Raw genomic sequence first — 71823 nt, 5'->3', positions numbered from 1 at the left:
TATTCTCAGGGTAAAGAAAATTGCCTAATCTTAAGAATAAGAGCTTTTTGTTCAAACTGGAATGGGTATCCCTTCAAGGTTTTTATTAAACCATCCAGAAGACATTACTGGGATTGGCATTAAGGGTGTGTTGTGAGTGGGGGTTGGGAGGGTTCTTCTTGGAATCCACATCTTTTCTAATATCTATTTGATTTTTGGCCAAGTTCAGAATATTATATAGTTCTGAGTCAGATATAGCCCAGCCTCATTGCCAGGCAAAAATTGGGCCCTAAATATGGTTGTGGTGGGAGAGGCAGAGCAAGAGCCAAGACCAATAATCTCTATTCCTTCCCTCTGAAAGAGGAGCCAGCCTCCATGATCATAACTGTACACAGAGAAGCAACAGTAATATTGCACTACATTTATGCTCCATAACTTATTTAGACCTTCCCTAATCAATGGACATCTTTATTACCAGTTCTATGTTGTTACAAAAAGTGCTGCTGTAAGTATTTTGGTGTGTATGTCCGTGACATTCTTGGGGTATGTGGTCAAAGGATATAGATGTTTTATCACTCTTGGGAAGTACTTGAAGAAGCATGGCAATAGTAAATTCAGTTGTGCCTGGGAGGCAGGAGGATCAGGGTTCAAATCCCACTTCTGATATATACTGATTTTATGACCTTGGGCAAGTCACTTAACTTCTCAGTATCCCAGGTAACTCCCTAAGACTGTAAGTTGCATTGGGACAGCTAGGTGGCGCAGTGGATAGAACGCCGGCCCTGAAGTCAGGAGGACCTGAGTTCAGATTTGACCTCAGACACATAACACCCACTAGCTGTGTGACTCTGGGCAAGTCACTTAACCCCAGTTGCCTCACCAAAGAAAAAAAAGAAAAAAGACTGTAAGTTGCAGAGAAAGTATTAGTCTGTGATCTGCATTGGTAGAAGAAGTTCTCACTGGAAGCACTCTAAACCTGTAAAATCACAGGTCCACATAAAAGTCTCAGTATTTTCTAGAACCCTCTATTGTCTTGCCACCCCGGTATCTCCCTTTATACACTCTATCAGCTTTACCTAAATGGTCATTTAGAGAGGACAAGACCCTGTCTGGACATAATGACACACTGTTTACCCTGGTCTTCACATGGAAAGATGTGACAGGACATAGAGCTAGGCCTGTGATTTCATGGGTAAAGGGAATTCTCAGAGGAGAATTAAATTATTCTATTTCCCAGAGGCATTCACATTTGATAGCCTTCAAAATCTTAAGGCCAAGTATGGAGCTGTGATCCAGGGAACTTCAGGATGCTGCTTTTGGCTCTCTCAATAGAGCTTTGGGGCTCTGGACATCACCTACTATGTCCCAGACACTTTGCTAAGCAATGGAGATACAAAGAAAGGCAAACACAATGCCTGCTTTCAAGCGTGCACATCAGTATCCCCAAGGAGCACACACAGTCGTGGGACAAGCAGGGACACTTTATGCCAATCACCAGAACAACAGTAAATGTACCAGTAATACAGGTGAGCTCAGCAACTCCGCTAAAATACGTGAAGATCCAGATCCATTGAAAAGATAAATTAGGAGATGATTTCTTGTTTTGAAAAAAACAACAAACCCTTCAGATAGTCAGTGTCCCTTATTCATCTGAAATGGGCAGATCCTATGTACAGAAATTAGGTTAATACACAAAATGCACCCAGGAACATGCCCATTCCATGGAGGAAAATACAACCATAATCATAATTAATAATAGTAGCACTCAGTCTTTAATTCATATTTCGCAGAGGTTTGGAAGTTTTACAGAGCCATCAGTCAGTTCTTTGAGGCCTCTGCAGTGAGTAAATGCAATACCATCTTCTGGCTCTCAGGATTGTCTTCTGTCACATCAAACAAACCAGACTCAGAATCCCATGATTCTGCCTAAGCTGCTTGGGAAGCTCCCATCCTTGGCCACCACTCCCAGCTCCATGGGACTCATCCAGAAGAGCCCCACCCTTACTAGGTTCCTTTCCCATTCCACCCAGTCCTCTCCTGTGCCCTCTGGAACATCTATTCTATTGGTTATCATCATCATCATCACAACAGCTAACTTTATTTAGCGTTATAAAATTTGTAAAGTGCTTTACATATATGATCTCACTTAAGTTTCACAATAACGCTGTGATGTAAGTGCTATTATTATCCCTACTTTACAGATGGGGAAATTGAGTCTGAGGTTAAGGGAAGTGTCCAGGGTCACACAGCTAGCAAAGGGTCTAAGACAACATTTGAACTCTTTTGACTCCAAATCCAGTGCTCAAAAATGCCCCTCATATTCTGTGTCCTAACCCTAGAAATTACTTTGTGCATAATTTGCATTAATTTTAAGTTTGCATATTATTTCTCTGCTGCCTTGAGGGCAAAGACGGTTTTCATTTTTGTCTGTCTTCCTAATATCTACCCCAGTGCCTGATACATAATAGCTACTTATTATATACTCATTGAATTGAATTGAATTGAATTGAATTGAAAATCCAGAAGTAAATATTCCTGGGGTCCAGGTCTCACCCAGTCTTGGCTTGGCCTAATCCACTTAGTCAACAAATCCTTTCTGGCCACTCACCATGTGCCCAGGCTTAGCCAGGCACTGTGGGGCATACAAATGAAGGAGAAAACAAGCACCACATTTTAGGACCAAATTGAGTTGGTGGCACTGACCTATATATAAATCTAGCAGAAGCTCAGAGAAAGGAGAGGTCAGTGTAAGATAGAGTAAGTGGAGAAGGCTTCCTGGAGGAGATGACATGTGCTGAGCCTTGAAGGATGAGCACAATTTGGATGGAGAAGACATTCTAAAGTGGAATAACAAAATGAGCAAAGGCAAAAATGTGGGAGAAAATCCGTGGTATACCACAAATGGTGGGTAGACTAGTCTGGCTGGAACTGAGAATGTGGGAGAGGGAATAACAAATCCTGTTGTTTCTATCTTTTTAACATCTGTCCCATATGCCCCATTCTGCAGCCTTGTGACTGCCACCACCTTGATACAGGCCCTCATCACCCCACACCTAAACTAAAGCAGCCTTCTGGTTGGTTTCCCGATGCCAGGCCATCCTCATCAGTTTGACTCAGCTGTCAAATTGATCTCCCTAAAGTGACAGTCTCACCACATCAATCTCTTAGATTTCAGTAGCTCCCTGTTACTTCCAGGATCAAACGTGAAATCTGGTTTGGCTTTTAAAGCCTCTTCATAACTTGGTCCTTTCTGCCTTTCCAGTCTTACGCCTTGCTGCCCTCTGCATACTCAGTGATGCAAAGGCACTGCTTTCCTTGCTGTTCCACGCTTATGATACTCCATCTTCCACCTCCCTGCGTTTTCACTGGCCATCCTCCCTGCCTGGAACACTCTCTCCTCTCACCTCCATCTCCTGGCTTCCTTCAAATCTCAGCTGAAGCGTTACTGTCTGCAAGATGTCTTTCTGAATTCCCCTAATGCTAATGCCTTCTCTCTATTAATTATCTCTACTTTTATTTTACACACACACATACGTATGTATATGTATACATTATATGTGTGGAGACACACATATCTATCAATCTATCTACCTATCTCTCTGTCTGCCTTGTTTATATATAGTTTGCATATTTTCTTCCCTATTAGACTGTGAGCTTCTTGAGGGCAGTGGCCATCCTTACCTTTTTTTTTTTTGGTACTCCTAGCACTTAGCACATAACACATAGAACTTCTCTCTCTCTCTCTCTCTCTCTCTCTCTCTCTCTCTCTCTCTCTCTCTCTCTCTCTCTTTAGGCAATTGGGATTAAGTGACTTGCCCAAGGTCACACAACTAGTAAGTGTCAAGTGTTTGGTCTGAGGTCAGACTTGAACTCAGGTCCTCCTGACTTCCGAGCCGGTGCTCTATCCACTGTGCCACCTAGCTGCCCCCTACATAGAACTTGTCTCAATGCAGCCCAAGATAGCATGGTGCTGGTACTGAAGCATCTGGTGGCAGAGTGGATAGAGTACTAGGCCTGGAGTCAGGAAAACCTGAGTTCAAATCTGGTTTCAGACACTAGCTGTGTGACCCTGGACAAGTCACTTAACCTCTGTTTGCTACAGTTTCCTCATCTGTAAAATGGGGATAATAATAGCATGTACTTGGTGTGAGGATCAGATGAGATAATATTTATAAGAAGGCTTTAGCACAGTATCTGGCACAGAACAGGTGCTATATAAATATTCATTCTCTTCCCTTCTCTTCCACCATTGGCTCTCTTGCCTGCCACGTTATACTTACCACATTGCCATTCCCCTTTCATTCCACAACATGCTGGAGGCCTTTCTCTAAGTCTTAGAACATTTCATGGATGCCAGTGCACTTGGGCTGCCCATCTGTTATTTCTTGCTCTTGCTCTTGACAAGATCCTTGACAGGACCATATCCTTTTCTAATCATGTATTTCCTAGATATCTTTTACCTACTTCTCACACACAAGTAATCATCATCATATGTTGCAGCCTCGTTTTCACCCACTATGTCTTTCCATTGTTCAATCTTGGGTCTTTGGAAATTGGGGTTTCTGTGTTAAAAAGATAGGTTTTTTTGTGCCAGGAATCAGCTTGAGACTGTTGAAGGCAATGTGCAATTTCCCAAATGCGACCTAGTCCATTTTTGTCTTCCTGTTCAATTCCAGCCCCAACCCATTATTCACTTTTAGTGCCCAAGATATTTGAATTGATGGACCAAACCACTTAGCTGGTCCTACTCGACATTTTTTATCCATTTGGTGTTTTCTGTGGGTATTGTTAGGCTGATCTCTTTGTAGTGGTCATGAATCTCACTGAGGAGGTCCTAAAGTACTCACTACTAGGCAATCCTACTACACAGTACCTCTCTTATCAATTCACTATCTCACTCCCCCTAGAAGCTCTTCTAAATCTTTTGATCCTTTCTCAAACTTCCCATGGCCCTCCCTTCCCACACAGTCTTAGCTGAGAACCTTGCCTCATTCTTTGCAGAAAAAATGGAGGCCATTCTCTTATGAACTCTCTCTTCTTCCCTTTTCCTCATCTCCTATCACTCAGATGCCTTCTGCCACTATCTCCTCCTTCACCCCTGCCTCGCATGATGTACCAGTGCTAACCTAAATTATTCAAGTGATCCCATTCTGTCCTGTGTCCTCCAACAGATTGCCCCCCTATGACATCCCCACTCCTTCACTTATTTTCACTTTCTCCCAGTCTACTGGCTGATTTCCTATTGCCTACAGACATTCCCATGTCTCTCTCATCCTGAAAAAATCTTTACTTGATCCTTCCATCCCCACCAACTATCATCTACATCTCTTCTGCCTTTTGTAGCTAAATTCCTTGAAAAGACGACAATAGGTGCTTCCACTTTCTTTCCTCTCACACTCTTCTTAACCTGTTACAATCAGGCTTCCACCAAAGCTGCTCTTTCCAAAGTTACCAGTGATCTCGTAGTTGTCAAATCCAATGGCTTTTTCTCAATCCTCATTGTCCTTGACCTGTCTTCAGCTTTTGACACTACTGATCACTGTCTCCTTCTTGATACTTTCTTCTTTCTAGATTTTTGGATGCCACTTTCTCCTGGTTCTTTCCTACTTGCCTGACTATTCCTCTGTCTCCAATGCTAGATCCTCTTCCCAATCATGCCTCTAAGCCTAGGTGTGGAGGCAGCTAGGTAACTCAGGAGATAGAGCACTGGGCCTGGAGTTAGGAAGACCAGTCCAAATCCAGCCTCAGGTACTCTGACCCTGTGCAAGTCACTTAACCCCTCATTGCCTTCATCCACTGGAGAAGGAAATGGCAAAACCCTCAATGGCAAAACCCCATTGGCATGCTATGGTCCCACGGGATCATGAAGAACTGGACCCAACAATAACCCTGGGTGTTCTTTAGGATTCTGTCTTGGGACCTCCTCTCTTCTCCCTCTATACTATTTCACTTGGTGATTTCAACAGCTCTCATGGATTTAATTACCGTCTCTATGCTGATAGTTCTTTTTTTTTTATTCCTGTTTTTTTTTGGGGGGGGTGAGGCACTTGGGGTTAACTGACTTGCCCAGGGTCACACAGCTAGTAAGTGTCAAGTGTCTGACTTGGATTTGAAATCAGGTCCTCCTGACCCCAAGGCCGGAGCTCTATCCACTGTGCCACCTAGCTGCCCCCAATTCTTTTTTTTTAAACATATTTTCACATTAGTCATGTTGTAAGGAAGAATTAGAACCAATAGAAGGAACCACAAGAAAGAGGAAACAAAATAAAACAGAAGGAAAAAAAGAGCAAATAGTATGCTTCGATCTGCATTCAAACTCCATAGTTCTTTCTTTGGATGTGGATAGCATTTTCCATCTTGAGACTTTTGGAGATGCCTTAGATCTCTGCATAGCAGAGAAGGGCTAAGTCTTATCAAAGTTAGTCATCGCATAACATTGCTGTTACTGTGTACAACGTTCTCTTGGTTTTGCTCACTTCACTCAGCATCAGTCCATACACATCTTTCCAGGTTTTTCTGAAGTCTGCCTGCTTCTCATTTCTTTTTTTTTTTAAGATTTCCCCCCCACTTCATAGCATTTTTTCCAATTACATGTAAAGATCATTTTTAACATTCACTTTTGAGTTCCAGATTTTTTTCTCCCTCCTTCCCTTCCCTCCCCCCTTCTCAAGAAAGCAAGAAATCTGATATAGGCTATATGTGTACAGTCATATTAAACATATTTCCACATTAGTCATGTTGTGAAAGAAGAATCACAACAAAAAGGGGAAATCACAAGAAAGAAAAAAACAAAAAAAGAGAAAAGAGTATACTTGGATCTCCATTCAGACTCCATAGTTCTTTCTGTGAATGTGGATAGCATTTTCCATCATGAGACTTTTGGAATTGTCTTAGATTGTTGTATTGCTGAGAAGAGCTAAGTTTATCAAAGTTTGTAATCGCACAATTTTGCTGTTACTATGTACAATGTTCTCGTGGTGCTGTTCACTTCACTCAGTATCAGTTCATGTAAATCTTTCCAGGTTTTTCTGAAATCTGCCTGCTAATTATTTCTTACAGCACAATAGTATTCCATTACATTCATATACCACAACTTGTTCAGCCATTGCCCAATTGATGGGCATCCCCTCTATTTCCAATTCTTTCCCACCACAAGAAGAGTTGCTATAAATATTTTTGTACATGTGAGTCCTTTCCCCTCTTTGGGATCCAGACCTAGTAGTAGTATTTTTTTTCTTTATTTATTTTTATTTTTATTAATTAATTTATTTTGATTTATCAACAATCACTTCCATATGCTTTTGAGTTGAAAATTTTTCTCCCCCTTCCTCCCCCCACCCTCCCCAAGACGGCACACAATCTGATATAGGCTTTACATTTACATACCCATTAAACATATTTTTACATTAGTGAAGTTGTAAGTAAAAATTAAAACCAATAGGAGGAATCATCAGAAAGAGGAAACAAAACTCAACAGAAGGTAAAAATAAGTGATAGCGATTCGATTTCCATAGTTCTTTCTTTAGATGTGGACAGCATTTTCCATCCGAGGCCTCTGGAGATGTCTTAGATCCTCATAATGCTGAGAAGGGTTCAGTTTAACAATCTTAGTCACTGCATAATGTGGCTGTTATTGTGTACAAAGTCCTCTTGGTTCTGCTCACTTCACTCCTGCTTCTCATTTCTTATAGCACAATAGTATTCCATTACATTCACATACCACAACTTGTTCAGCCATTCCCCAATTGATAAGCATCCCCTCAATTTACAGTTCTTGGCCACCACAAAAAGAGCTGCTGTAAATATTTTTGTACATGTGGGTGCTTTTTCCATTTTTATGATCTCTTTGAGATACATATGCTGATGATTCTTAAAACTACCTTTCCTGCCTCAGTCTCTGTTGACCCTCAATCTCAAATCTCCAATTGCCTTTCTGGTATCCTGAACTGGATTTCCAATAGACATCTTAAACTCAATATGTCCAAAACAGAAGTCATTATCTTTCCTTCTAAACCCTCCCCCTCTCCTACCTTACCTATTATTGTAGAGGGCAATATCATTAGTCCTTCACGCTCAGAATCTAGGAGTCAAATGGGATTCCTCACTATCTTTCACCCCTCATATATGATCTGTTGCAAAGGCCTGTCAATTTAACTGTTGAGACCTCTCTTCTATGTGTCCCCATCTGTCCTCTGACACTGCCACCATTCTAATGTTGGTCCTTATCACCTTGAGGCTAGATTATTGCAATAGGCTGCTGGTGGGTCTATCTGTCCCCACTCCAATTCATCTTCCTCTCAGTCACTAAGGTGATTTTCCTAAAGTGCAGGTCCAATCATATCACTCCTCTAACTCAGTAAACTCCAGCTGCTTCCTATTGCCTCCAGAATCAAATACAAAATGCTCTGTTTGATATTTAAAGCCCTTTGTAACTTAGCCTTTTCCTACCTTTCAGTCTTTCTACACCTTACTCCCCAATACTTACTCTTCCGTCCAATGGCACTGGTCTCTTGGCTATTCCATAAATAAGATACTCCATCTCTTCTGGCTTTTCTCTGGCTGTCCCCTGTGCCTGAACATAATCTCTCTTCTGCTCTGACTACTGATCTCCATGACTTCCTTTAAGCCCCAGCTAAAATCCCACCTTCTACAGGAAGCCTTCTCCAACTCTTCTTCACTCCAGTGCCTTCCCTCTGTTAATTATTTCCTATTTGTCCTTTGTATAGTTTGTTTTGTATGTATTTGCTTGCATGTTGTCTCTACCATTAGGTTGTAAACTTCTTGAGGGTAGGGACTTTTTTTTTGGACTCTTTTTCTATCTAGTGATTAGCGAAATGCCTGGCACATAGTAGGTACTTGACAAATTTTGATTGATTGGTTGATGAAAGTAGCTAATGCCTTTGATAAACATAATTCTTCTTGTTTTATGCCTAGTTTGATAGTGATAATCAAAGGTTTGGTGAATATATATTTCTATGGTTAAGTTTCTTTCTTTCTTTTTTTTTTTTTAGGCATTTGGGGTTAAGTGACTTGCCCAGGGTCACACAGCTAGTAAGTATCCACCTAGCTGCCCCTATGGTTAAGTTTCTTAAGGAATCATGTGTGATCTTAATACATACACGGGAAACACCTTGATGAAGGAGTACTCTCTTCCCCTTATTCAGTTCTGGGCCCAGCTCATTATCCACCTGAAGGGTGTGTCTTAGATATATGTTCTGAGTAATTAACTCAGTGAATTACCCATATAACTCTATGTCCTAATGTGAATAGGCATTTTTGTCCATTTGGCTTTTTTTGGTGTGGATTGTTAAGCCAATCTCTTTGGAGTGGTCATAAACCTCATTGAAGAGGTTCTGTTGTTTTCTGGGGCTTCGTGCAGTCAGCACAATGCTATCCACAGACAGAAGCATCTGGGGGATTTTACCATCTGCAAAGAATCCATTAAGTATGAATAGAGTATCAGCTAGAACTCCCTGGGGGTATGTTTGATTGGCTCTTCATATACCAATATTTACCATTGTTATCTTTTGTTTTCTTTTCCAATCTTGTCCATGGAGAGGAAGGGGAAGGGCAAGAGCCAATGGGAATGCTCACTCATGATATTCAGGCACAACCTTCCTAAACTCTGTTGGGTACCTAAGAAGCTATTTTTCTTGCATTTGGGCTCTGCACTGGACATCTTCTATGATAGTGTCAAACATCCTTGACTTCTTGGTTTATGCCTTGTTCGGTGATGACAAGATTGTTGATCAAAGCTATTTTGTTGATATGTCTAGTAAGAAATCTTGTATGTGGTTTATATGGAAATATGTTTTGCATGACTTCACATGTGTAATGGATATATTGCTTGCCTTCTTAATGGATGGGGGATGGGCTGGAGGAATTTGAAATTAAAAGATTTTTAAAAAATGAATGTTAAAACCAGATTTTTAAAAGTGGAAAAAAGAGAAATCTTATATGGTTTTTACATTTGCATGGAAGACACCTTTTTGATGCTTTTTTTATTGTCAACAAATAATAAACTCAGTGGAGTACAGTATTCTCTACACCTTTTAGTCAGTTGTCTGATATACGAAGATGTGGTTTGTTAGTTTTCTATCCTGTAGTCTAGCTGTGCCCTCCTTCTTTCACTTCCCATAGAAATCATCATCATCATCATCATCATCAGAATAGCTAACATTTTAATAGTGCATACTAAGTGCCATTCACTGCGCTAAGCCATTTATAATTATCTTATTTCATCCTGTCAGCCTTCAGTGTTTGGTCCAAAAAAAGGCAAACAAAATTAGGTCATATATGTGCTATTTATTTTCTATAAGCTGGCAGAAACGTACATATATGGGATTGTCAGGGAAACTGAGAATCAAAGAAAGGTTGGTTGAAGGAGATTGTATATAAGGAAGTGTTCCCCCCTTCTGACTCAAGATGCCTATATCAGCTAAAATTATAGTTCCATAGAACAAGAGAGTGCCCCCAGAATGTCTGGTTTCTGTCATCCATAAACAAGGGGATGTCATAACAAGAATAGAATGTCGTAACTGAATAGCACCCATAAAACAACAAGATAAGAGAAATGCTATTAATCAAGTTAGTGTCTGGTGCAAGGCGCCTGGTCCTTATCAGTCATAAACAGAAGAATGCTCCAAGTCAGCTTAATTTTGGGGTTCATTCAGAGAGCATTTCAAAAGAGCTCAAGTGGGTCCTACAATCCTCATAACAACCCCAAGAGGTAGGTGCTATTATTATCCCCATTTTACAGATAAGGAAACTGAGGCAGACAGCGGTTAAGTGACTTCACTAGAGTCACACAGCCAGTAAGTTTCTGAGGCCCCATTTAAACTTGTCTTCCTGACTGCAGGCCTGGTGCTCTGTTCACAGTGGGATTATCGGTTATTACAGAAACAAACTTTTAGTTTATTCTCTGGAAACTTTAGTCACAATGACAGCCTCGCAAAATTCAAGACAGAGTGTTGCACAGCTTTCTATAATCAGCCCTCTGTAGTGTCAGGCAGTCGTGTCGGGCAGTAATGTCAAACTCAAATCGAAATGTGAGTGAAATCCCTACATAAAGATCCAGGCAGGCCACTGTTAACTTAGTTTTAAACTGTTTCTTAGTTTTAAATGTAAATTTAAAATAAATAAAATTATCAATGTCTTATTGTATTCTTATTTATTTTGTTAAATATTTCCCAATTGTATTTGAATCTGGTTCTAGTAGCACTAGGGAGTGTGGGTGGCCTGTTTGACCCCTGGGGAGTAGTGGCTTTAGGAGAAAACAAGACCAGAGTTGAAATTTTGCCTCACAATCATTAGCTATGTGATCCTGTCCAAGTCATTTATCTTCTCTGAGTAAAGACCATTTGGGTCCTTTTCAACTCAAAGTCTATGATTCTATGACCTCCCTGAAGAGGTATCTGTCAAGATGTTTTTATAACCCCTCTATTCTTCCCACTAGGATATGGTCTTTCTAAACCTTCTCTTCAAATGCCTTCTCCCATCCCCTCACAACCAGGAGGCCACAGTGGTTGTTGTTGTTGTTGTTTTTTAACATCTCCCTTTTCCCTGTGCACGCAGACTACATCATCATTCCTTCAGAGGAAGGTTGCCTGCGAGATAACTGGCTTGAGAAACTTGTCCAGGGTTTGGCGATTTGATTGTGGTGGTCTATCTCCCTTTGATTGATACTTGTCGTTTCCACAGTTCCACAAGAACAGATGTATCCTGTTGACATAAACATTCCTACCATTCTTTCTGTTCCACTAAGTACTATATATACATTAGCCGCACCCACAATACAGCATTAATATTGTGCATATAACTAACAGCATAACATGTCATGTAGCAAAAACATTCCTTTTTAAATTTTGATGAATAATTTTTTGACCGGGGTAGGGAACCTATAGCCTCGAGGCCACATGTGGCCTTCTAGGTCGTTGGGTACAGCCTTTTGACAGAGTCCAAGGTTTACAGAACAAATCCTTTTATTAAGGGGATTGTTCTGTGAAGTTTGGATTCCGTCAAAGTTCCCCACCCCTGCTCCAGACTATACTCCCAATTGAATCCCCTACCATGTATAATGAATCTCAGCAAAACAATACAAAAGAATGATGGTGATTGCTAGAGAGTTCTTACAACTTCGTACTACAGTAATTTTCTATTTGTTAAAAGAAAGTGTTAAGTGTTTCACTTAGTAGTATTTAGCTTAGTTCAAAGTCTTTGAGCCTTGTGTTTATACCACAACTTGTTTACTAATTGTTTCCAACTTTTTGTTGTTACAAACAATGCTGCTATTTTCACAGATCCTGTCTTTTCTCATTAATAATACCCTCGAGTTATAAAATAGAAAGTAAGTTCTGTTAAAGGCAGGACCTGCTTCCTTTTTGTCTTTTGTCCTCACTTCCTAGGACAGACAGTGCCTGAGACACACATAGTAGGAGCCTAATAAATGCTTGTTGAACCGAACTGAACTCAGAAGTTGATCTCTGGGTCAAAGGATATGGACACGTTTGTTACTTTTCTTTCATTAAATTCAGTTCAGAAAGCATTTTTTTAAAGCACTCACCATGTGCCAGGCACTTGGGCTACAAACATAAAAAAAGGAGATAGTCCTGGCCTTAGGGAACTTTAATTCTATGGGAGGATAATAACATGAACACGGATAAGAAAAGACAAATAAATACAACTTCATTTAATCGTGGACTGGGTGGAACATTAACACCTAGGGTTACTGAGAAAAGACTGGTAGGAAGTGGTACTTGAGCTGAGACTCCCATTCTAGGACACTTAGGTTTGTGACTTCTGGCAAGGCAACACTCCTCATCTTTAAAATGAGGGGGCTAAACAGGACGAGCTTTGACATCCACAGCAGTTCAGAACCTGTGAGCCTATGCTACAGGATTGGTCGTCACCAACATTCTGGGATGAGGAATGCTGGCAAAGCTACCCTACATGGAAGCCAACAGAGCAAGTACCTGCCTATGCACACAATGCCTGAAATGCTATTAGAGATCTAGTCCTTTGATTTTTTTTTTTAGGCAATTGGGGTTAAGTGACTTGCCCAGGGTCACACAGCTAGTAAGTGTTAAGTGTTTGGTCTGAGACCAGATTTGAACTCAGGTCCTCCTGACTTAAGGGCCAGTGCTCTATCCACCTAGCTGCCCCTAGTCCTTTGATTTTTAGGGTTTTCTAGTTGTCAGGCAAATACCCGTGACTTGAGTAACACCTGAAGCCTAGAGCAAGGTTCTTATGTATGTGTGATAGACTCACTCCTTTGGTAGTCTGGTTAGCCTACAAACCCCTTCTTATTTAATGCATAAAATACATAAAATTACAAAGGAAATCAATTATACTGAAATGATTATGTGTGTGTATTTAAAATAAGTTCAGGGACTTCAGGTAAGAAAGCTTGTCCTAGAGGATCATCAGGTCATAATGACTAAGAGGATGGACCAGGTAGTAAATAAATAATAATAGCTCTCATTTACATAGTACTTCTTAAAAACCCCATGCGGTAAATACTATGGGTATTCCCGTTTCATAGATGAGGAAACTGAGGCTCAGAGAGGTTAAATCATTTGCTTGAGGTCACACAGGTCTGTGGTGGGATCTGAGAGTCTAGACCTCTTTCCATTACATCATGCCAGGCAGAGGGAAAGTCTGAAGAGCACCAAGGATGGACTTCCCCTGACTTTTTGGTCTTGTCTAGGACAGGCATTGGTGCCACCCTTCCCAGAAGTATCTGCATGGAGCTCTAATAGTGGAATTTCACTCCTCAGTGGGGAAAAGTACTGTGGGCAAAGAAGCCTTTCCAATGCCCCTGTAAGTGTGGTAATGCGTTTGTGGGAGATTAAGAGAAAAGGGGAATGGGCACTGGGTACAAAGCTGACCATAGGGAGGGGTGGAGGTCAGAAAAGGGGGACCGAAGATGCCTCACCTGAGACAAACTTGGGCTACTTCTGGATTTTGTTGGTCAATGTCCAGCTCCATTAGCCCGCCTCTATTCACCCCGGGCCTGACCCCGGGGGTGGGGAGGTAATATAGACTACAGGGCGTGTGTGTGTGTGTGTGTGTGTGTGTGTGTGTGTGTGTTTCACAAGCTGGGGATAATGGACTACCCAAGTAGTAAGTGCTGGGGACAGCCGTGAGAGATCAGCATGTGGTTCCCAAGGCCGCTCCTCGGCTCCCCTCCCCCATGACAGCCCCTACCCTGTCCCAGTCCAGGGGAAGGACCAGCAGCCCCAGATTCCCTCCGCCCCTGACACGCGCGGCCACCGCAGGAGCTTCTGGGATTTGTAGTTCTTTTTGCCCGGGAGGCGAACCACCCAGACAGGCATTCCGGAGACCAAAGGGATGGAACTACAACTCCCAGGGATGCGAGACCGGGGTGGGGAGGCGGTTCCACTCCGGCGAGGCAATCAGCTGGAGGAGAGCTCCTGGCTCTCAGACACTCCCCGCCTCCCTTTAGCACCCCTAGCTCCCACCACTCCCCCTACCCGGGGTTCCTGGGGCCGTCCGGAGCCTCCTCCGCCCCTCCCCGATAACTCCTTACCCAGCCGGGATAGCCCTTCCCCCAGTACTCAGGTCTGCAGCTCTGCCATTCCGTCATCGCCCCTGCACTGCACAGCCCAGTTGTCTGGAAGGGGTGGGACGCACAGACAAGAAGACAGACAGACAGACCCCCCCCAAGTCTTGGGGGAGACAAAGGCCTGGTGGCTGGGATACGGGGGATTCCTGGCCTCGGCCCCCTGGGGGAAGTCAGTGGGGAGGCTGCCCCTGGCGGCGATGGCTCTCCAGGTAAGGTTGTGTGTGCATGGCTGTTGGGGGTGGGGTTGGACGTGAGCCCTGTACCCTCTATCCTCCTCCTCCTCCCTCCCCCAGGCTGTGTACCAAGTGAGGAAGCCCCCGGGGATGGAGACACCTGACCAGCCAGTAAGGCATCATCCCTTGTCCCCTTAGGGGAAGAGGCTAGGTCTGGGACGCACAGCACCTTCTGTCAAACTTTCCACTCGGCTGGGACAGCCCGAGGGGTCCTGCATCCTGGCGAGCCCTTCTCTTCTGCTCCTCAGCTGTGCGGACATGGGGTGCTTGGCAGGCTTTGGCCCTATTCGAAGACTGAATCCCGCGTGGTTTAAAAAGAGGAACTCCAGAGGAGCCTCCAGGAGACTAATCCTGCTTCCCTAAAATCTCTCAACTATGTAGTTGAAATCCCAGCACTAGAAATTCATTGGTTAGGTTTAAGCACTCAGTTCACTGCACTCCCCATTCTACTCCTTCCCCCAAAACACGGGCTAAGAAATATCAGAGATGAGGGGGCAAGAGAGATGGTTATAGGGATATCGGACTGAGAATGAATTTATAAAAATCGAGAGTCTGGAGGACAGCGAAAAGACAGAAAAGCGAAAAGAAAGATGCATAAAGCTGTGCATGCGTGTAGGCACTTTTGAAAGGTGAAGAAGAGGGCACTGGAGTTTGATGGAGGAGCTAGGGATGAGACTATGCAACTCCTCCCCTTCCTGTGTTGAAGAGCAGAGTCATACTAGGGATGGCTCTGGTGAGGGATGAAGGAGAGATTAGAGTAAGGAAGAAGCTATCTGGGATCAATAATGGGGAGAAAAGTGATGTCTGACCCCACCTTTTGATTTTGAGGGGCGGAGGTCCCAATCAGCCTCAGCCGTGTTCTATAGCTTATGAGAGGAGCATTTCTCTAGGGAGAAATGATTGGCGGAATGCTCCTTGACTCCTCTTTTGGAAGAATGGGCCCTGAGAGTTGTTTCTTCAGTTGTAGGAATGGGTTGTGCTAAGTAGGTATCCTTTCATCAACATGTGACTGAGGTAAGCATTTATAGGATGGATTGATAAGAGTTAAAGATCTGACTGAGTCAAGTGGGTTAAGGGCCAGTCTATAACCAGAGTTAAAGGTATCACCTGAAGCTCACTTAGAAGTATGGTCTATAACCTAAGGGGATAGTCAGTTGGGATAAAACCCATGACTTTGGCCTCATTAGCCATAGGACACTTGAAGCTCAGACATGGTAAGGGAAAATCCCTGAGAGGGAGGTTCCACATGCAGGTAACACTGTGGAAGAACTAGAACAGTAATCTCTTAGGGTTTAGGTGAAGGGGTAGGAGAGGGCATAAGTATTTCTTAAGCACCTATTATGTACCAGGGTGGATAGGCCCAAGAGAGCAAGATCAGATGAATTTCCGAAAGCTGACTAGGCCATTCTCAGTAGTTCAAGCTTTCCCTCTGAGATTGCCTTCCATTTCTGGTACACACATATATGCATACACACACACACATACATACATACATATACACATGTAGATATATACACACACAATATACATATATTCTCACATTTTATTTTTGTTTAAATCATTACATTTATTTTATTTGTTATTAATATTATTGTTTATTCTCAATGTTCTCTCTCTATATATTTTATTCTCATGTTGTGTTTCCCATTAGAATGTGAGCTCCTTGAGGGCAGGGACATTAACCTCACCTTTCTTGTTATTTCTGGCACAGTACCTGGTACCTAGTAAACACTTAAAGATGTTTGTTGACTGACCAAATGGTATCCAGTGCCTCGGGACTGTATTGCTATTTTATTTTCGCCAGAGATTTAAATACAGTGTCCGTTCTCAGATACCTTCCCATTCACTGAGGAGGGATCAGTTCAAAGAGAAAGAGAAAGAGAAAAGGGAAGGGAAATGAATTTGTATGGTTGCAAGAACCCTGGAATGGGCCTTTTAAAGACTGTATCAAGGGTTGCCTTAGTCTGTGTGTCAGAAAAAAAGACATTTTCCATGAAAAAGTGACTATGATGTGGCACAGTACAAAGATTCCTTCTACATTTGGGGTCAGAGGTTTGATTAACTATGGTTTAGAATCTTAGTTCTGCCACTTACCTCCTGTGTTACTTTGGGCCAGTCACTTAATCTCTGGGTTCCGCTTTCCTCTTCAGCCACATTAAAAAGTCTCTGATTGGCAACAATAAAGGAGAAATCATTTCTTCACATCTGGAGAACAGCTGGCAACAGGCTCACCTAGGAAAGCACAGGAGCTTGTTCCCTCCATCTAGCCTTGGTGGTGATAGAGTATCCTGGGAGGTCAAGGCAGAAGTGCCAACTGGAAGCCTTTGGATCATTCTGGTTGACTGGGCTTGGGTATAGCTTCAGCAACTGCTGCTGCTGGACACAAGCAAGACATACTTGTTTCCTAGCTCTCCTCGACCTTCTCTCCTTACCTTCTCTCCTTACTTAGGATTCACAGACTGCCAGAATATAAAGCTAGAAGACACCTTATCAAGGGTTGGGGACCTTTGGCCTCGAGGCCACTTGTGGCCCTCTAGGTCCTTAAGTGAGTCCAAGTTTTACAAAACACATCCTTTTATTAAGGGGTTTTGTTCCATGAAGTTTGGATTCAGCGAGGCCACAGGTTCCCTACCCCTGCCTTAGATCATCTAGCCAGTTGATAAACATGTTATTAAGCACCTACTATGTGCCAGGCACTGGGGATACAAAAAGAGGCAAAAGACAGTCCCTACCCTCAAGGAACTCAGTATCTTAATGTGGAGTCCGTGGACCCTTGATAGATTTCAAAGGGTCTATGAATTTGGATAGGAAACAAATTCATATCTTTATTCAGTAGAGTTGGTTTCCCTTATAATCCTCTGCATTTTCATTTATACACTTAAGAGAAGGGGCCTGTAGATTTTGTCAGACTGCCAGAGGGGTCCAGGACACAAAAAAGATAAAAACTTCTGCACCAAAAGGTAAGGAAGGCAGAGTAACGTAGAGGCTGAGACTTTTAAGTTTATTATCTTAAGAAACTTTATTGCCAACCTAGGCCCAGCAAAGCTGAGGGAAAACAGCTTGTCTCATGACAAAGATCCAGAAGGGGCTTTAAAAGCTCTCTAGTACACCCCTTAACTTTACAGATGAGGAAATTGAGGTCCCAAGAGGATAAATAACTTTCCCAAGGCCGTTCAGGTGAGTGACAAAGCTAGTCTTCCCACTCCAAAACCGGCACTCTTAACACTATCCCACGGGCCACTTCACTGAACAAAGGTCTGCTAAGACATCTTTTATGATTTCTTATACTCCCACAGTGATGCAATTCTTCCAGGTTCCCCTCTTTGAAACTCTTCTCCTACCGCCAACCAGAGGCCCATAATAGTTGTTTTTACCTTCCTTCTGTTCATCTAACTACACATGAAAACCATCCCGTAATATTCTGGTAGATGGCTAGAGTGAGTTCATCCCCCATTTCTGGTTGTTGAGAATTCTGGACAGAATTGGGCAGTGTGTGGTTGAGGTCCTCCCTCTCTTATCCTCTTGAGTGACAGTGGTCATTTCCACAAGAATTGACATATCCTGTCCATCTGAGTATTTTCAAAGCTGCTTTCTAAGGAGTATAAACTTTGCCTAACACCTAACGTAGGTCTTTGTCGTAAAAGTTTTAAATTTTCTTTCTATTGGCTTCAGTACAGCAATTTTGTTTGCAAAGAAAATCATGTAACTGCCTGAGGCTTTCCTTATAGTGTGGAATTTAGCTGAGGCCTCCAAAAATTTCACCCAGATGATTAACTGGCTAAGGGTAAAAGAATTTCTGGCTCAGCTTTATCATAAACATTTCCCTGCTGGTGGTAAATTCCAGAGTAAATCCTCTCAGGATTTGTTGATCAATTTACAGCTTGAGCTGATGTAAATTTTCCCCTTCCGTATCTTTGACATGTAAAATTTCTTCCTTTCCATTTGCTGGCTATGAGTTTTACCTTTGAAATGTAAATCCTTACCTTTCCTTTTTTGGCATCTGTAAATTCCAATTGCATCTTTCTTGTAGATGTAACTAGAGACTATGTTAGAGTTATGAGAACTATCTGGCCCTCAGTGGTCATTTAGATACCATGAGCCTGTGCTCTGAGCACATAATAAGCCAGTTATGAAAACGTTTCTTCATGTTGATAGGTATGATTGGCAGCAGAACCTATCATGGTATCCCTGGCTATTTCCACATCACCCTGGGCTGGGCCACTCAAGTCTTACACTGACAATGACATAGAAGCAGGTACATCCTCTGTGCCTAAGTTTCTCTGCAATTCTTTCCCCTGACATTATGTGCCATTATCTTGACACCAAGATGGGTGTCAAGCCTTAAAGTGAGATCTTCCTGACAAAATAAAGTGGGCTCTCAAGTCTGACAATAAATGTGTTCCTTATGACAACCCTCATTGTGCAAGTGGTATTATCCCCATTTTTTACAGATGAGAAAACCGAGACTCAGAAAGATGAAATAAGCCTAGAGAAAAATATGGTCAGTCAATAAACATTTATCAAATGCCTACTGAAGGCTGCTTATAAGTGAAAAGAACATCTGTGGCCTAAATAAGCTGGCAGAACTTTGAAATGTGTTGAAAGGAAATCAGAGTTTTAGTGAGATTATCTGGCACTGAAGGGGGAGGGGCAGCACTCTGGATTTGGAATGGACCTGGAGGACCAGGGTTCAGATACCAGCTTTGTCATTTACTTTCTGTGTTACCTTGGGTAAGTCATTTAACCCTCTGGATCTTAGTTGCCTCATCTGTATAACTAGGAGGTTAGACTCTATGACCTCTAAGATCCCTTCCAGTTCTAAATGTATGATCTCACGAGGCTGTTAGATTACAGCCAAGAGGGTGACAGGTAGAGTTGGGGAGTGGCGCAGATATCACTAATAGAACAGTCAAGTCAACAAGCACCTTATTATTGTGGTTGTTGTTTGTCCTTCATTCTCAGGGAGGACCGTGACATCAGGGAGGTGATGCCATGATATTGAGACCGCTACTGTGTGAGTTGGTGGGCATGCAAAGAAGGGCCAAAACAATCCCTTGCCTTCAAGTAACTTAGTTTATAATGCAAATAAGGTTGTACAAATGAGATCTATACTGGATTCATTTGAGATAATCTCAGAAGAAAGGGACTAACATTTGGGGGATCAGGAAAAGCTTCTTGTGGAAGATGCAGTTTTAGCTGTGAATGAAGGAAGCAAGGGAAGCTTCCCTGGAGATGGAGATGACGATTGAATTCCTTAGAGGCAAGCCTAGGAAACATCCAGGGAGTGGGAAGATGGAGTATCTTGTTCAAGGAAGAGTTAGGAGGCCAATGTCACTGGACTACAGAATCCGTAAACGGTTGGAAGAACACTGGATAATTAGGAAGGGTCCATGTTTTGAAGGGCTTTAGAAGATAAGGCCGTGGTTTTATAAAAAGTACATTTTTTAAAAAGTAACTGAATTAATAGTTGAACATGCAACTCAGTAGCTTTAGTATTACTTTGTAGTTTGTTCAATCAGGCCTTACTCCATCCATGTAATAGTTACTGAATTGTGTTATATAGAAAGGTAAGAATTGGGTGGAGGAAAGAGTCAGAAGACCTGGGTCCTTTAAAAATCTGAGTTGCTGTGACTCTAGGACTAGGCAGCTCTGAGGCTCACTCACCTCCTCTGCAGAGCAAGGATAACTGTAATACACCATTTGCCTCCATGAGGCTGGTGTGAGGGAAGCAGCATTTTGCAAGCCATGAAGCATGTATGGGGCATCCCAAAAGTTTTAGTGTAGTTCTAAGCTAGTAAAAGCTAAAGCTTAAGACTACACTAAAACTTTTGGGACATCATATATAAAAGTAAGTGCAATCAAACAGCAAGCATTTCCTAAGCCCCTACTATGCCCTATCTCTGGAGATTCGAATACAAAAACTGGACTGGAGTTGCTACCTGGAAGTGCTTATGGTGTACCGGTGAGGGGAGGCTCGAGGTTCCAACATGTTCACAGATGGAAAAAAAATACCAAGTGATTTGGGGATGGGGGTGGGGTGGATCACAAAAGGCTTCTTCAAGGGGATGGCACTTGAGCTGAGGCCAGGGGAGGGAGAGTGTTGCCATGCAAGGGGGAAAGCCTGTGCGTAACTGAGAGATGGAGTATTTTGTATGAGAAACAGTAAGCAAGCCAGTTCCACTGGAGGGGCTGTACTTGAGGGGAGAGTATGTATAATCACCCTGGAATTTACTTCAGCTCAACTGGGAAAGGTTTTCTATAAGATAAGATATGTAAAGTGCTTTGCAAATCTTGTGTGTTATTTAAATGTCAAACTGAGTGGGGGAATCACTCTAGCTATTTTAGATCATTCCCTTGGGGGCACTGAGAGGTGAAGCAATTTATTCAGCATCACATAGCCAATTTGTGTCAGAGGTGGGGGCCGGTATATATCAGCAGAGAAACTTGAACCCACATCTTCCACTACATCATGGGACTTCTCAGTCAGTAATTTCATTGCTGCTACAGTATTATAGTCCCTTCATCTGTTAAAATAATAAAAATGGCAGTGATGATCATTAAAGGCATCTTTCCCTGGGAAATAAGAGAGCCACAGTTTAAGCAGAGGAAAAGGATAGGTTAGATTATGGGCCAAAATGTGTGGTACCCACTGAAAGTATCTCAAGGAACTTGTGGGAAGGAGAGATCAAGGACAAAGTAGGGCTTGACCTTGGCTTTTGAAGTTTTGATTTACTTTAGAAAGATGGAGAAGAACAGAAGGGCTTCTGAAGGTCAGGGAATAAGACCAGGTTTTGTTTGAGGGGTGGGGAAGAGGAAGGAAGGTGGTAATGAGAGCTCAGGATAGGTATTGAAGAGCGGTAGGAAGATTAGAGTGAATACGAAGGTTAAGGTCAGTTGAGCTATGGAGAATCTGAAATGCCAAGCAGAGTATGTATTTGATGTTGATTGTTCTGCTGCCTGCATAGCTGCTTTAGCGTATCTGTTTCTGATTGCAAAAGATTCCCATCCATTTGGTTGTTGAATTGCCCTGCTATAGGCTCAATTCAGTGATTGTCCTCATCTTCTCCCCACCTCCCCAACAAATAATTGGAAGCTTATCAAGGATGCTTATGACCAGAAAAGGCAGTGGGTTGGTTGTATATTGAGAGTAAAGGATAAAAATAAAAGATGGACAGCCTGAGTGCTCCATGAATATCCATGAAAAATTAAAAGAACTAGAGGAATATATTTAGAATGTGGAGTAGATCATCTCTGGAGGATTTCTTAAAAGACGTGGGAAGGAATTGTATGGGATGAGAAGTCATGGGTGGTCATTTTCCAAGTCCATATCAATCCTACCTCCACCACATCTTTTCCATCCATCTTCTTCTGTCCATCACACGCTCTGACTCAGGCTTTCATGATCTCTCCCTTGGATTGTGTCAGTAATCTTCTGAGAGCTCTCCCTACACAGCTGTATGATGGATGTAGAAATCCATCTTCCACATTGCTGTCAGATTGATAATCCTAAAACGCAAGTCTGACCATGCCGTTCCACTGCTCAGAAATCCTCAGTAGCTCCTTATTACATTGAGCAGAGGTTCCCAAACTTTCTTGGTTCACACCTGTCTCAATAATTTTTTTGCAGCACCCCTAGGCCAAAAAACAAAACAAAACAAACAAACAAACAAAAAAACCAACCCTAACAGTTCCTTTAATTAAGGAGTTAGGTAGAAACAGCTTAATAAGTATTTATGCCCTAACAATTTAATAGTCATTTTTTAAAAAAATAACACATAAATTGAAAGAAATAATCATTTTCTTTCATTCTTACATAGCCACAGTTACTTCCTAATGGGATTTGTGCCCCTGCTGGGAATTGTACAGCTTCTCAGATTTTGGAATCTGGTTACTGGTACTTCTTTTTATCACGGCATTTCCCCAGAACCCAGCTTCACAAAGACATGATGTAGCAAATGACAAGGTTCAAGAAGTTACTGGCTGGCTCAGAGTACAAGTGAATAAAAACATCTCAAACATTTGAGAATGTCATCTTCATTGAAGTAGCTCAATGGAATGAACTACCTGGTACAGTATCAGATGACAGTATCAGTACAGTATCAGATGACAGATGTCATATATTGCTTTGTTTCCCTCAAAAATTTAAAATATCCCACTGCCCCTGGGATTTGCATGCCTGGGAGTACAGCTTGGGAACTGGACACAGAAGATAAAACATAAAATCTATAATGAGGCTGCTGGGTCTGGAGTCAGGAAGACCTAAGTTCGAATTCTGAGCCTAGCTATATGACTGACTTTGCAACTCACTTAACCTCTGTCTGCCTCAGTTTCCTCAGCTCTTTTGTTCAGTCATGTCTGCCTGGTCATGACCTCATTTGGGCTTTTCGTAGCAAAGATACCTAAGTGGTTTGCTATTTTCTTCTCCAGCTCATTTTACAGATGAGGAAACTGAGGCAAACAGGGTTAAGTGACTTGCCCAGGGTCACCTAGCTAGTAAATGTCTGAGGCCAAATTTGAATTCAGGAAGATGAATCTTCTGACTTCAGGCTGGGTGTTCTACCCACTTAGCAATCTAGCTTCTCCCTTCTTCAACTATAAAATGGGAATAATAATAATACCTACCTCACTAGATTGTTGTCAGGATCAAATGAGATAATATCTGTAAATCACTTACCACGGTGCCTGGCATACAGTAGGCACTTAACAAATGCTTGTTCCCTCTGTTCCTTTCCCCTTAAAAATCCTCTCCAATCTGATTTCCATCTAGCTACATTTCCAGTCTTATTTCATGTTGCTTCTGTCCATGAACTCTCCAATCCAATAAAATTGGCTGAACTTCCTATTCTAGCTTCTGCCTCTTTGTCTTGTTACAGTCTGTCCCTTTTTTTTTTTAAATGCCCTGTCTTCCCGCTTTCTGCCTATGAGTATTGTTGAAACTCTGAGGGACTTCCCCTCCCAGACTGATTCTTTTGTGAAGGCAAACTATGCCATCTTTTGCCTCAATTCTTACCTCGCCTTTAATTACTGAATGGCTGTTGCCTCAGACCAGTTGAGATCTGGGAGAGACCTTAGCTTAAAAAGGCCAAGGTCTTACACCGCATCCAGGGCCATCACTATCATCCTGACATAGGTCTTACCCCTGGACTCTGATGCTGTGGAGGAGACACTGAGGCTGGTGACTTTGCACAGCCCTGCCTTGCTTATATCCAATTCACTTGCAAGTCAACACATCAACGTCCTGACATTATTGGTCCTCTTCGAGAGTAACAGCAGCAGCAATGAGTAGTTGCCTTCTAGGCTCTGCTTGTGTGAAATCTTGCCCAGTTCCAACCCCTCCATCCCACCAAGTTGTCTGGGCTGCTTTCCTCTTCCTCTAATTGTCTCATATTTGCTTTTGTCTTGCATGATTTGTTCTTGTGTCTTGTATTCTCTTGCATTGGTTTTATACGGTTTTATATGTGGTTTCCCTCCGTAGAGGGAGCTCCTTGGGAGTTTGGCGCCTCACTTCCCCATCAAAGCACAGTGCTCTAGGTTTTCTCTTTGATAGATGTAGAGAGCTCCGGGAGAGAAGTTTCCATTAATAATACAGATCTTCTGCTATTCAGTCCTAAAGGGATGCCCAAGGTATTGAGAGATTGTTCTGTGTCACACAGCCATTTTGTGGTAGAGAAAGGAAGGGAATGAGCTTCAAATATCACCTACTATAAAGCCTAGGGGCAGCCAGATGGTGCAGTGGAAGGAGCACCTGGCTTGAAGTCAGGAAGAACTCAGTTCAAATCCAGCCTCAGACACTATCTGTGTGATGAGTCACTTTACTGTTTGCCTTAGTTTCCTCATCTGTAAAGTGAGCTGGAGAAGGAAAAGGCAAACCACTCCGGTATCTTTGCCAAGAAAACCCCAAATAGGGTCATGAAGTTGGACACTGACATGACTGAAATGACTGGACAACAAGTATATACTGTGCTAAATGCTTTACAGATATCATATTTGATCTTCACAACAACTCTATGAGGTAGGTGCTGTTATTATCCCCATTTTATAATTGAGGAAACTGAGGCAGACAGAGGTTATGTGAGTTGCCTAGGGTCACATAGCTAGTAAGTGTCTTAAGACTGGATTGGAACTTAGGTCTTCCTTATGCCAGGCCCAGGCCTCTATCACTGCTCTATTCTTCCTAACTCTTTGGCTAGCTCTGTATCTACTACACCACACTGCTTCCCTAAGAGCTTTGTACATAGTAGGCACTTAATAAATGCATGTTAATTGAATTGCTTATTTAGAAATATGCCCTCAAAGTTATTACACTGTGCATACTCTTTGAGCCAATGCTACTAGGTCAATGCCCAAAAGAGATCAAAGAAAGAGGAAAAGGTCCCATATGTACAAAATACTTACAGCATGTCTTCATCAATTGAATGTGATGGAATAATACTATGTGCTACAAGAAATGACCAAGGAGATTGTTTCAGAGAAACTTAGGAAGACTTATGTGAACTGATACAAAGTACAATGAGTAAAACCAGGAGGATAATATATATAATAGCAGCAATATTGTAAAGACAAATAACTTGGAAAGATTTAGGAACTCTGATCAGCAACTCTGCCAAACACAGCAACCAACCATAATTCCAGACAACTCATAATGAAACATGCTACTCACCTCCAGATAGAGAGTTGATGGACTTGGAGGGCAGATTGGAGCATATGTTTTTGGACCCAGTCAATGTATGAATTTGTTTGACTTGACTCTGCATTTTTGTAATAGGTTTTGTTTATCTTGTTTTCTGATATCAGGTCAGGGGAGGTGGGAGAAAGGGAATATGGATCTGAAAAGAAAATAAATAAATAGAATTTTAAGTAAAATTTAAAATAATATAATTAAAACAATTATAAATTATAAAATAAAATTATTTCTAATAATAATAATAATAATAGAATTTTAAAAATAAATTGAATTGCTTGTTGAAGGCATGGAGGAGTTGCCATCTGTACCAATGGAGGGTGTACTCCCACAAGGAGATCAAACAGCTAAGAATCAAAGTAAAGGAACCAAAACTGGTTTGTTTAGAAAGTGTACATTTAAAAAAAATCACTAAAAGGGGGGAAAGCACATCAAATATCAATTTTGTTTGGAGAATGTTAAAGGGCCTTGAGCAAAGTGGATGTAATGAATGTTTATTTAGTAATTTTTTTTGGAATTCTATTTGACAGTGGCTCCATACTTACACTTAGATGATTAAGGATAGGGAACTACTCATCTTTGGATTTTGTTCAGGAATTCTCCATGACTTTGGGGAACACCTTTGGCGAGCAAAAGTCACAAAACCAGATTAAGGAACCATTATTTAGTCCCATGGGTCCACAAGTCTTTAAAAAATATATATATATATTCTGCATACTGCAAGTGAAGTTTTGATTGGAGGGGGGGCAAATTCCAAGAAATGTCACACAGGGAAGTAAACATATTTAGGCAATGTAAAAAAGAGACTTGAAGACAAGGGATCCTCTCCTCACCATAGCCCCCATGCCACTTATGGGTTAGGTCATCCTTGGGCATCCTTCCAGGAGAAGGCATCCTTTTCCTGCAATTTGACACACCTGGTTACCTTTCAGGATATCTTAGGTGACTGTTTTAAGGGAACTGGGGCTATCACAGGTCAAATCTCCCAGATGGAGGAACCTTCAGTGCAAGGCCACAGGAGTCAGGCCTAATCTAGCTTCCCTGATTCTCCCCCACAGGTTCCCGTGACCTTTGAAGATCTGGCTGTCAAGTTCTCTTCTGATGAATGGCATCTCCTAGAGGAATGGCAGAGGGAATTTCATCGGGATGTGATGAGGGAAAACTATGAGACACTGGTCTCCCTGGGTATGAGGCTGGCAGAGACAGTGTGGTATGGTATCTGGGAATTGTAGCCAGATGGGATTTCCCACAGGATTTCAAGTCATATCTCAGGAGGCTGTGTGATACTAGAAGGCACCTCACATCTTTGTCACCTAGGGCAAGTCACTTCCCCTCTCTTGGGCTTAAATTTTCTTACCTCTAAAATAAGGAGCTTTGAATAAATCAGGGTTTCTCAACCCAGGGTGCATGGGTCTTCAGGTGATCCATGGATAGATTTCAGGGACTGTGCAAACCTGAATGGGAAAAAAAAATACATCTTTATTTTAACTAACCTTTAACTGAAATCTAAATGTTTCTTTAATTATTTAAAAACATTCTGAGAAGGGGCCCATAGGCTTTACCCAGATGGCCAAAGGAGTCCATCATGCAAAGAAGACTTACAGTCTCTAACTAGATGATCCGAGGCCCTTTTCAGCTGTAACATCCTTTGATTTCTGGGCAGAGCAGCAGGGGCTCATTAAATAGCATGTGTGCCAATGAAGAAGAAATGGAGGTATTCCGTGAAGCTGGTTGCCTACCCTTGACTCTCCCTGCCACTGTTTTGGCCTTTTGCTAGGCAGATTTGAACCAAAGGGATTGGTCTATTCAGCCAAGATAAGGGAGGACCTTTCTATATATTTGCTGAGAGAAAAGCAACTTTCTTGCTATATCGCCATTTATCTAAAGGGTTTACTGATGGAAAGACTGTGATTTCCATAGCATTTGGACAAGTGAGAGCTTCTCCTGAGGACTGAGGTGAGATGGGAAAACCTCAAACTAGAACACATGAGTATGTAAAGGAGTATGTGTGCCCAAGGCTTTGTGGATAGGTATATGCCCCCAGTTTTGTATATGTGTGTGGGGGAAGGGAAGGGACTGTATTCATGTTCATAAGCATGTGCATGTTTCTATGCACAAGAGTGGTGCCTGGTTCCCCTTCCCAGAGTGAGGCTTCCTATTATCTTCTTTAGGGACAGCTCAGCTGCTTCCACTCTCTGCATTCCTATCCCTGACAGAACCCCAAGAGGATATGGGGGACAGTGGCTGTTCTGATGGGGAATGGGAGAGGCCTGGTGGAGGACTCCAGGGTAAGTGAAAATGGGCCTCTCCCAAGGTCACTCTGACCATCTCTAGGCATCCTCAGGCTAGATGGGTTCCTGAAACCCCACCACCTGGCCTTCCACCTGGATCTTCTGTCCTCAGCCCCTCTGATCTCAGCTTCTCTCTGTCCTTAGTTCCTCAACCCCAGACTATGAAACATTTGGAGATGTTTTGAGCTGATCCAGGCTTTAGTATCAGTAGCCTGAGTCCATACATGAAAAGCCCCCTGCCAACCCAAGTCTTGAGGGCTAATTTCTTGACTCTTAACCTTCAACTGGTGTCATCCTGGCCATATCTTTGGCAGAGAAATCTGGCAATATGCACACACCTGCCCCTCCTCTTCATCCCAGGAAAAGAGCTGGAGATCTCTGATGCCGATGCCTGTGCAGATACCACCCAGAGGGCTCAAGCCTTGGATGAGGCACAGAGCTCAGGTGGGGCAGGTGAAGGTAAGACTGACCTGACTTAAGGGAGTGGAATGGAAAGGCTGAAGAAAAGGGTCCGTTGTGGCATTCCCCATAAGGTCATGGAGAAGCAAGGGGAGGGGTGGCCACATAGGAATTGAGAGATTTTAGGTTCTAATTCGGGCTGTGTGGTATACATCACTCCTTACCTCCACCTCTTAGGGGTTGTCATGAGGGTCAAATAAGCTAAGACTTGTAAAGTGCTTAGCACAGTGCCTAGCACACAGTAGGTGTTCTATACACGTTAGCTGTTATTGTTATTAGCTATGATCTCTCATTTTCTTCCAGGCTCAGCTCAGGTGCTCTCTCCTTTGTGAAGCCTTTCCTGATTCTTTCCTGCCCCCAATTGTTAGTGTTCTCTTCCTCCTCAGACTATTTTGTGTCTGTAATTATCAGGTGTCTGGGTATATGTTATATTCCTCCCAGTAGAATGTAAGCTCCTTGAAGGCAAGAATGGTTTCATTTTTTTATCTTTGTGCTTCTGATACCTAGCATAGTACCTTGTGTGAGGTTGGCACTCAACAAATAATGAATTATTGAATTATGCTAAGATGTTGGGTGGATCCCTTAAAGTTTCTGGGCCTCATCTTTTCATACGTCATCTTCATTTTTGGCCTGCCTCAAGGTTATGGTGACAAGCAAATGAGATAATAGATAGGAATTGTCTTATCATAATTATTAAATGCTGCTGTTGATAATAACAACAACAACCATAACAATAACAAAGATTATGTTCTTTGAACCTGCCAGTGGGTCAGCAACAGGGCAGCCTTCACCTCAATGCCCTAGTCCGTTTGGTGAAGGAGATTCCAGAGTTCCTATTTGGTGAAACCAAGGCCATGGATACCCCAGAGACCCCTGAGAGCAAGGAAAGTGGTTCAGAGGGGGAGAGACTGAGCTTGGAAGGTGAGTATGGCAACTACAGCAGGTGTTTCCCTTTTACTGCTTTCACTAATTTTCTCTTCTTTCTAGAAGATTTCATTCAGGCCATTGGCCAATCCTGTGAACTGAGCACCTGCTGTGTACAAAGCCACTTGTGGGACTAGAAAAGACACAGTTCCTTCCCCTGAGAAGCCAGATGAATACCTGTCCTTTCTTCTCCTTTCCATGACAGCAGCCATGACTGTGGATGCCAGCCCCCTGCAGGGCTTGCTGAACTGCCTCCCAGAGATCCCTATCAGCAGGCCTGCCTTGGCTGTCACACCTGCCAGCAGCTCATCTAACAGCAGTCTACAAGGGGATGGGGACCAAGAGCTGAGGACCCCAGAGCTGGGACCCCAGACCCTGTACTCCTATGGTGAGACCCCCTGGTTCAGTCCAAGCTAATAGCCCTAGGGACAAGGAACCTCTAAGGGCCTAGGCCAAGGAGTGGGTGAAGACACTGGTATTCATTTGGTCTCCCAACTCCTGATTGATAGATAGCAGGACCTTGAATAGATGCCCTCCTATTTGATAGGCCTAGATTTCCTCTCCTAAAAAAAAATGAGAAAGCTTCCTGCCTAATTACCAGGTGAGTAGTGAGGAAGTTAGGAAATATTTATTGAGCCCACAAAGGTCATAGCAGATGGGCTGTAATGAGACATGGTCCCTTGTCCTCAAGAGACTTCCATTAGAAATAGAGTTGGTCACAAAGGCACACAGTTATCAACAGAGATTATAACTGCATATGAACCCAGAAGGTAGGAGTCGGTTAGTACACATGCATAGTAGCCACAACAATAAATATTTATTAAGTGCCTGTTGTATACAAGGTATGGTGCTAACCCTGGGGATGGGGTGAAGACGGAAGATTAGGTAAGACTTAGTCCCTTCATTCAAGGACCTTACAGTTGGATATACAAGCACCTTACCCTTTGGTAAGGTTTGTCGACACTGATGGTCATGTGCAGTTGCTGTTTTTCCTTTGGTTAGGCTGAGCTCTAAGATACTCTAGAAGGGGAAGGTGCTCTTTAGCACTTTATGGGAACCATCTTGTTCCTTAGAATTAAAACAGAAGGGGAGGCAGCTAGGTGGTGCAGTGCATAGAGCTCTGGCCTTGGAGTCAGGAGGACCTGAGTTCAAATGCGGCCTCAGACACTTGACACTTACTAGCTGTGACCCTGGGCAAGTCACTTAACTCTGATTGCCTTACCAAAAAGCAAAAAAAAAAAAAAGAATTAAAGCAGAAGGGTAGGGAAGAAACTTCTCCTCTACCCCCAGAAGGAGATTCCCAAAGAAGTCAGCCCACACCAAGGCCCAGAGCTCAGCCACCACCTGCTGTCTTGACTAGAATTCATGGGCATATTGAGAGCTGGAAATAATTTCCTGTCTTCTCCGTTATTAGAACCGGCTGCCAAAACTGGTCCCTTGGACATCAGCAGGAATCCTAGTGGGAAAGAAAATCCAGAAACATCAGCTAGCCAGTCGAATACTCCTGGTTTCACTGGCACTCAGAAACAGAAGCAATTGGGGACCATGAGACAAGGTGAGACATCTGCTCTACCACAAATACAGGGATGAATGGACAGACATTAAAGGAAGAAAATAGCAGATGAATTGCCATCTTTAGGTTGGAAGTAGCGTTTTTTGTTTGTTTGTTTTTTTGGTTTTAGGCAATTGGGGTTAAGTGACTTGCCCAGAGTCACACAGCTAGTAAGTGTCAAGTGTTTGGTCTGAGGCCACATTTGAACTCAGGTCCTCCTGACTTCAGGGCCAGCACTCTATCCACTGCGCCACCTAGCTGCCCTCTGGAAGTAGTTTTAAAGTTTGGTTTGGACTTGTTATTTTATTGGTATAGTGAACTTTGGGGATAAACATTCCCTCCACTGATGCAGGTAGGCAGATGTCAGTAATTCATGGTCTTGAGAGCATTGCCTGGGAGCACTTGGGATGTTAAGTGATTTGGTCACATAGCTGGTCTGTGTCAGAAGCAGGACTTGAAACTTTCCACCTCAAGGACCAACCCTCTACCCACTACTTCATGCTGCCTTTTACTTGTTAAAATGATAAATATAAATTTAATTGGTTCCGTTAGTATATAAAATTAATTTCACAATATATTCCTCATTAAAAACAATAATTTATCTGTGTATTGAATCCTTTGAATCTTCAGGAATGTCTCTTGAATTTGATGATGCTTAAAATTTTTCATTTACAAGTTCACTGTATCTGGAACCAAACAAAAAACTTTAAAACTTGGTATGTTGCTAAGCTCGTAAATGATGTTCACTTTTAGGGGCATGATAATATAGAATCAGGATTTGAGGCCTGTCTTACTTCGTTGTGCTTCTAGGGAGCTTGGCATTACTGCAAAGGACTATGGGTAGACTAGATGTTGCTACCTTGAAATCAATTGATCAATCAATAAATATTTATTAAGTACCTACTATGTGCCAGCTGTGCTAAAGACTATGAAAAATTGCCACGGGAAACTTTGCGGCTTCCAAGCCAAACAATGGAAAACTCCCGTTCAACCATCTGTATTCATATCCCATCTTACTTGCTCCTGGAATCCTTCAGCCACTCCCAAATCCATACTAACCTTCATTAATCTTTTTGTCTACTCAGTTTAGTATGAGAGATTATATGATCTTTAACTGATTAATTTTAATTTATTTAATCCAGATTTTGCCCAGCTCAAAGAGTATCTCGTCATGACATTTACGCTTACATTTGTAGAGGGCTTTGCAGTTTGCAAAGCAGTTTCACCTACAACATATCACTTACCTTCCTAATAATCCTGAAAAGTAGATGAGGGTAGACCTATAATCTCCATCTTACACGTGAGGAAACAAACACCAGAAAGGGTAAGTGAATCCCCTAAGGTTGCCCGTCTGGTGAGAAGTGGAACCAGGACTCACACTAGGCCACAGGTCCTCTGATGCTGTGGGCTTGGCATTCTACTAGGATTCTTTTCCATAAACGATTTGGCATGGAACCCGAAGCCCAGCGCACAGAGATGGCTGCAGTGGATGGGGTGAGCTCGTCTGTCTGCAGGAAAGAAGCAATCTGGTTGTAATCACCTAAAATGCCCCTCCCCCAATGGTCTTACTCAATTTGTTTACTCATCTTACTCCTCAAACTTGGTTCCAAGTGACTTTTGGCTTTTTTAAAAAATGAAAGCCACAAAAGGGTGAAGATTTGCCGCTGTGGAGAATATTGAACAGAATGTGGCACTGAAGGCAATTCCAGAAGAGGAGTCCCAGCTCTAAGATTCTATAAGAGATCTGAATGATGGCCTCATTGGAATAGGCTGATGGCCTCGCAAGGAGACAGCTTTGAAGGGGATGTAACCTCCTTTTGAAGTTTGTGTAGAAAAATCAGCCTTGTTTCTTTATCTGCCCCTTCTGTGGTGTCCTTACAGCTCTCTGAGGACAGGGCTTCCCCAGCCTCCCACTAACCAACGTTATTATCTTCCTGCTTTTTACGTCAAAGGAGTTCTTTAGGTCTAATCTCCGACATCCCCCTTAATCACCTGGGACATGCTGCCCTTGATATCACACTGCCTACATTTTAAAAAATGGATACTTTTAAGAATATTGTAGCAGTCAACCTTGGCTTCATTTTAAATTCTGTGAGGCAATAAGGTAGAATAGCAACACCAAATCTGTGTAGAGCACTTTGAGGTTTTACAAAGTACTTTTCCCTTACAGGGAAATTAATAGGTATTAGTAGTATTTTCACTTGAAGGAAGTGAAACACAGAGATATTAACTGTCCTGTCCAAGGTCATACAGCTAGAAAGTATTAGTCAGGATTTTAATCCAGGGCTCCTAAATCCATATCAGTGTTCTTCTTTGCCTTCTTTTAATGTTTTATTAATGCCTTTTGCACCACCATCTTTCCCTAATGTGTATCCCATTGAGCTCCTCCCTGTAACAGAGATAAACACTTAAGTGAAACTGACAAAATGAGAACATACATTCACTTCCATAGGCCCTCACCTCTCATAGATAGGAGGGAAACATCTTGTCATTTGTCCTCCAGGACCAAGATTGATTATGACAGAGTAACTTGAAGGGCCGTGTCTGTTGCACTGACTTTTTGTTTGCTTTGACAAATTCTATAGGAAGTCCTTCTGAGAGCAGCCCTCTCCAAGGCCTTGTCAACTGCCTGAAGGAAATTCTCGTCCAAGGACCCCAGCAACCCCGGCCTCTTGCTACCAGATCACTTCCTCAAAGCAGCCCAGGGGATATGAGACTAAAGACCCCAGATCAAGGACCCAGGGACCCACCCTGGGCTGGTGAGTCACCTACAGCCAGTATCCCTGAGGGCCCTATCTCTGAGGCCAAACCTCCTACGTCCTGGGCTCCAAGAAGAAGGTGGCAGAGATGTTGGTCCAGGCTTGGCTCTGTTTTGTGTTCTTGGAGTTGGGGGTGATGATGAGGGGAAAACTTGAGCTAGAAAGTTGGAACCTGTGTGTGATTTAAAGACCTCTAAGGAAGAGAGAGCTGAACCAGAGTCCCCACCCTCCTTTTTCAGTCTGATTTACCTGTGAACTGACCATGACCCACCCACTTGGGGGGGGGGGGGAAGAGGATGGCCAGTCCTCCTGTGCCTGTCCAGTTATCCAATGGTCCAGTATGTCTGTCTATATATTGGACCAGTCCACAAGAATTTACGGAGCACTTACTATATTCTTCATGCTGATGTACAATAATTTTAGAGGATAGACTTGTGATTTCATTGGCATTGGAAACTCCTTCTGCCAACATAGGTCTGCACCATCTCTGTGATTTATAATCTTAAAGAATTGTCTCAGGTTAAGTGACTTGCTCAAGGTCACATAGACAGTGTGTGTATGTATGTCTGCCAAAGGCCGGACTTGAGCCCTGGTCTGCCAGGTTCTGAGGCCAACTCCTTACTCACTACACTCCTTTTTATTTAAAGTCATCCAGCTTTTTTTCTTATTAATATTAAATACATACTTTATGTTCATTAAAGTTAGGGTGGCTAGTTAGAAAGAGAGTGACCTTGATGTCAGAACGCACCTGGGTTTAAGTCCTGACTCTGACACATACTGTCTGACTCTGGGCAAGATACTTGAGCTCTCAGGGCCCCAGGAAACTCTGTAAGATTGTAGATTATGGAACAGGTACAGACCTACGGGTGGAGAGAATTTTTTCACTGGGAGTTCCATGTACCAATTAAGCCACAGGTATGGACAAACAGAATATTCTTTGTCTATACCTACATATACATATATATCAGATGGTCAAGGGTCTCTAGAGGAAATGACATTGACTAAAGTTAAGTAGTTAATTTTTGGCTCCCAGGCATAGGAAAACTACCCAAACCTACCAACCTCACCAGCCTGCTGCCCCAAACTTCCATGTATTATTTGTGATGCCTTCTTCCTTTTAACTTTGTGTTACACTATTACATCTGTTTCCCGACTTCATCCCCAGAAAACAACCTTGTGGAGCAAGAAAGACTGGTATTGTTCTTGCTGTCTTTCAGATGAGGAAACCGAGGCACTGGACTCTTCCCCTCTCCCAACCCCTATCTCTGCCCATTACACACTCTACAGTACCTGTGACTGAGGGTCACATAGCCAAAGACTATGCCTGTGGGGTTTTGGCTGAAAGTCTATTCTTTCTTCCCTTAGTGAAGGCAGAAACCATTTCAGAGAATTCCCCACTCCAAGGCCTGCTGAACTGTCTTAAAGAGATTCCAGAAAGTCAAGCCAGATGTGCTGGTCTCCCAGGAGGAGGAGTGCAGCAGCAGATAGGTGGTCCAGGGACTTGGCAGAAGGGTTCTGGAGGTAAGGTGTGGGTCATCATGCACATAAACCTTGGACTGTAGAGTGTTGGGGCTGGAGTCAGGAAGACCTGAGTTCAAATTGAGACTTAGATACATTCTAGCTATGTGACCCTGGGAAAATCACTTAAACTATCTGCCTCAGTTCCCTTAACTGTAAAATGAAGATAATAGCACCTCCTCCTAGGTTTGTTGTGAGGATCAAACAAGGTAATATTTGTAAAGTCTTCAGCACAGTGTCTGGCATGTAAGAGGCACTTAATAAATGCTTGTTTTCCTCCCTCCAAACAAGCCTATACCTAACCTAGATAAATGACCCTTAGTGCTCTTCGAGTGCTGTCTAGGGATAAAAGTGAACCTGGTTCTGAGCCAGTCATATGCATTTAGCCAAGTATATACAGAGTATATCATACGTACTCAGAGAATACCTCTTGTGTGATTGCTTGTTCCATCCCTGTATTAGGAGTTGTGATCGGAATTAAGAATGAGAAGGCCCAGACTCTGACCTCCAGGAGTTCACAGGAATTTAACGAGAGAGAGAGAGAGAGAGAGAGAGAGAGAGAGAGAGAGAGAGAGAGAGAGAGAGAGAGAGAGAGAGAGAGAGAGGACATAAAGGAAAGGGGAAAAAAAAAAGAAAAGGGAAACAAGACAACATTTTTTTTTCATTCAGCACTCAGACACTGGCACCTACAGATGGGAATTAAAGCATGGAAAATCCTAGAATTATTGAGGTTTGACTTTGGACCATACAATCATATTTAATTAACTTGCATTAATTTCTCTTCTCCAACCTTCATTTATTCATTTGCTATTTTATGTGGAAAAGGGATTAACTTTATTCTCTATGGCTCAGGAAGGGTTGGAAGTTTCAGGGTGGTATGCTTCAATTCAGTATTTTTTAGAAAACTTCCTAACAAGGAGCAGCATAATTCAGTAGAGATCAATCAGTCAGCAAGTGTTTGTTAAGAGCTTTCTATGTGCCCAAGATGTCAGGGGGTGGCCCAGGTTACATGCCTGTGGGCTGAACTAGATTAAAATGTGACCGGGAAACATTTAAATAAATAAATAAAACACAAATAATATTAATTTGTGGCTTTCTAAATCAATATCCTGCTGTTTGTATTTGAGTTTGATATCACTGCTGTATGCTATACATTGTGCTAGGTGGGGGATAGAAGTACAAAAATTTGACATTCCTTGACCTCAAGAAGCTTATATTCTACTAGGTAAGGGGTTTCTACTTTGAGGGTATGTCAGCTTGTTCTTTTCTTAAGGTATTTTGAAAACTATTTCAGTGTAATTGGTTTCCTTTGTGATCCTGTGTTTTATTGTATGGATTTAAAAATATTATTTGAGAAAGGATCTATAGGCTTCACCAGACTGCCAAAGACAGCCACAAAAAAAGTGAAGAACTCTTGGATTAGAGGGGTATGACATATTGGTGGCTGGAGAAGGGAGCACTAGTCTGTTTAGCTTGATTATTGTCTCCTGCACAAGAGGAGAAAAGCTAGGAGTTGGGGGAGGTAATAGGTGACAGCAGGGCAGGTGGTAGGATGTCTGCATCAGTTAAGCCCTGGTGTGTGACATCTGAATGGGACGAAGCCTGGAGTAGGGGCTGGCTAGACTTAGTGAGAATTGACTCATTTGCTCTCCGATCTAGGGCAATGCCCAGAATGTGTGTGGTAGGGCAGGGTCTCTGAAGGTCTGTGCCCAGAGAGGTGGGCAGTGGCAGAGAAGATGGAAAGTGGCCAAACTGGCCAGCCTGTGGTGACCTGGTGGAAAGAGTACTGGCTTTGGAGCATGAGGACCTGGTTTGAACTTCTGATTGGGCTGATTACTAGCTGAGCCATCTTGGGTGATTCACTCAACCTCAGTGGACCTCAGTTTCCTCATTTATATAATAAGCTCTCCACTAAATCTGCAGCCTATGATTCTAATGAATTAAAGTCAACTGGAAATGAAGTTTTCTGCCTTATGGGGTGGTGAATTTCCCATAGGATGAGAGCTAAAAAGCCTTAGAGGCTCAACTTCCTCGTTTTACAGTGAGGAAACTGGGTCATGGAGAGATTAAGTGACTTCCCTGTAGACACACAGGTAGTAAGTAGATCTGAGATTCAAACTCAGGTTCTCTGACTCCAGTTTATATGCTTTTTCTATTACAATATAATACTATACAATATTATGCTATACAGTACTTTTCTAGGGGCTTTTGAGTGAAGGCCAGATCAAGACTTGTTGGAATATTTTTGGGTAGGGGCTGGACGAGATGAACTCTGAGCTCCTAACTCTGATTCTGATTGTTTTCATTCTACAGGGGGTTAAAAGAGAGAACCCTGCATCACCTACCCTTTCCATTTACTAAGGGACAGCAGCTCATTTGTAGCTACATAGCAATAGATATAATTGGAATCTATTTCTCCTAATAAGTGAGATAATACAAGAGGGATCTTTGTGTGAGGCTGTTAGCAAGTATAAATTAATGTGTTAATGAGGTGAGAATGACAGTGCAAGTTAGCTTGCAGAGTTGCTGAAAGGTGGTGATTTTATTTAGGATTTTCTGTGTCTTTTCAAGTTTCAGGTCTGGGCCTAGGAGAACTAAGCGTCTGCTGCAGCTTCCAGTCACACTGTTTTAGGGCTGATGGTTAACTAGAATGTCAAATAAATACACTTGTTTCTTTTCTGAGTCTGCTTATAGCAGTTACCACAGTTTGTGGCCAAGCGTAGGGCCAATAGCCAACAGAGGGCGGTTAGGAAAAGCTAGAGAAGCTAGGGGGGAAAAAAAGCTAGAGAAAGCTAGAGACTTTTTGATTGTGAGCAAGAATTGAGAAGTTGGCTCTGCCTTCATGGTTCTCTTTCTACAATTCAGTTCAACAAACTTTTACACAATGCCTACTCTACATAGATAACAAGGTACTAGGCTAGCTTTGGGGGATATAAACATTAAGTATGATTCAGTCTCTGTCTTCAAGGAACTTATATTCTACCAGATTGGGGAAGGCAGTGGAAAAGTACAGTCTATACACAGATAAGATAAGCTCTTCCATCCAGGAACACTGATCTCCTGGTTGTTTCTTGAACAAGACTGTGCATCTCTCCGATCAGGGATTGGCTCTGGGTGTCCCCATTCCTAGAACACTAGCCCTCCTTCACTCCACTTACTGACCTACCTGGCTTCCTTTAGGGCCTAACTAAAATCCCACCTTCTACAGGAAGCCTTCTCCAACACCTTTCATTCCAGTGCCTTCCCTCTGTTAATCATTGCCTATTTATCCTGCTTTTCATTTGCTTTGGATATATTTGCTTTGCATACACTTGTTTATATATTATCTCCCCTATTAAATTGTAAGCTCCTTGAGGGCAGGGACTGTCTTTTGCCTTTTTTTGAACCCCTAGCACATAGCACAGTACCTGGCAGTAGTAGGTGCTTAACAAATGCTTATTGATTGATTGATAAGTATAATACAAGGTAAGGAAACAATGAGGAGACCAAGGAAATTTCCAGACACAGTTCTCTAGGAAAACTTGAGGAGGGAGGTCACTTTTACCTGGAGTGAGGTATTAGAGCAGAAGGAATAAGGGAAGGCTTCAGGAAGAAGGTGTTATCCGAACTGAGCGTTGAAGGAAGATAAGGTTTCCAAACAGTAGACATGGAGAAGGGAGTTCATTTCAGGAATGTGGAAAGGCTTTCAAAGTGCAGATTTAGGGAGCTGTTGGTGGTGGTTTGGTTAGAAAGTTTAATTGGAGCCAGAATGAGGAAGGACTTAAATGCCAGACTAGGGAGCTTGTATTGTATTCTAGGGAGCCACTGAAAGTGGTTGAGTAGGGGAGTAACCCAGATCTGTCCCTCAGGAAGATTATTTCTGTAATGTTGTGGAGATTGGACTGGAGAGGGGAGAGACTGAGGTAGGGTGACCACTGAGCTGAGCTGGGAAAGCTAAGAACAACAAGGATTTGGACTTTTCTCAACATTTTTGGGGAAAAGAAGTGAAAGCACTGCTTCTGGTATAGTTAGGAGGACGATAATCCGAACTGCAGAGAGAAGACAGAATTGTTCAACATTCAGGCTGGAAAGGATGGAACAAAAATACCTAATAAAGAGTTTGCCAGCCAAGAGGAGTATAGGCCCAGCAAGAGAGCAGCTTGGTGCCCCTGATGAGTTCACATCACCAGGCCTAGAAGAACTACATTTCCCAGGAGCAAAAGAACTGGCAGACATGATCCTGAGTCACTCTCAGGAACCTTTTTAAAATGATAGAGAAATAGAGCCTGGGCACAGAGAAAGAGAAATCTGCTGAGTTTTTTTTTTTTAAGGAAAGAATGAAATCAGCAAACTATAAGTCAGTACATTGATGCCAGTGGAAAGAGAACTGGATTCAGATTCTAGGATCACGGTTCAAATCCTCTTGTCTATGTGACCTTGAGAAGCTACCTTGCTTCTTTGAGTTGCTGTAGGGTGATGGGCGAGTGCCTTTGTCCATTAGTGCAGACCCTAAAATGAAGAGGTTAGATTAGATGACCTTCAAGTTCCATTCTAACTCAAAACACATGATTCTTTGTATAAGTAGAGCATATATCAGATTGCACACCGTCTTGGGAGTGGGGAAGGACAGAGAGGGGGAGAAAATTTAAAACTCAAAATCTTATGGAAATGAATGTTGAAAACTAAAAATAAATAAATAAATAATTTATTAAAGAAGACACACATGATTCTTTCTGCAGTTAAGATAGAAGGAACCAGCGAGGATACTTGGGCCCACAGCCCTCCGAGCTACATCCCTGACACTCCTACTCCTGTGTTCAGCAAGCTCAGTGCACATACCCATGGCTCTTCCACTAGTAGCAGCGTGGAGGGTGATGGGAACATCGGGGGTCCAGAGGGGCCAGGTTGGACCCCAGTGAACCAAGGTGAGCCCTGGGCACTGGTTCAGCAGAAGGCATGCCTGAAGTGCATTAGTTTGAGATGGGTACCTCATTTTCCTTGTCTGTCTGTGAACTCCCAGTTTAAATCTTCCTGTTCATAAGAACTCTTGACAGTAAATAGAGAAAGAACTGGTTGTCCCTCCCTGGAAATAAAGCCTGTCCTTTCATTTTCCAGTAGTTTATTACTTATTTGAGAATCCCAGAGACCTTAGGCTCTGAAAGCTCTCCATAAATTTTCTGGTTTCTGCCTTTATCTTGAGAAAGAGCAGAACTGAAATCACAGGGAAGGACATTTGCATATTCCAATGGGCGAGGAATCCCTAGTGTTATGGAAATATACCCTAATCTCTACCCTACATCCCTCATACTGCAGATTAAGCCCACTTCTTGCTCAGTCTTAAGTGAAGGTACAACATGATGTAACCAAAAAGAGTAATGGCCTGGAAGCCAGAAGATCTGGGTTCTAATTCTAGGTCTATCGCCTAATAGCTGTGAGACCTTGGGCAAATCACTTTCTGTCTCAGTGTTTTCATTTGTGAAATGAGGGAGCTGGATTAGATCATCTCTAAGGAGCTTTTGTTCTGATTTGCTGAGCTGGAGAAAAGCTAGAAACCATGAATATAGTGATTCTGTATGGACCTTAAGATAGTTCATGTTTCCTTTCCTTTACTCCTTCCATATTCAGGCTACTCCCTGCTCCTTTGTGCCAACATGCTAGCTGTTTTCACAGCCCTCTTTTCTGTAATGATTTAATGACTGAGATGAAGTTAAAGTCCCCCATCTTCTTAGTCCTTGTTCTAGAGCTGAGCATGAGGCACTTTGATTATCCCTGCATCGTTAGATAGGAGATTCAATATTGCCCATAAGGGCATTCCTTACACACTGGCTTCCCCAGGGCCAAGTTCTTCTTGTGTCCTTATGTTGAGGCCTGGGGTCAGGGATGGTGTCGTGCACCCACGGCATCTTGCTGGTGATGACGACTGTACGGGGATGTCTCTTGTTCTAGCTGGCAGTGCCCAGAGCTCACCCTTGGAGGCCCTGGAAACCTATCTGAAGGACATCCCCCTGAACAGATCATTCCGACCACAGCCACTGAGCAGCTGCTGGTGCCTGAGCCCTGGGCAGGTGGAGACAGTTCAGCGAAGGTCTGACCCACGGGCCTGGAAGTGGCACATGGAGGGTAAGCGTGTGGTGTTTGTCACAGAGGCAATGATAGATATTAAGTGATGAGGGAGAGAGAGGCCTATCTAATGCTAACTGGGGCACCCCACAAAGCCTCAGTTTAGTTCGTCTTTGTCTCCTACCCCAGCACCCTTTCCGGTTTCCCTTCAAAAACCCTAGTCCCCATCAAATACCCAGGGCGCCCATGTGGTTCCCTGATCCGATGATCCTGCAGAGTTCTAAAGAGAGAGGCTTCCCCTGCCTACCCCACCCCACCCCGCCCACCCCAGACCACCCCTCAAGCTCCTCTCATTAAAAGGCATCTGTCCCATTCCAGTCCCACAGGGCCTTCAACATTCTGCAATTGAACTTGGTAAATGAATGCTTGCTGAGTATGTGAAAGAGTGCAAGTGGGTCAGTGGGTTACCTCATCCAAGCAAGAGTCACATGTTAATAGTGGCCTTCAATGCCTTAACTGGAAGGAGTGACTGGGACTTTAGGCCCCATGTACCTATGGCTGTCAAAGAGATGTTTTGAGCCATGGATCAAACAGTACCACAGAATTAACTGGCTTCTCTACCTGCTCTTTGGATTGTTCCTGATGGTGGTGCAGTAGAAAGCATGGCAGATTGGAGGCCAGAGGACCTGGGTTTGGTCCCAGCTCTGCTCTTTGTGTGATCTCAGGCAAGCCACTTCATTTCTCTAATGTTCCTCATCTGTAAAATGAAGGGGATGGACTAAATGTCCTCTAGGGCCCCTTTCCAACTCTTCATTTCTGATCCCATGATGCTGGACTGGTCTTGTATTCTAGATTATAATTGAATCTGGGAACCTTTGCTTCATGCTGGAATAGACAAAGCTAAGCCATCTCATCTTCATGCATTCCTGAGGGTGCTACAGTGTGTTTCTAATCCCTGTTTCCCCACTCTGGGAGGGATTTTTCATCTGGGCAGATCAATAAGGATTATTTCTACACCAAAACCTTGATGATGGTGGTGTGTTTTTCCACACAGCAGTGACCACAGGTTCTCTCCCTCCGCTGGGGCCACATGGCTGTGTGAAGGATCTCTCTGCTCGCCGCCTGGGCCACCTTAACACCCCCAGTAGCTTCTCCTCAGCCAGCAGCACAGATGGGGACCTGGATCTCAGAAGCCCAGAAGGGAGTCGGGGTCGATGGTGCAGAGAAGGTGAGCTGGACCTCCCAGGTCATGTCTGCAGTTATTCAGATGGGATGAGAGTGAAAGATGAGGTGGGGGAGATAGGGGTGGTTTGGATCATCTGGTGAGGAAAAACTTTGAGGAATCATTCCATCTCTATCCCTATCCCTGTCACTGGCTAGTATTTCACCTAATCAACAAGGCACAGCTGTCTAGGGAGTGCTTGAATAACTGAGTGAGGAACCAAATTGGTTCCTGCCCAGAAGGAGATTCCAGTCTAATCACACAGCCCATTAAAGGATGTAAACAGCAAGGCCAAAGGTGACTCTGGGGTTTCCATTTCTAGAATAAGGCTCTCCTCCCTCACTAGAGTCTCCTTTGGCTTTAATGTTTACCAAAACTTGCCTCTGCCCTGAGTTCACCACATTCCTTGCAACCTTCTCTTTCAGAGGTCGTTCCTGGGTCCACTCTTCATCTCACAGAGCCACTCTCAAACACCATTTGTAAACTGGACATAAAAAAACCTAGCGTACACACACCTTGACCTCCGCTGCCACTTCCAGAGACCATCCTTCAATTTGGTTTTCTCTTTTAAAGTCCGTGTAATTCACTTGTACCACTACCCTTGTTGCTGCCATCTAATGACCCTCCAACTCATTCAGGGACTTGAGCACCACCTGGCTCCTGTGCTCTGTGTCCCTCATTCCCCATCCCCTTGGGAGATCAGACATAAGTATTAATATTGGCAACTACTCTAACGGTCTGACCACACAATTCTTCAACCTCCTCCACTCTAATGATTTCCATTGATGCCTCACTTAAGCTACACACTGTAACAGTTGGGCCTGAGACCTTATCATCTCTTGGGATTGTATCAACTGTAAGGTCAAAATTTTAAATCCTACCTTCCAGATTCTAGCTCTTATCCTTATGTGTCTCCCACTCCCTTGCCCTTACAACAAGCCATCCTTCATCTCCTGGTCTTTGTTCCCCTCGCCTTGTACCTATCCTTGACTCCATATCCTTCCACTTTAAAGTTTTACTGCCCTAGTCTCTTGCTTCCTATTTCAGCCTCATCTCTGGGTAACCCCCATTATCCAATTTACTTACAAAATCGCAGTATGTTATCTCATTCAAACAGGTCCTTGGCACTGTTTGAGAATCAAAATCACAGAATCACAGAATCTCAAAGTTGGAAAAAGACCTCTGAGGCCATCTAGGCCAAACCAGTGGTGCCTGAAAAGAACCCTTCAGTGCTCTTTTTTTTTTGCCGTTGTTCTTAAACTACAAACATTTCCCTTTAACCTTCCCCCTGCAGTGAACTCTTCCTTGAATTTAAAAAAAGAAAAAAACTTTTAAGCAGAATTGACTGACACAGTGTAGTATCTAACAGCGTATACCACATTCTGCATCCATAGTCTCTGCCTCTCTACTGAGATGAGGAAGGAACCTTTTATCAATTCTCTAGGACCAAGATTGGGGCAGCTAGGTGGCACAGTGGATAAAGCCAGGAATAGTCAGGAAGACCTGAATTCAAATCTAGACTCAGACACTTACTAGCTATGTGACCCTGGGCAAGTCACTGAACCCTGCTTGCCTCAGTTTTCTCATACGTAAAATGAGCTGAGAAGGACATGGCAACCCACTCCAGTATCAGCCAAGAACACCCTAAATGGGGTCATGAAGAGTCAGACATGACTAAAATGACACAGAGACAACAAACGACCAAGATTATTCAACCAATGACATTTTAAAAAATTTATTTTTATAGGTCTTTTAATTTATAGTGATAAAAAAAGAGATTGTACATGAAACATTAGATCTCTCTTATGAACAGCTTGCTTTTCTTTTTAAGTATATAATAAATTCAACTTGGAATTTTCAAAGCTGTCTTACTTGTCTGTGCTTCTTTTTGGCCTTCTTTCTATCTTCTTCTCTGCATTGAAAAAAAATTAGACAACAACCCTCTTTTTTCTTTTCTTTTTTATCATTGACCTCCTTGAGGTATAGTAGTGGAATTTTCCTTCTAGCCCTTTAGCTGTTCCTTTCCTGTCTCCTTCGCTGGCTCATCTTCTTTCTAGCCTTTCAGTCTATTTCCCGAGAAGTTCTGCTTGCTACTTGGTTCTCTTCTGTCTTGGCAGTCACATCCACTCCCAAGGCTGTTGAACCACTTCCATTTAGATGTTTCTCCGATATTGGCTTCAGTCTTGTTTCTTCATCTATCCTCCAGACCCATAGGTCTGTGTAAACCCATCTGTTTGCAGGATATCTCCACCTGGATGTCTTCCAGATAGTTCAAACTCAACATGTCATAGTCTGAGGTCATTAATCTCCTAAACTTCTTCCTTCCAGTTCTGCTATTTCTATTCATAGTGCCGCTATAATTGACCTTTTCTCCCCTCCTTGAAGGCTCAGGGTTATCCTTGACTCTTCCTTTTCCCTCAACACTCATATACAAATAGTTACCTAGTCCTCTAGATTCCACTTTCTACAACTTCTTTCCCAACCGTCCATCCCCTATTGTCTGTTTCCGCTGGCCCTCGTTACTCCTTGCCTGAATTCTTAAAAAAAAAAATCACAGACTAGTTATCTGGAAGGGATAATTTTATCCAACCCCTTTCTTTTACATATGAATAAACTGAGGCCCAGGGAGGTGGTATCTTGACAACATCACACTGCCAATAGTAGAAGGTGGATTTAAATGCAGGTCTTCTCACTTTAAATACCATGCTATTTCTACTATATCTGCCTCTTTACAGGTCTTCCTACCACAATTCTCTCCTTACTCCAGTCTATCCTTCATACCACTACCAGAATAACCTCTTCTATACAAAATTTTAGTGTAGTTTTAAGTTTTAATAACTAAGTCTGCTGTTGTTCAGTCACGTCCGACTCTTTATGACCCTGTGGGCCAAAGCACACCAGTACTGTCCATAGAGTTTTCTTGGCAAAGATACTGGAGTGATTTGCCATTTTCTTCTGCAGTGGGTTAAGGCAGGGAGAGGTTAAGTGACTTGCCCAGGGTCACACAGGTAGTAAGTGTCTGAGGCCAGATTTGAACTCAGGTCTTCTTGACTCTAGGACCAGCACTCTTATCTATTGAGTTACCTAGCTACTTCTCAGGTCTGATATAGGTCTAATCCAGTTTTTCTGCTCAGAAAAGCTTAAACTCTTCTGTCACTTAAGAGCTTCCCCAATCTGGTATCACCCTACCTTAATATCTTCTGTATTTTCTACATTCCAGCCAAACTGCGCTGTTCTCCCCCACCCCCCACGTCGCTCCCCAGCTCGTGCCCAATATGGTTCTATACCTTTGCTCACATTGTTTCCTAGGCCAGGAATGTTCTGCTTCCCTCTCTTTATTTGTTGAATTCAGCTCCTCTTTCAAAGCCCATCTCATCCAGAAAGCCTTTGATTCCTCTGACGTTAACAATCTTTCTTCCCTCAGGTATTGCGTTACACTTTGTAACCCTCTAAAGCACTTATTAGGTAATATTGTGTATTATAGACTTCTCTGTTTGATGTCTTATTCCTCTAACAGACTTTAAATTTCTTGAGGAGCAGAGACATGTCTTACCTAAACTTTATATCTCTACCAGTACCTAGTACAGTGCTCTGAACATAGTAGGCACTTAATAAATGTTTGTTAATGTATACTGTCCACAAAACGATGCCAGGACCAACGAGGACTTTTGGTGCTACTTTACTCTGGTTTGCCGCAAATGAATGGTCATGTGCTCATGGATCTCAGACAGCCTGGGCAGAGATTTGGTGGATCAAAGCCCCAAGAATTGCAGACTCAGAACTGCATAGATAAAGCTGAGACTGTTTGGTTTCTGCAGCAAGTCCAGTTGGGAGCTCTCCCCTCCAGGGCCTGGAGAACTGTCTGAAAGAGATCTCCACAAACAGGCCCCACCTCAGCCAGCCTGCCTCGTTGGCACCAGCGGGGGATGGGAAATCGAGAAGAGTGGAACCCAGGTGCTGGACTTCAGACAAGGAAGGTAAACCAGAGATTACCCTGGGGGTGTGTGTGTGTGTGTGTGTGTGTGTGTGTAGTAGTGTGTACTTATGTCCATGGAAGCAGGGGAAGACAGGTCCTAACACTTGATGAAGTGAACACTTCTCTTTCAGAGACCTGTGATCTGGTCCAGGATTTAAGAGGAAAAAAATCCTATTTCAAAAGACTTGTCATCCAAACCTAAGTCAGACTTCATCCTTAGGAGTTCATTCTAACTTGAGCCAGCCCAATACTTTGCCATTTTGGAGAAGAGGAAACTGAGGTCCCCTAAATTGACTTGTCCAAGGGCATACAGGAGATGTCACAAGTGGGACATGAAGCCAGATCCTCTACCTGCAGGGCCAGTCCTCTTTCCTGCCCAAGCAGAATGAACTTGTCCTTTGATTTTGCCGGCGTGGCACTAACGTTGACTGGTGCTGGCTTTGTGGGCTTTCTGTGCTGCCTTTATCTACATTGTTGTAGTAATTGTCAGTTCTTTAGACTCCATTCTCTTTGCCCTCAACAACTTTCTACAGGCCCCCGGGTTTCTCTCAATTCTTCACCACCATTCCTTCTGTTGGGTTGTTTCCACTATATCACAAGGTACCTCAGGGCTGGCTTCTAAGCCTTCAGCGGCATCAGTGGCCTCTGTGCTTACCAACTAAGTCTTTCAATTCTGGGTGAATTGGCAGGACTGGCTGTGCTATTCCTTCACTCTCAAATGTCCTGGCCCATTTCCCAGGGGGAAGAAAAAGGGCCATGTCTAGAAGCAAAGAGTATCCTGGAAGACTCTAGGGTCCAGAGCCCCTGAGAATATGAACTAACTTTTTAAAAATTAGTATTTTTTTCTAATTACTATTCATTGATTTTCTTACCTTCCCACTCCCTCCCCCCTTTCCATTAAACAGTTTAAGAACAAAGAAAACCAAAAGCCTCATAACAAATATGCATAGTACAGCAAAACAAATTTCTGCATTGGCCATGTCTAAAATAGATGTCTCTTCACTTTAAGTTGATCACCTCTCTCACATAAGGTATAGGTAGTATGTTTAATCTTTAGTCCTCTGGAATCGACACACTTTTATCCTTTAAAACTTAGTGGCTGAGAATGGAGCCAACAGGTCTGACTTTCTTATTGCAAACAGGACTGGGGGGTGAGCCCCATGACTCCCTCTGCGAGAGGCAAGGTGGAAAGAAGGCGCCTTCAGAGAGTCTGAACCCTGGCAGCCCACAGACCGGAGTCTACAGTAGCTCCTTTGCTCTCCACCACACTGGGGACAGAGACAAGACAACTGAAGCAGGGCCTTGGAAGTGCCTTGGGGAAGGTAAACTTCGATCTCTTTGTATGTATGTCCTAGTGGTTCCATTACGGTATGAACTTCTTGAGGCCAATATTTTATCTCTACCACATTTCCTTGTCAACAGGGCTCCTTCTTCAAAAAGAATTGAAAGACAAAATAGGACTTCCTGCCCCCCATTCCCCTCTATATTTTTCCTCTCTGACCACCAACTGTAGCCACTCTGAAAGTTTAGCAAGAGAAGTTAGAGAGCTTTGAATGATGATAATTGTGGAAAGTGAAGGGTGTTTAAGAACTGTGTGGTGCGTGTATAACCTGTATCAGATTGCTTGTCTTCTCACTTGAAGAAGGGAGTGGAGGGAGGGAGGGAAAGAATTTGGAACTCAAAAATTTTTAAAAATAAATGTTAAAAATTGTTTTTACATATGAATGGGGAAAAAAATAAAATATTAAATTACACAAAAAAAGAACTGTGTGGTGCAGTCAGGAGAACCCCGAATTTGGAGTTAGAGGGCTTGGGTTTCAATCTTGGCTCTGCTACTTAATAATAGCAACAGCAGCAACAGCAGCAGCAGCAGCAGTAGCAGTAGAAATAGTAATAGCTAGCATATGGTGCTTTAAGCTTTGCAAAGTATTTCATATTATCTAATTTGAACCTCACAGTGACACTATGAGGTAGGTCCTTTTATTATTCCCATTTTACAGATGAGGAAACTGAGACAGATAGGTCAAGTGACTTGTTTGGGGTCAAATATCTGAGGTGAGATTTTAATGTAGGTCTTCCTGACTGCAAGCTCAGTGCTGTATCCACTATGTCACTCAGATGCCTTCTTGTTAGGTATATGACCTCAGGCAGATCGCTGGGCTCATTTTTCTCATCTGTAAAATGAAAAGGTTGGACCAGATACTCTCCATCATCCACGCTAGCTCGAATTTTTAAAAATGTATCAATCAAGTATTTATTAAATGTCTACTTTGTGTAAAATTATACCATAAACTAGAGATACAAAGACGAAAGTCCCAATTCTAAATTCTCCAACCTTAAGTGTGACTTCTTTAGCTGTTCTTACCAAGCCTCCAGAGGCTCCTCTGTGGGAGAAGCTATGGTCTTGGCTGAATTCCTCTGGGTCCCCTCTGGTCAACAAGAAGAGCCTGATCTAATTTAGCAGAACAATTCCCTCCAGCTTTAGGCCCAGTAAAAGATCTATTAAAGATAGGAAGATGGTAATGGGGGATAAAAGTCTTTATTTCTTTGCATCCCCATCCTATCTGTCTTCCTTGTACCCATCTCTGGCACTTGACAAGTGCTGGGCCTTTGGTAGACAGCCGGTCCCGGCCTCTGGATACCACCTTCTCTGAGGGGGTATGAGCACTGTTTTCTAAGCGAGCCAATGGTTTTGGCCTGTTCTTGTTTGCCCAGGGGCAGCCTCCAAGCCCTCTCCACTTCGATGTCTGGAAAACTCATTGAGGGGGATCTTGGCCATGAGGCCCCTACGCTTCACCTGTCTGGCCAGCCCCAGTCTTAGTTCCAGCTCTAGCCCCAGCTCCAGACACAGCAGCAGCAGCAGCAGCAGCAGCGGTGGCGGTGGCTCAGAGGGAGAAGAGCAGAGGTTGGAGCCTGAGCTGTGGAGAGCTCGTCTCAAGGGTAAGTAAGTTCTTTAGTGGGATGAGAGGAAGAATGAGGCGGAGAAGTTGGGGCATCCCTAGCTCTGACACTGGGTTTGGTTTCTGTTGACAGAGTGTTCCCTCTTCCCCATCCCTCGGGGGCCTGTCTCTCAGGCCAGCAGCCATCCCAGCCCCCTCACGAGCAGTACCGATAGCCCCACAACAAACAAAGATCAGAGGAGGACCGAGCCTGGGGACTGGAGAGCTCTCAATGCAGGTGATCTTTGGAATTTCTTACTGAGGAAGAAATGGAGGGGACATTGTTCTCTTTAAGAGAAGGAAAAAGAAAAAAATATATGTACAGTAGAGGAAAGCCATGAGCTCTCTTCCTAACTGTTGGGGACTTACTGACCTATTTCCAAGCAGACTGTATTTTCTTGTCTCGGTTTTCTTCTGTAAAATGGGAATGGTCAGATTGGCTTAGATTCTAGGCCTAGAGGAGGAAGATTAGTCTAATAGAGAGGTTAAATGTCATGCCTAGGGTCACACGGCTTGCTCATTATTTCAGACAAGATTTGAACTGGGGGTTGTCTCAACTTCAAATTCAAATCTTTATCTACTAGGCCACCTAGCCACCCGCACATTACTGTGATAATTGTATAAATCATTCTGGTTTTGCTGAGCCTTGTTTTTCTATCCCAGCTCTGAAAGCAGAGGAGACTTTGGGCTATAGCCCCAGGCTCCATGGGAAGGATGTGCCTGCAGAGACCTCCGGTGGGTTGCACACCCCTGGCAGCACTGAAACAGGTGAGTATTAGTAGGAGAGGGGCAGAGAGTAAGAATGGAGGAGAGCAGTGGGGCTCAGGGGGCAAGGAATAGGAAAAAAGATGGGCTGTAGTAGTGCTAGAAGCCCATGTATTCATGATAGAATGCAAAGAGCTGGACATGGGGTCAGAAAACCTGCCTGGGCTTTAGTTCCAGCTCTGCCATTTTCCAGCCCTGTGGCCCTGGGCATTTTACCTCTTTCAACCTTACTTTGCTCATCTGTAGAATGGGGATACGATACTGATACATTAGAATTCTACCTTCCCTGATCAGTTGTCTATAGTCAGGGCTATAGTGCAGTGGCCACTGACTGAGCAGGTAGAAAGGAAGATAAAATCTCTTCAGCTCGATGTGGTCTCTGGGGCTGTCCAGTGTTGCTTGTAGTCTGTCTCCCATGGCTTGGCCTAGGAAGAGCCTATTTCCCTGGTGGAAGAGCCCCCAGGTCAGAGACATCACAAGTTAGTCTAGTTGATGAGGCAGTTAGATGGTTGAGTGGATAGAATGTTGTACTTAGAGTTAGGAATAACCTGGGTTCAAATCTCATCTCAGAGATTTGCTAACTGGACAAGTCATTTATCCTCAGCTTCAGTTTCTACATCTGTAAAATGAGGCTAATGATAGTACAGGTACCCTCGAATGAAAGAACATATGTAAAGCACTTTGCAATCCTTAAAGCACTATATAAATGAGATTTTCTAGTTCAGCTCCCATATTGCAGCTAAGGACACTAAGGCCCCTTAGACAGATACACACCCATTCTTGAATGGAGACATAGGTAGATTCATGAACAGACTATCCTCACCAATGGCAGGTTCAGGGCTTATGCGGGCTCAAAGTTCTGTCTTCTCATAGGGCCATCTGCTGATCCTTGTTCTGCCCCTGACCTGGAAGAAGCTCCTGATGTGCCAACTCCCTGCCCCTCTTCTGGAGGGCCTGAGGTAGATGAAGAAGCTGAAGGCCCGAAGGCTGTGCCTGGAGAACTGAGTGTCGCAAGTGAGCTAGTCAGTGTCCCTTCATTTCTCCTCAGGTGGAGCAGGCCACTAAGAGTTTTGGGGATGGCCCCAGGGGCAGGGGGAGGGCTCTGTGAGCACCCCAACATGACCTTGGTATAAGCATCCATTCTCTTCCACTACTGCCTAACTCCTCCCTCTGCTCTGCTGTCCCCAGCAGGGTTGGACAGGACATGGAGCCCTGAGTTGTGACTTCCATTCACAGCTTGGCTTGTGCTATTGTAAGTTCTTGGTCTCATTCCTTGGCCCAACTCCTTGGCCAGGATCACTGTTTAAAAGGCCCAAAGTGTGGGAGCTTGGCTCTTCCTACAGTGGGAGAGTCCTGGATTTGAAACAGAAATCTTGGCTCTGATACTTACTTAGTCACATGATCTGGAGTCAGTCACTTCAATTCTTGGAGCCCTATTTTCCTCATTTGTTGAATAAATATGATACCGGTGCTACTGACCTCCCTGCCTGTCATGAGGAAAACACGTTTTAAACTGTAAAGCACTAAATAAGTGTTAGCTAGCATTACTGTCTCCACTGGAGTCCTCTGATGCCTTGGGGGTAGGGGTGAGGGTGTATAGATGCTGACCCTGGATTTTCAAAGGCCCTGCCAATGGAGGATGAGATCTGGCTAGTCGTACTAAGTGGAAAAGGCTGACATGCAGGCTCAGTGATGGACTGGCTGTCTCTTACACAAGGACTAGTTTTGGAGAGCCTCAGAGGCAGTTTGGCAGCCTTCAAGGGCCATCTATTCGATTATCAAGGAGCTGGAGCTGTGATGTAGTGAGGGCATCTGCACAGTCTTGAAGTACTGTTAATCAAAGGCACTAAAGAATACCAGGAAAGACAGAGTTATATATATAGACTTACTAAGCTGTCCTTTGACACGAATACAGATGTGTTCAACTATACACTCAGACACACAAATACACACAATTCCCTCCCCGTCCAGGGAACAGAGCCTCGAGTCTAGTGACTAGATAAGAGGATATGTCTGCTGTCAGGTCCAGATGCTTTCCTGGGGCCTTGGGGCTGGGTCCCTGGGACTAGCAGGCTGACTTTTTGTCACTTCTTCCTCAAACAGAAATCACCTGGAGAGGCTCCCCACCCCTTGGTCAAGACAGATGCTCAAGGGACCCACTCCCAGTATCTCAGCTTTCAATATTCTCTCTGTACAGGTCCCAAGGATGCTAAGCCAGACACACCAGAGACAAAGGTCGGGGACTTGACAGGACTTGGTGAGTAAGTGAAGGGCCCCCGTCATAGGAGAGAATGCCACGGGCAGAGAGAGCTGGAACACGATGGGCAAGAGTTCCTAGCTCACTCAGTCTTGGTTGTCCTTTTGTGAGCTCTCTCCTAGTTTGGGTATGACAATAAATAGCTCTATAGACATTGAGGGGATGGGGCTATTTCAGAGATTCTTAGCCTTTTTTGTGTGCTGAACCCCTTTGGCAGTCTGTGAATTCCTTCTCAGAATAATGTTCTGAAATGCATAAAACAAAATATATAGGATTACAAAAGATGTAATTTTGTTTCCTGTCCAAGGTCATAAACCTCCTGAAATCTGTCTAGGGTTGGTGGACCCCACATTAAGGAGCTCTGGACTAAATGATCCAAGGCAAAGGTGTCAAATATATGGCCAGTGGACTGCTTGCAACACTTTCAAGTGTGGAGGAACCAGATTTTTGGGAAATACTTACCCCAAAAAAGTAAAAATACAATACAACATAGCTAATGTTGATATGTGGCTTTCTAAATCAAAATGCAGCCTATAAGGATCCTTATATACTGCTGAGAGGCTCCTTTCTACTTGATTTTGATACCTCTGATCTGTTAGTTTGTGAATTCTAAATGGGTAAGGGCAGAAGGTGGAGGAGTGCTAGGGGCCAAACATGGTTTGCTTATGGCCAGCAGTACTGGATGCTGAAACTATCCCCCAGTCCATTCCACCAGAAACACCTGAAAACATCCAGAGCTGGGTTGGCACTTCTGCCCTGACCTCCCAGGATGCTCCATCACCACCAAGGCCAGATAGAGGGAAAAAGCGCCTGTGTTCTCTGGGTGAGGCTGCTGCCAACTGTTCTGCAGGTATGAAGAAGAAGAAATGACCCTTCCCTTATTTTAATGTGATAGACTAAGACCCCAGAAATTGGAGGGAGGGGCCAGAAGGACCACTAGCTTTGAGCTGGAAGAAGAGTTTGAGTGGAACTTATATCAGGGCAAGGAGAGGATGCCCAGGGTCTTCTCCCAAAGCCCAGGGGGCTGGACAGGCCAAGATACCAGTTAGGTGCCATCCTAGTCAGGACAGGAAATCTATGTCAGTCCCTGTGGTTACATTAGTCTTAGAGGAACCCTGTACTCCATAACTTCACTATTATGTACTCTAAGCTTTATTTTAGCTTATTTCCCTTTCACTGTTATTAAAGTTCTCTGATGTCTTCTTGTGAGCTGAGACTCATTCTAGGTTCCTGAAGGATGTGCCAAACTCTGGTAGGTCCTAGTTAGCTGGAAAAGTTTCTACGACAGTACTGATGGATGGACCATGTGTCTGGGGACCAACCTAACTCAAGTCAGAATGAGATCAGAAAGTTGGCCATGAGTGGTGACAGCTACCAAAGACCATTTATTTATTAAGAGAGAGAGGGAAAATCAAGGGGCCTTCAAGTCTTGAAGTATTCCATTTACCTCAACCCCTTTCTCCTCATCCCCATCCCTGCCTTAAAAAGAAACAAAAAACAAAAACAAACAACAGATTTGTGATACCTTTGGTATAGGGAGCTCCTAGTGAGGACATTCCCCTAGCAGTATAAGTCTTCATCTGTTCTGCAGTTTATAGTCTTAGAAAAATGCCTGGGGCACTGAGAAGTGAAGTGACTTGCCCAGAGCCATACAGGTAATATGTATTGGAGTCAGGATTTGAACCCACATCTTCCTGACTCTGAGGCTTGCTCTCTATTCATTATGCCCCACTTGCCTCATTCTTAGGTTCTAACCGGCAAAGTTCTTTAGATAAATCCAGGCTTGGTCTTGAATAGATTGAGGGAAAGAAAGCAGGTTGTCCATTTTTAGCCTTTTGAGTATGGCTAAGGCCACGGGGCTTTGGGGGTACTGAGCACGAAAGTCTGAGTAAGGAGGAGCATTGCAGATCCAGGGTGGGGCTGGATCTCAGGTATGGCTTTGAGAACTGGTCCCCCTTCCTGCTGAGAGTCCATTTCTCTGTGCCAGTCACAAAAGCCTTATGGAGCCATCCGCACCCAAGGGTCTCCAAAGACCAGTTTAGTGAGTGTCACACAAAATGCTCATCTCCCAAAGGAAGGAGTGCCCATCTACCCAGCAGGAGGAGCTCACCATTGTAACTGAATTGGTGATTTATCCTATTCATGGATGGGGTTAATGGAAGCAAAGGGTCCCAGTGATTCCTCCACCCAGAGCAGGGCAGTATTCCTAAGAACTCCTCATTTCCTTCTACAAAGCCAGGATTAGATGAATGAGATGAGTATAGGTGATGCCTGAGGGAAAAGGGAAAAGGTTGTCCAGACATTTAGATCTGAACTTGATCTCTTCTGATTTCAGCTCAGATGGGCAGGAGAATCTCAAACCATCAGATTTATGGCTCAAGCGAGACCCCTAGTAAGACCCCACGACTGACTTTGCCCCCAGTAACTAATGGCCCTTCCGCCTTGCCAGTTAATTCCCCACAGTCTTGTTGCCACTGTGGGGATGCCCTCCGGGGAGAGCTCCACAACCTGGGTGCTGCCCTCACAGAGCAGCTGACTCGCCTCTCCTCTGCCCTGGTCACCCTGTCCCAGGACATGTCAGCCATGAAGAACCGCATGAAGTTGCTGGGGCGGAACTTCCGATCACACCAAAGGCCAGGAAGGGGATCACGACCCTGGACTCTGTGCCGGAAATACCAAAGGTGCTGTCATTCTGTTCGAAGACATCGACTGGGACAAAAAAAGCCCACTCAGCAACAATCCCTACAATTTGGGGGGCCGCCAAAAGGTCTAGAGGTTGGTGATACCTCAAACTTCTTACAGCGGGAGCCCCATGTGGTGCCACAACTGCCTCCAGATGCTCCCCCAGTTGGAACACCTGTGGGACTGACTGCCCCCTTTGACCCCAATAGTGGCTCTTCCCCCTCCTCTCTCCTCTTGTCCCTTACTTGCTCTACATTGCCCACTGTGCACTCACCTCAAAGACAACTGGAGGTCTACCAAAGCCCACCCCCCACGCCAGTTGCCATATCATCTTCCCAAATTGCCCCTCCTCCAAGCCCAGAGGAAGGGTTCAAATCCTGGCAGGAGCTGGAGCAGTACAAGTGGAAATCTGCAGTGGACACAGGGATGAAGGGAGCCTGGTCCCAGCAATCCAGAGAGCCCTCCAGTAGGAGGCCTGGGGAAGTGAGCACAAAAGCCCAACATGGAGGACCTGGCTAGCTAACAGGAAAGCTCATTAGCTGAATTCCTGTGGGAGGCAGATGCCCTTCTTCAGTGGTCCCCTCTGGGGGGGGGGCAGTGCTCAAGAGGAGTCCTCCCCCACTCCACCCCACCCCCTGTCCTTTGGCTGCACATAGGTGGTGGGGTTCCTGCCTGTTATTCTCAGTCCTAGTCTTTCCCAGGCATTTCAGGGACATTTTCTTCAGAGAAGAAGCAACTATTTGGGAATGTTTTCTTTCCCTTTTCCTTAGATTAAGCTTCAATGAAATCTTGATTACATGTTTCTCCTCACCATTATCCCTTTGTCCAAGAACTGCCAAAGTAAACACAAGATAGAGTCTGTGTATTTATGTCACCCAAGTGGCTGCATAACACCCTTGGTTTCCAGTCTTCCTTTCTCCCCCTGCTCCCTCAACTTTCATAGAGTGAATTGAGTAACTCTCATTCTTCTCTGGTGAGTCAAAGGATGAGTTATGTACCTGGTACAGACAACTCTCATGCCAGGAGACTCTGTTTACCTTTCATTATGATTTGTAGGCTTTGCCTTTGGCTTCAGAGGATGGAGATAGATTCAGACATTCAAGTGTCAAGAGTTGCCAAGAGTAAATGTAGGAAGCTGGATTAGGCCTCCTGGGGCTGGGCCAGCCCAGTCTTCCTGAAAAATGGGACATGGGAGGCATGTGATCTGGCATACCACCTCTTCAGATCACAGGAGGTAGGGCAGTTCTTCTGATGGTCTAGCGATGGGCATAGCTTGAGTTCCATTATGGAAGAAGTAGCTGACTGAAGGAGTTGGGGGACAGGCCGGCATGGGAAGATAATGGCATAGCCAGTGTTATGGGTACAAATAGAAGAGAGACAGTATTTCATTACCTTGTCTGATAGAAACCTGGGAGTTTTAGTGTCCTGCTAACCCACAAAGTCGGTAGTATGATAAGAGGCCCAAAATGCTAATATGATCTTGGGCTGCAGTAAGAAAAGTGTAGCTTCCAAGAAAAAGGAGGTGACAGTCCAAATCCTCTGTGCTCTACTCTTGGTCAGATAATATCTAGATTATTGTTTTCACTTTGGGAAGGGTATTGTTAAGCTAAAGAACAGGGCAAACAGAATGATGGAGGGCCTTGAGTCATTGTCCTATCAAGATCTGTTGAAGGAACTGGGCATGTTTGGTCTGGAAAAGGAAAAGGTTTCGGGGAGAGACATGAGAGAAGTCTTTAAGTACATGAAGGGTGGTCATGTGAAGAAGGGTTAGTCATGTTCTGCTCGGCTCCAGGAGGCAGAGCTAAGAGCAGTGGGTAGAAATGGCAAAGAAGCAAACGCAGGCTCAACGTCAGGAAAAACTGCTTCAGTGGGCAGTCCAAAAGCGGAGCAGGCTGCCTCGAGATGCGCTGGGCCCCCCCAAGCCGCTGCCTTCAGGCGGAAGCTGGATGGCCCCTTGTTGGAGGTGTTGCGCTCTTTTGGGGAGGATAGATTGGACAAGGTGGCTGACCTCCCTTCCAACTCATATAATATGATTCTGGACAGACACAAGTGGGGATGTAGGGATGAAAGAGCCAGTAATGTTCTGGGTTGGAGGTGGGATGTGATGGAAGGGGTATAAAGCTGCAAAGGACTTGTGGTCTTCGATTGTGTGTGAAACTACTCTCCCCACCCCCTCCAGGGTGGCTAATTGCTAAGACAACAAATATGGTATGTATTAATTACAGAAGGTTTGCTATAATGACTGTAGACTAGATTAGAACATGAAATCTGGGTCTGAAGTGAACATGTAGAGAATGATGTGGCAGAAGCTGTGCATTCAGAAGGGATGAGTGGTGGAGTCCATAAACACGCTTTATTCCTGTCAGTCCTCAGGCCTCCAACCTGTGGGAATTAAGAGATATTTGGGGGCACAACTTTCATTGTGGAGAGGGGACCCTCTTGGATTCTTTATGGAAGAAATGTCATGGTTGCCTTGTCCTTGTGCTTGTGCTTTGTATCTATAGTGGGTATTCCTACAACAGTCCCTTGTACTTCAAATCTTCCCCCAGGCTTGGTCCTATATGTAGGCAAAATAGTCCCCTTACCTAAAAATATCTCCCCTTGAGCTAATCTCAGCCTTAAATTCTCAAAATATCCCACCCCACCACCACCCCAACACACATTTCAGGTTGACATTGTCTCCAAAAACCCTTTGTTAAAATTCACCTATTGGTGGAGAAGCCTGTTGTACCAGGACCTTTTGACCCATCAATAATAATAATAATAATAGATATCATTTAAATAGTACTTTAAGATTTACAAAGTACTTTACAAGTATCTAATTTTTAACTTCACAACAACCCTGGGAGGTAGGTGCTATTTATCCCCATTTTACAGATGAGGAAATTGAAGCTAACTGGTTACCAGGGTCACACAGCTAGTAAATGAGGCCAGATTTGAATTTAAGATCTTCTTGAATTCAAGTCCAGTGCTCTATCCACTGCACCATCTAGCTTCTTCTAACTTAGATTATAACCTTGATATATGACTGAAAATTTTCTTCACTAAAACTCCATGAGACAAGTCAGGCATCTCTATTTACAGAGGCTCAGGAAATCAGGTCCAGATTAAGTGACTTGCCCTGCTTAGGTCACATGTCACTAGGTCTGATGTCAAAGTCAGGGCTTAGAAATCTGACGCCGAACCCATGGCATTGCCCAACCTTAGCTGTTACCTAACAGAGATCAGGCCCCAGAAATAAGAAATAGGATGTGTAATGAGGATGTTTGGATGGAAGGGTCAAGGAATAGGGTAGAACCAGAGTGAAGACCACTCCCTAAAGAGCAGGTATGACAGAGAGCCACAATGAGAGACCCTAGAAGGTTAGATTGGGTGCAGCATGAAATCACTTGAGGGGAAAGATGAAAGGTTAGGCCTGGGGGGATAGGGGAGAGAGAAAACCTACAGTGAAATTTTGCTAAGGACAAACCCAGCTAGTCAATACACAGAGCCTCTCCGCACTCACTGAGGCTATGCGTTTTTAAGTGTGTGGTATGACTATAAAATAATGAGCCAAGGTTCTCCCAAACTATCTCTGAGACAGTTAAAAAAAAAAAAAGGAATTCCAGATGTGTTCTGAGCAGAGGCCAAACTATGAGAGTCAGTGTACCTTCCCAGGAGAAAAGTTTGAAGAAAGACACTCATCTGAATGCTTATGTCCTAATGTTTTTGTTTTCTAGAAAAATGAGTCCCATTATTTTATGGTCATGTTTCATACAGAATAGGGAACACAGACCTGCCAGTGTAAAATGTCCAGAGAGGTAGGGACATCTGTTTTTTTAAGATCTGCCCTGTAATATTGGGTAAATCACTTAACACTCTGAGCTTCAATTTGCTCCCTGGCAAAATGAGGGATTTGCATTAGGTCATCTCTAAAACCCTTTCCAGCTCTACATGTAGGATTCTGTGATGCTCTATGATCCGTGAGCTAGGGGGAGGAGAGTTCCCCATGGCAGCTGCAGAGAGAAGGGAGGCAGAGAAAGAACAGGAGGTACCCTGGATTACTGAGGGTTGATCCATAAAGACAAGTGTGGAGGTGGAGCAGAATGGGATGGCATTTTCTCTTGCTCCAGTTTCTTTGAGTGTCCCTTCCTATGGAGGTGCTAAATGTGAGCCATCTTCTAGTTCCTTGCATATAATAGGTGCTTAATATATGTTGAACTGGAAATTCTAAAAGATATGGCTAATCATACTTAGGAGCCAGCAATAGGATCTGCCATCTCTGCTTCCTGAAAACCTGAATTCTGTTGTCCTCCCCTAAATTTCCCTATGCTACCCTCAGTCAGGAACCCCTGATTGATTCTGCTTTGAAGCTCTGCGAGTCAGGAGACCTGGATTCTAGTCTTAGCTTTGTTTCTCACTTGCTGTATGACCTTACACAAGTGATTTCACATTTCTGACTATCTTAAGTTTTCCTTATCACTTCGGGCTATGATGTTCTGCGTGTAGAATCCCAGGGCAACCCACATCGTCCTCCAGCTGAGTAGCTGCTCAATGATGTCAAGGCAAACTCACAACTCAAGATAGGTCAATAGATGCCTCTTCAAGGAGGTTATAAGATATAGGGGGGAACAAACTAGACCTTCCATATTTGTGGGACATATCAAGTTTTGATGAAGGGAGCAGGATCTACATGGTCTGGTTCATGGGATGTGTCAGGGATGACAGGTCAGTTACCATGCTGTGATGGGGGACCTTAGATACCCAAGGGAGAAATTGGATTCCAGTTGGGGACAGATGGAAAATAAGAAGAAACCTCCTACCACACAATTGCTTATGTCGGAGCTAGCTCTGTTATGTTGGGAGCAAAAGTCTTCCTCTAGATATTCAGTTTCCTTTTCTGTAAAATAAGGAGGTTGGACCAGATGATTTCTAAGCTTCCTTTTAGCTCTAAATCCTATGAAATAACATATGGCTCCCACTTGTGTTTGCCCTCACCATGTCCCAGTCCATCCTTTCCCCACTGCTTCTAAAACATACTGAAATCGAATGAAGTGAGCAGAACCAGAAGAATATTATACACAGTAACAGCCACATTGTATGACAACTAACTTTGATAGACTTAGCTCTTCTCAGCAATGCAAGGATCCAAGACATCTCCAAAAATCTCACAATGGAAAATGCTATCCACATCCAGAGAAAGAACTATGGAGTTTGAATGCAGATTGAAGCACACTATGTGCCCTTTTTTTTCCCTTTTGTTTTGTTTCTTCTTTCTTGTGGTTCCTCCTGTTGCTTCTAATTCTTCTTTACAACATGACTAATGTGAAAATAAAAAACAAAAAACCACACTGAAATCTATCAGCCCGGCACTGTACCTCCTAACCCAAGCTTTCTGTGCTTTTCAGAGTAAGCAAAGAAAAATCATGATATAGCAAAAAGAATTCTGGGTTGAGTGGGAAGACAGGGTTTCCTTTCAACTTTGCCACAAACTAGCTGTTCAGTCATGAACATGTCAGTTCATTTCTTAGGGTCTCAGTTCCTGCATATGTAAAGTGAGAGGTTTAGATTTGATGATTGCTATCTACTTTAGGCATTAAATTATGAAACCTAAGTCTCACCTTCCCTGTTAAGTCATCTGTCTATCCAAAGTCTGTTCATTATTGCAAAGCTCTTTAAAGCTCTAACATTATAGCATTTCTCAACAATCAACTATGTAGTCTGATACATTAATCTATACTTGTGGAATGATAGGAGAGGGCTAAGGAGAAAAGCTTATGAATTGAGCAGTGGCCTTCTCAGGAAAGTAATGTACTTCATAATAGCGACCTCTAGGGCAGTAGCTACAAGGCTTATTCCTCTCTTTTTTTGTTGTTGTTAAGAGAGGCAGGATGGTGTAGTGGATAGGGCACTAGTCTTAAGAGTCAAAAGGACCTAGTTGTGTGACCCTAGACAAGTCATATAACAAATTGGTAAGTCGAAAACATCTTACTATGTGCTAAGAACTGGGGACAGGGCAGCTAGGTGGTGCAGTGAATAGAACACTGGGCTTGGAATCAGGAAGACTCATTTTCCTGAGTTCATAATCTAGCCTCGGACATTTACTGGCTGTGTGACCCTGGCAAGTCACTTAACCCTGTTTCCCTCAGTTCATCTGTAAAATGAGCTGGAGAAGGACATGACAAACCACTCAAGTATCTTTGCCAAGAAAACCTCAAATGGGGTTACAAAGATTAAGATGTGACTGAAAGATGACTCAACAACAAGACCTGGGGATACAAAGAAAGGCAAAAATAAACCCTAAAACCCCAGTCCCTCCCCTCACGGAGTCTGCATTTCAATGGGAGAGACAACATGCAAAAAAATTTACACAGAAGAAATATGTGTAAGTGGAAGATATCTAATAAGGTCTTCGCCATTATGGGGTGGGAAATGCCTCCTGGAAAAGGTAGGATTTGAACTGAGTCTTGAAGGAAGCCAGGAAGCACAGGTGAGGAGGGAGAGGACTTTAGGCATGAGGAATAGCTAGTGAGAAGACATAGAATCTAGAGGTGCGATGTCATGTTTGGGGAACAGCAAGAAGCCTACCATTGCTGCATTGTAGAATACGTGGAAGGGAGCAAAGTGTAGGAAGGCTGGAAAGGTCATAATAATAATAATAATAGCCACTGCTTAGATATGCTTTAAGGTGTACAATTTAAAAAAAAAAATATATATATATATATATATGTATTGATTAACTCTGGACTCCTTCCCTGAGGAATCTCTTTTCTCTCATGCTGTCAGCTTTAGCCCATACCAGTGCATTTTTCTCCCACCGCCCAATTCCATTTAACCAGTTAACATCATTTGGCTTTTACAGATAGATATTGACATAGAAGATATGACAAGAACAGAAATACATTTCCCCCCCAACATTTGGGGGCATATTCTCCCATCTTAGTCCCTAGGGAGAATGAATTTAAACAAAGAAATTTCTACATAACATTAGCCCCACTAAGTTCACTTCCCAATGTGGTATAGCCAATGGGTAGATGAGTCCACATCTCTGCTGCTGTTGGACTAGGTTAAGCAAGTTACTTGAGGACTTTGCTCCTCTCCATCTGACTTTCCATAAATCCCAGCAAGGACTCTGGTAACTGGACCTAGCTTATGGTCCTGGGACCCAGCTCCAGGACTCTAGTAGCTCATTCTCCTGAGCTTTTTTTTTTTTGGGGGGGGGATGGCAATTGGGGTTAAGTGACTTGCCCAGAATCACACTGCTAGTAAGTGACTGAGGCCATATTTGAATTTAGGTCCTCCAGATTCCAGGGCCAGTCCTCTATCCACTGCACCACCTAACTGCCTCCTCTTCTGAGCTTTCAAAAGTTCACAAGGTCATAAACATCTCAATGTCCTTCACCTAAAACAGGAAAGAGCAAACGCAAAGAGGCAAAGAACAGAAAGGTTCAACATCATGGGCAGCATGTTGGCCTGAGCTTATTTTCGTGGTTCTGTCACCCAAACAGCAGCTAAGCAAAAAAAACTGCAGGGCCAAGCTCTAACTGATAAGTGCTGTTTTAATGCAGCCCAGTTTTTGGCTATGCAGTCAATCAATTGTTTGACTCCCTATCACATGATTAGCAGACTAGAACCAGCTAAAGAATGGTTCTGCACACTCCAGATCTGGGAGCAGGACCCTTCCATTTCATGTCACAATGCCTTTCCAGAAGCAGCTTCTGCCACTGGACTCAGCTGACCCTGGAGGAGAGTGAGGCTGATGACTTTGCCTCACTTAAATCCAATTCACTTGCCAGTCAAGCCCTTCCTGATGTCTTCGGTCCTCTTTGAGAACTAAGGACAAACAACAACTATAACAACAACCCCTAGCTTCAACCTAACTCCCCTTCCCCACATCATTACACTCTGTCAAAGAAAAAAATAATAATAATACTGTTCTCTACATCTGTCTGCCAGAAAAACCCTTTAATTTTAGTTTAATTCCAAGTCATTTCTGACGTAGATGTCCAAAGGAGGGCAGAGTTTGCCCTTGTCTTCTGACATGTCTCTGCCCTAAGCCAATTTTAGGTAATGTTTATTAGGAACCCAAGAAGTTCTATCAAGATATTTAACAATATAATTACAGGTTAACATTCGGAATAGTTAAGCTTCTTCTTCTTCATTCTTTTGAAGGGTTCTTCCCAAAGATCTATATCAGAATACAAACTGAATAGGTGTGGTTTGAGTGCCTTCCTTAGAATGGAAGAGGTGAACCACAGTCTAATCCCTTTAGTTGATAAGGTCAATATCATAGGATGGGGAAAGGCAGTATCTACTAGACAAGAGGTAAACTTAAATTTCTTGTTACTACCATTAATCCATTCAGGGAAGGGAATAAGCATGTACATAGCATCTACTATGTGCCAAGCAGCATGCTAAGCTCTTTACAAATATTACTTTTGTATTGGTTTGTATGTCTAATGCAGGACAGCTAGGTGGCATAGTGGATGAAGTGCCAGGCCTGGAATTCAAATCTGGCCTCAGACACTTACTAGCTGTGTGACCTTGGGCAAGTCACCTAACCCTGTTGCCTCAATTCCTCTTATGTAAAATAAGCTGGAGAAGGAAATGGCAAATAGTATCTTTGCTAAGAAAACCCCAAATGGGGTCAAGAAGAGTTGGACACAAGGAATGAACATCAACAATGTTCAATACCCACCGAGGGCTGTAAGCTCCTCAAGGGCCGGGACTGTCTTTTGCCTCTTTTTTGTGTCCCTAGCACTTAGGGTAATGCCTGGTACATAGTAGGCACTTAAATGTTTATTATCTCATTTGATTGTCACAACAAAAGTGTGAGATAGGTGCTGTATTATGCACATTTTACAACTGAGGAAACTGAGACACTTAAATGTTTATTGATTATCTCATTTGATTGTCACAACAAAAGTGTGAGATAGGTGCTGTTATTATGCACATTTTACAGTTGAGGAAACTGAGGCAAAAAGAGGTTGTGACTGTCCCAGGGTGATAACTAGTGTTTGGGGCCAAATTTGAACTCCTGACTCCAGGCATAGCATTCTATCCCCTCTGCCATCAGATGCCTTATTCATTCACCTATGAAAGGTCCTTAATTTTATCTTGATCTATCCTAACTTCAAACTAGGAAGTAAGCAAAAGGCTTTTTTTAAATCACACCAGAGGAAATTTTTAATAATTTTTTTCAGTTTTACAAATAAGGATTTTTTTAAAAAATATGCCTATACAACTTCCACTTTTGTGCTATTAGTACAACGTTTTCCCAAGTATATTCTTTTCATCAATTCTGTTTCTTTCTTATGTGTTCCCATTGCTCTTCAAAATGCCTTACTCTAGTTGGTTCACTACAAATATGGAATATCTTGTACCTTGCTTTACTATGGTAAATGTAGCAAAGCAGTAAGATGAAGAGAAACTCCCCTATACAGCAGTTAAACCTTTGCCAGTGTGGCTCCAGCTTTGCCACCGTGGCTCCAGCTTTCAGGCTGATGACACATTCATCTTTCTCATTTACTCTATCCAGGGGTGGGGAACCTTCAGCCTCAAGACCACACGTGGCCTTCTAGGTCCTTGAGTGTGGCAAGTTTTACGGAACAAATCCTTTTATAAAGGGATTTGTTCATGAAGTTTGGATTCAGTCAGAGGGCCATACTTGAGGACCACCTGTGGCCTCCAGGCCGAAGGCTCCCCACCACCGCTTATGCTCTGGCCAAGCTGACCCACTTGCTATTCCCTCTCCTGTGATGTCTCATCTCCTCTTTGGTAAGTAGGCCAGGCCTGACTCAGATAGTTCAGACTGCACAATGATATGAAATCAGATACTTGGGGAACACTCCACAATTTGCAAAAGGAGGTATATTTAGCCATGACATGGAAAGGATGCTTACCTCTCCAGGGAAACCGCTACCTCTCAAGTCAGCCCATTTCACTTGAATATCTATTAGGAAGTTTTCCCTAACATCAGGTCAAAATGGGCCTCTGCAACTTCCATTCATTGTCCTGATTCCTCCCTCTGAGGCCAAGTCTCATCCTTTCTGTATAGTAGAGCCTTTCAGATACCTGCACCCAGCTATCACGTCCTCTCAAACCTTCCTTTTCCAGATAAATATCCTAGATCTTCATACGACATGAACTTCAGGCTCTTTGCCATCCTGGATAGATGTTCTCCATTTTATCAGGGTCCTTTTTAAAGTGAAGCATTGAATAAAATACTCCAAATATATGTGATCAGGGCAGGGTATAGAAGAACTCTTAATATTCCTGAAACATATACCTCTCTTAATGCAACATAAGATTATATTATTCATTTTCTGGTTGCTATATCATAGTGCTGACTCATAGTGATTTTGTTATCCATTAAACCCCCTAGATATTTTTCAAATAAATTATTGTCTAACTATGATTTGCCCATCTTATTCTGGTAAAATTGATTTTTGAACCCAGTTGCAAGACTATTTATCTCTATTAAATTTCATCTTGTTAGATTCATCCTAATGTTCAGCCTGTCACAGTCCTTTTGTCAAGTCAAAAAGGCCCAATTTACAAAGTAGAATAGCTATTTGTTAATTTACAGTGGGGGGAAATACACACACACACACACACACACACATACACACAAACACAATTATATATACAGAGCAGACTGGAATACTCAATTTCACGCCCCCTCCTTGCTACTAAGATCAATAATAACAAAATTGTTTGGTGAGCATCAAATATTAGACAAAAAAACCCCCACTAACTGTCTATAAGGAATATTTTCATCAAGATAGGAATTACTCTTCTCAACTACAGAGCCATATCTGCTGGATTACTCTTCCTAATGTGTAGGGTCAATTGCATCACTGCTCAAAAGCTTTCAACTTCTCTCTATTGCCTATTGAATAAAGTACATATTTCTGATTCTGGTATTCTGAGTCCTCTATAATTCAACTCACTTTCCAGCTTTTTCTCACACTGCTTTTTCTCATGTAAATCAATGTTCCACCTAAGAGCATAAAACAACTATTCACTATCTTCTAAATACGTCCTTTCCTTTCACATTTGTGAGTCTTTGCTCACAATGTCCCTTATACCTGGGAAGTCCTCCATCTCTGCCTATTAATAATCTACCAACTCAAATGCCATCTCCTCTATGAAACCTTCCTTGATTCCCCCAGCTGGAAATAATTTCTCCTTCATCTAATCTCATAGCACTTTGTAACCATTTTATGGACTAATCCTATTCTAATTAATATTGCATGTAACGGGTATCTTTAGAGGACCATCTTGTCTTAGTGAGATATGGTTAACATTGATCAGTTCTAGATTAATTCATAATATGGAATTTTAAACATGCAAAACTGAGGATCAGCCTGGACCTTCATTAGGTAGGGACCTCTCCCATGCTTCCAAATCACTAGGGAAAGTGGTTATTCCTTTCCATCTCACTGAATACAAGAAAAAAATGGACATTCAGTGGCTTTTGTACAGGGGATGACTGAGATGACAGTAAGAAGTTCACTATGGATGGTTGCAGATTGAGTCCCAGAAGGAAGAGATGATACAGGAATTGTCAGGATTTCTCCTGTAGCATCTTTCAGGTCTCTCTCTTTAGGGTAAGTACTGACATCAATACATGTTTGAAATACTAACAGTTATCATAGGATCCTAGGACAACAGATCTGGAAGGAACCATCCATGTACTATCTACCCTGATAAATTGATGTACTTATGCATTAATTTTTTCAGCCAAAGAAACTGAGTCCTAAAGAAGTGAAATGACTTCCCCAAAGTCATACAGGCAAATCCTGATTATCATTTTTCCCCCTCCTCTGTGCAATGACAATACCACAGCTACTAAATAGAAGTCAGGAGCCTGATTTTCTATCTCTACTCTCAGAAATATTGACGGTTTTCTTCTCTTTTTTCCTCTTGCATTCCCTCCCCCAAACCTGTGGGGTCATTGATTATTTGAAATTGAAGAGACCACCTAGTGCAAACTTCTCATTGTACAGCTGAGAAGACTGAGTCCCAGAGAAATGAAATGCCTTGCACTAGGTCACATAGTGCAATCTTGAACAGCTGGGGGTTGGTTATTTTTTTTCCTCCTCTGAGCCACACCAACTTCACAGCTACTGAACAGAAGCCAGCAACTTGATCTTCCATCTCTATTCCCAGAAATCATGGGTGCTTTTCTTCTATTCTCTGCTCACCCTACTTGCAGTACCTCAAATCTTCAGGATCTCTTGGCATACGCTCACCCGGAAAGCTCTCTGCTTTCTCTCCAGGGCAACCCAAAGTTCCTCTCCAAGCCTAAGCACTAAGCTGTGTGACTCAGTGATGTGACCCTGAAGGAAAGGGAACCCCTCATTAGTATCAACAAGTATTTATTGAGCACCTCTTGTTGTATAGGATACTCAGAGGAAAGGATGATGGGGACTGATAGGCCATTTCTGTGGACCTTTTACACCGAAGGGAGGGATTCTCAATACCTTCCTCTTATTTTGTCCCTTCTCTCTCTCTTCCCCTCCTCTCCAGCCCTAATTCTTCCCAGTCTCTCCCTTTCTCCTTCCCCTGCCCTTTCCAGCCATAGTGAGGGAAAGGAGTAGATGTGATTATGCACAGAAGTCCCAGCAAGCTTAATTCCTTCCCAAGCTTCCTTTATCTTTGTTCTATTGGAGCCAGGAAGAGAGAGGAAAGCAGGTGGCTCTTGGATTTCTCCCAGGCAAGGTTCTTAGAAGGAGTCATTATAGCACAGGCATAGATCCACTGGTAATCAGGCTGGTTAGGAGGTAACAGAAGGAGACATGGCAGAGGTCAAGGCAGCTCAAGTTAGCCCTTTGAGTGACACTGTGGCACTGGGAGGGTGAAGAAGCCTTTTGACTGTGGCTCTGTGTTTGACCATGTCTGTGTGACTGTATGTGGCTCTGTGTAGTATGCTTCCTGAAGGTCTAGATCTGTACTGAATGCTTGTTAAATGAGTGTGTCTGGGTAACTTTCCAATTGTGTGAGTGTGACTAGAACCCTCCCCAGAGATAGGAAATTGTGGCAATTTACCCATCTTCTTTGGAGACCCTATCCCAATTACCCTTCCCTGCTACAATGGGGCCATTTAGTAACTGACTCATAAAGATGAGAAGCAGTTTGCTAGAGGAAAAAGTGGCTTGGTTAGCCAATGCTAAAAATAAGTAAACAAAGACCAAAAAATATAACGAAACTTAGGTCTTTCCAGCCCCCTTCCCACCCTGTATCTCCTCCCACCCCTAGCTAAGACAAAGAAATAGTACCCTTCTCTTTTCCTTTCATTAACACCCCACCTGGTTCCATGTTGCCCTTTTGTGATTTGTTTGCCTCATCAAAGTTAACTGTACTGTTCATATTAACTAAATATCAAATATACAAATCCTTCTGAATTGGGAAGTGAGGGTGAGAAGAAACAGACAGCAATTTAAGCTATACTCTGTTCCCTTATGAGGAGAGCCCTCCATTGTATTTGTGTTAATGTATTAGTGGGTGAAAGGAGGGAAGGGATTATGTGTTCACAACTATGTGGTTTGTCCAACGGTGACATTACCTATGAATCTATTACAGTTATGTGGGTATATTTCCCCAAGATTGTGTGCTTGCAAACAAGGCCAAAATGACCATATGACTGGGTCACTCCTAAGCTCTGGTAGACAAGGCTTGCATTGGGCATATTCTGCACAGGCAACCCCTGGGTTCTGAAATTTTCGTTCAATTCAACTCAACCAATTTTTGCTAAGTACCTACTATGTGAAAGGGATTGAGCTAGCTGCAAGAGATAAAAAGATAAAATAAGACATGGCCTCTGTTCTTAAGCTTTCAGTCTGATGGAGAAGGGGCATAAGACATGTACAAGCCAATATAACACAGGACAGTTTTCATTTGGGGTTTCTTTCAGTGCTTAGCACAGTACCTGGCACAGAGTAAGTGCTTAATAAATGTTCAATGATTAACTGATTGGTCAATTTCAGGAGATGAATGGTAGATTCTTTATACTTCCACTTTGTCCTCTGGTTCTAAGAGATCCAGGCAGTTTTCTTCTATGATTTCTTGAAATTAAATCTAGGTTATTTTTTGGTTATGGCTTTCAAGTAAGCCAAAGATTCCTAAATTATCTCTCCTCTATCCATTTCCAGGTGGGTTGTTTTTGCTATGAAATACTTTATATTTTCTTCTATTTTTTTTTCCAGTCATCTGTTTTTTAATGTGGAGTTGTTTGTTTTTGTCTCAAAGAGTCATTAGCTTCTTGGTTCCTTCTAATTTTCAAGGAGTTTGTTTCTTGGACAAGGTTTTGTACCTCTGTGCCAAGTTGCTAATTCCCTTTCTAATTCTTTTTTCCATGGCTCTCATTTCTTTTCCAATTTTTTCCCCTCTAGTACTCTCATTTAATTTATAAAAATTTAAAAATTTTTTTTAAAAAATTTGATTGATCTCTTCTATGAATCCTGGTCAAACTTGTATCTAAGCTGTGTTTTACTTTGAAGCTTTACTTGTAGATGTTTTGGAGTCATTCCCTTCCTCTGGGTTTATCTTAAGTGTCTCACACCATAACAGCTTTTTATGGTGGGATTCTTTTTTTGTTGCCTCATTCTTCCAGCCCTCTTCTTGCCTCTCCACTTTATGTTAGGGTCAGGCTCTGCATACTTCTGGGCTGCTTTTGCTTCCTTGGGATATTGAATTTTGCAGTATTCCAAGATCTCAGGAATAGCTGAAAGTCTTCCAAAATAGTCTGATCCAGGGCAAGATCTTATTGCTGTTTCCTTGTTTTGGGCTCTGCAAGTTCTAACACGGTTTGGCCCTCAGCAATAGGCCTATGAATTTTTCCCTTTTGGAGTTGGATTGCCTCTATTAATCAGCTGGAAAGCTCTGTTGGTCCAGAGTGCCTATTCTGTAGGTTCTCTTTTGATCTGGGATTCTTGCCCTCATTATTCTGCTTTAGCCTTAAGTCTAGGCTGGAGTCTGGAACTGCAACTCTGCTGAGCTACACAGTTGCTTCTTACGTTAAGTCCTGCAACAACTCTTTACCCTAGAATTCCATCACTAGGTGGAGGTCCCTCCTTAGTACACTTTGGATCTGTCACTTGGAATTGAGTAGTGAGCAACAGAACTTCTGATGGGGTGCTTGGGTGCTTGTGCTTGTACTTGGACCCCAATTTCTCCCTAGTATCAGACACACTGTCTCTGACAACCACTCCCCAGCCCAAGGACACTGTGCCTAGCAGTTATTCATGCATGGGCCTCAGCACTACCCTTATCTCTCTTCCTAGCTCAGCTACACAAAGCTGGGTGAGAGAGTGCTGGGCTGCTCAGGCCCCAGCCCTCAGATCATGTCTTTGGAAGGCTTCATGTTTTATGAGAAAGCTTTCCCTTGTTGCAGAACATTCTCTCATCAAGACAGAGAGAGAGGGGTGCCTTGCCCAGCCCAAGGAGTTTTGTCCTTGGCCAGCCCAAGGATTCTTCCTCCTGCCAGACTCCAGAGAGCCATACCTCTGTCTTCTCCCTCTCTGTCCAGTATGATCCCTATACTTTCTCATCCATAGCTCCCAAAGACACCTGGAACTTTAGATTACCCATCAGTGTCCCTGGCATTCCTTTTCCATATAAACCTTAGCTCCATCTTCAGTCTCTTGCAGGTTCCTTAAGAATCCTTGCCCAATGAAAAGCGTAACAATAAATCTTTGCCACCTTGACTTTAAGAATGCTTGAGTCTGTGAATTCATTACAGACGACTGGTCTTTGAGGGGTTTCAATCCCTCAGACTGCAACACTTCCACTTGGTACCTGTTCCTGAACTATGTGCAAGTTTAATCCCCTCTATGTTGGACCTGGGACCTCTTCTTGTCCTGATACACAGCCTCTTCCTATTCTGGAATGCTCGATGTGGTGAGCTCCCAGACAGATCCCAACTCCAATGTCTGTAGACCTCTTTGTCTGGCTCCTGTGCTGGCTGACATGGGCTGGAAAAATGGCTTGCTGTGAATGAGCCCCTGGATTTCCCAAGCAGGATTTGGTCTGGTATGTTTTCTAGATCTCTTTGAAGTTTTTTTTTAGGGCAACTCATTGTATTTCTTCCTCCTGCTCTGCCTTCTTTGCTGTGCTCTCAAATAGGGATTTTTTTTTTGGAGGGGGGGAACGAGGCAATTGGGATTAAGTGACTTGCCCAGGGTCACACAGCTAGTAAGCAAATAGAGATATTTTACATCTTTATCTATCCAGATTATCTGAGAAGCTTGTGAGAAAGATAGTGAAACAGTCATTTTCTACAAACCTTTTCAATCCCTAAACCTCAAAATGAAGGACTTATCTGCTAGATATAAAGAAATTACACATGATTCCATAAAATAAGAAGTCAAAGTTAAAAAGTTTAAAATTCCACAATTAACACCAAGGAATTTCCTTTTTTTTTTTTTAATTTAAGGAATTTTCCTAATTAGAATTTTCATCAATCTCCTCTCAGCTCCACAGGTTCTGTATGCACAAAGTTCACAAAAGCAAAGTCCCTGACTTATGACTGGGGTCCCTGTAGAAGGATCCTTTTCATTGGTGACTATACCTGAATTTTACCTCCCTCACACTGATTCTGCCAGAAGAAGCAGGCACTGATTCTGTTCAGATACTATAGAGAAAGGAAGAAAGAGGATGGAGGAATAGGGCAGGGCTGCAAATGTGGGTGTGTCCAGAGCCACAGGATAGAAGGAAGCAAAGTGTCAGACTAGTTGGAAATGGAACTGGAAAAGCAACTAGGGCTAGCCCTCTCCTTCTGGAAGTTCATCAAAGCAAAGTCCTGGCCTGGAGGTGATGGGGGATGGAATTCCCACTGGACCTCTAAATGGACCCCAAAGCCCCTGAACCAAGTCTCTGGAAGTTTGCCTGAGGCACTCGGGACCTATCCCAGTATAATCCTTTTAACTGCCCTTTCTTTGTGGCCCTCACAGTCAGCACCAGATCCCACCCCAAGCTATTT

General features: G+C 43.2%; 1 protein-coding gene across 11 annotated transcripts; it reads left to right on the top strand.

The window, feature by feature from the left end:
- The first annotated feature begins 14344 nt into the window (after window positions 1-14344).
- KRABD3 (KRAB domain containing 3) lies at window positions 14345-55710 on the top strand. Of its 11 annotated transcripts, none has more exons than XM_078152869.1 (21): window positions 14348-14772; window positions 26536-26662; window positions 27649-27765; window positions 28129-28227; window positions 28993-29148; window positions 29357-29539; window positions 30566-30706; window positions 33289-33462; window positions 34828-34983; window positions 39699-39884; window positions 40906-41079; window positions 42077-42247; window positions 46060-46218; window positions 47360-47539; window positions 48933-49157; window positions 49251-49394; window positions 49820-49924; window positions 50795-50935; window positions 52119-52178; window positions 52852-53028; window positions 54514-55710. In XM_078152869.1, the coding sequence occupies exons 1-21, from the start codon at window positions 14350-14352 to the stop codon at window positions 55377-55379; spliced, it is 4164 nt and encodes a 1387-aa protein (XP_078008995.1). In that variant the 5' UTR covers window positions 14348-14349; the 3' UTR covers window positions 55380-55710. The 11 variants fall into 11 exon arrangements, with proteins under 11 accessions (XP_078009012.1, XP_078008995.1, XP_020833471.2 ...); XM_020977812.2 differs by having other exon boundaries at window positions 42074-42247; window positions 52894-53028; XM_078152868.1 differs by having other exon boundaries at window positions 14349-14772; window positions 29360-29539; window positions 42074-42247.
- Window positions 55711-71823: the final 16113 nt, after the last annotated feature.

Source organism: Phascolarctos cinereus, unplaced genomic scaffold, assembly GCF_003287225.1.
Source record: "Phascolarctos cinereus isolate Bilbo 61053 unplaced genomic scaffold, phaCin_HiC Scaffold_1;HRSCAF=81, whole genome shotgun sequence".
Lineage (NCBI taxonomy): Eukaryota > Metazoa > Chordata > Mammalia > Diprotodontia > Phascolarctidae > Phascolarctos > Phascolarctos cinereus.
This window is presented reverse-complemented; position numbering and strand designations above follow the sequence as displayed.

Coding starts and splice junctions, on each gene's coding strand:
- KRABD3 (XM_078152861.1), top strand. CDS start 14,350: ATGCGAGACCGGGGTGGGGAGGCGGTTCCACTCCGGCGAGGCAATCAG. Junction 28,228..28,992: donor CTCAGGTGGGGCAGGTGAAG/GTAAGACTGACC, acceptor TGAACCTGCCAG/TGGGTCAGCAACAGGGCAGC. Junction 30,707..33,288: donor ATTGGGGACCATGAGACAAG/GTGAGACATCTG, acceptor CAAATTCTATAG/GAAGTCCTTCTGAGAGCAGC.